Source organism: Symsagittifera roscoffensis, chromosome 3 (genome assembly GCF_963678635.1).
Source record: "Symsagittifera roscoffensis chromosome 3, txSymRosc1.1, whole genome shotgun sequence".
Lineage (NCBI taxonomy): Eukaryota > Metazoa > Xenacoelomorpha > Acoela > Convolutidae > Symsagittifera > Symsagittifera roscoffensis.
The window spans coordinates 74,740,048-74,812,136 of record NC_087064.1 but is presented as its reverse complement, the minus strand read 5'-3'; the positions used below and the strand labels follow the sequence as shown (position 1 = coordinate 74,812,136).

The 72,089-nt window shown below is 34.5% G+C and overlaps 2 protein-coding genes across 2 annotated transcripts; one reads left to right on the top strand and one right to left on the bottom strand.

The window, feature by feature from the left end:
• The first annotated feature begins 37,666 nt into the window (after positions 1 to 37,666).
• On the top strand, positions 37,667 to 47,000 carry LOC134842712 (uncharacterized). Its single transcript, XM_063859171.1, has 3 exons — positions 37,667 to 37,756; positions 40,007 to 40,457; positions 46,614 to 47,000. The coding sequence occupies exons 2-3, from the start codon at positions 40,203 to 40,205 to the stop codon at positions 46,743 to 46,745; spliced, it is 387 nt and encodes a 128-aa protein (XP_063715241.1). The 5' UTR covers positions 37,667 to 37,756; positions 40,007 to 40,202; the 3' UTR covers positions 46,746 to 47,000.
• Positions 47,001 to 52,403: 5,403 nt separating this feature from the next.
• Positions 52,404 to 53,755, bottom strand: LOC134842779 (transmembrane protein 243-like). Its single transcript, XM_063859264.1, has 2 exons — positions 53,281 to 53,755; positions 52,404 to 52,622 (listed from the first exon to the last, which is right to left on the bottom strand). The coding sequence occupies exons 1-2, from the start codon at positions 53,498 to 53,500 to the stop codon at positions 52,483 to 52,485; spliced, it is 360 nt and encodes a 119-aa protein (XP_063715334.1). The 5' UTR covers positions 53,501 to 53,755; the 3' UTR covers positions 52,404 to 52,482.
• Positions 53,756 to 72,089: the final 18,334 nt, after the last annotated feature.

The window sequence follows — 72,089 nt, the reverse complement described above, 5'->3', positions numbered from 1 at the left end:
TCCCCATGTTTACCAATACATGAGATATTCTATTCATGAAGGAAACCAAACACTCATGAACAAGCCAATCCAATCAGCTAACTCGGTCTTGTGTGAACTTTATTGTATTTATGTTGCTCATGTTATACTTTTATCTAAATTTCCTATAAGTTTCAAAGTAAACGATCATGACATGATGCGTTTCGCTAAATGTATGATGTTCTAAACTTGTGATACTGATGATTTTCTATAATGCTTTGTAATTGACTTTTTTTCCAAACTTTTTTCTTGTTTTTTTTTGCTAGAACACTTTCCTCTGGCGTTATCGCAGGCTCTAAAAATCGTTTTCAGAATTTAAATTTTTTTAAATTTCTATAATGCTTTATAATTGACTTTTTTCTAAACTTTTTTCTTGTTTTTTTTTTCTAGAACACTTTCCTCTGGCGTTATCACAGGCTCTAAAAATCGTTTTCAGATTTTAAATTTTTTTCCATTATAAACTTAACAAACAAAGTATTTGAATCAATCTCTAAACGACCATAGTCACTCAAAATAAAATCAATAAATTTAGAAAACTCGGCGGCCTTATCACCATTCAAAATATTAATGAAGCGTTCAATTGTTACATCAGTGATTCAATCAGTTTGAGTTTGAATGGATCGAGTTCGTGAAGCAAAGCAAAATTGTGGCAATCTTCTTCGTAGAGTAACACCACCAATGTCAGTTGAGTTGTTAATACAATTGTTGTAGTTGAAAGAAAATTTTAATTTTTCCATCAGGGTTCCCGATAGGTGAAATTTACTGCAACCCCATATTAGATGTTTGAAAGATGAGAGTAGACAAGGTACAATGAACGTGGTTGAAGTCATCTTGTTCACTACGTCGACACAATCTTTTGTTACTTCTATGAGAACATGGATGTGGGGAGGGGAATTGTCGAGCAATTGCGCGCAATACTCGTTGTGAATTAAATGGGTTGCAAATGAAAAATTTGTGTTTAGAGGGAGTTGTGAGGCGTCGGGTTCATTATTCAGAATAAAAAATTTAAAATTCTTTCGATTTTTTTTAAATTCAGGCGACTGCTCATAAGTTGCTTCAACCATTCTGCTGGTTAAATCAAATTAATCAGTCGTTTTTTTTTCCTGTTCCAGGCAACTCTACACTTTTTATATTTCAAGTATTCATCATCCGCCTTGTTTTCATCACCACTTTCAGCAAATTCTTTTTTGGGACGGATTGATCGTTTTGACGTGTATCGTCTTTTATGATGTTTATCATTTACAGCTGATGAGGAGGAGGAGGAGGAGGAGGAGGAGGAGGAGGAAGAATCTGATGTCTTTTCATCAGTTTGTTTTTTTAACCATTTTTTAATCTTTGAATAATTATCTGCCAAACAATCAAACTCTCTTGTCGTCAAGGTCACTGCTTGATAACACCTAAACACACCATCTTCATTCATTCTTTTTATACAAATTTACTGTGATATATGTACCCGTTTCGTCAAAAGTTTTCGTTCCAACTCGTATAATGCGTTTTTCTCCCGAAGATATTTCTTGAAATTCATCGTAAAAGTCTGTACCATTTTCTAGCGACAGGTACATAGTGGTGGTGGTAACGGTTGTGATTTGTTGATTCAACTGTTTTATGAGAGAGTGAAATGAATAATGAATTGGATAGAAGATAAACAAATCTCTGTGGTAAACCTAAGCTCCAATCCAATCAGCTAACTTGGTCTTGTGTGGAATTTATTGTATTTATGTTGCTCATGTTATACTTTCATCTAAATTTCCTATGGGTTTCAAAGTAAACAATCATGACATGATGCGTTTCGCTAAACGTATGATGTTCTAAACTTGTGACACTGATGATTTTCTATAATGATTTATTATTGAATTTTTTCCAAATTTTTTTCTTGTTTTTTTTTGCTAGAACACTTTCCTCTGGCGTTATCGCAGGCTCTAAAAATCGTTTTCAGAATTTAAATTTCTTTTCCATTATAAACTTAACAAACAAAGTATTTGAATCAATCTCTAAACGACCATAGCCACTCAAAATAATATCAATAAATTTAGAAAACTTGGCGGCATTATCACCATTCAAAATATTAATGAAGCGTTCAATTGTTACATTAGTGATTAAATCAGTTTGAGTTTGAATGGATCGAGTTCGTGAAGCAAAGCAAAATTGTGGCAATCTTCTTCGTAGAGTAACACCACCAATGTCAGTTGAGTTGTTAATACAATTGTTGTAGTTGAAAGCAAATTTTAATTTTTCCATCAGGGTTCCCGATAGGTGAAATTTACTGCAACCCCATATTATATGTTTGAAAGATGAGAGTAGACAAGGTACAACGAAAGTGGTTGAAGTCATCTTGTTCACTACGTCGACACAACCTTTTGTTACTTCGATGAGAACATGGATGTGGGGAGGGGCATTGTCGAGCAATTGCGCGCAATACTCGTTGTGAACTAAATGGGTTGCAAATGCAAAATTTGTGTTTAGAGGGAGTTGTGAGGCGTCGGGATCATGATTGTGAGGCGTCGGGGAAAAATTCAGGCGACTGCTCATAAATTGCTTCAACCATTCTGCTGGTTAAATCAAATTATTCAGTCGTTTTTGTTTCCTGTTCCAGGCAACTCTACACTTTTTATGATTCGAGTATTCATCATCCGCCTCGTTTTCATCACCACTTTCAGCAAATTCTTTTTCGGATCGGACTGATAGTTTTTACGTGTATCGTCTTTTAAGATGTTTATCATTTACAGCTGAGGATGAGGAGGAGGAGGAGGAGGAAGAATATGAAGTGTTTTCAGCTTCTCGATGGTTTGGTCCCTGCTCGGGGGGAAAAGCGCAGACCTGTGGGTTTTCGCAGATCACAAAACTCAAACCTGGGGGGGGGGGGAGAGAGGAGCCCGACAGTGTGTTTAGCCTAGGCCACACTGTCGGGCGATACTTCACCCGTCAACAACTCACCCACGGAGTAGCCGACCATGGGGGGAAATTAGAGGCAATCAACATCCCAGCAAATAGGAAGCGCCATGTGGAAGTAATGGCAAGAATGAAAATGTGTCACGATGTGGAGGTCAACCCAGTACCGGCGAAGTCGAAGTTGAGGTGCACAATATGCAACGAGGGTTTCAAGAAGAAAGAGTGGTCAGTCAAATGCAATGGATGCAAGAAGTGGACCCACTGGAATTGCACCTCGCTCGGAGAAGACGGGAGGTGGAGCACGGCGCTCAGAGCACAATGCTGCACCCCCCAGGAGCCGCATGCCGATGACGGTCAAACGGAAACGAAACGGTGGAACAACCAACCGTGGAACCACGAGCCGATAGTAACGAACACGTGGATCAGCCCCAGAGAAACGCCAAGAAGCGGGCCAAGAAGCGTGCACAAAAACAACGAAGAAGACAGAAGAGACAGGAGAAGCGAGACGAAAAGTGGACGGAAAACGCCAAACGCATGGGCAAGAAGAAACGAACGAGCATATGGACTTGGAACATCCAGAGAGCGAGAGTAGCCTTCCCCCGTCGGAGCAGATTCGCTGAGATGCTCCGAGAAGTGGCGAAGAGCCACGCGGAAGTCGTGCTATTCACAGAGCTTTGCGAAACGGTAGAGGGAATCAAGTGGATCAAAGCAGGCGATCTCTATGGAGTCCTCATCCATGGAAAGAAGAGCGGAGTATTCCTCAGAGACCTGTGGGCGGTGGAGTGGAAGGAACAAGGATACAAGAGACAGTGTGAACGACAAACGGACGATTTCGCCAGATACAGAGAGGAACTGGAAGATATGATGATAACCCAGAACCTCCATGGGGGACACCAGAGAACGGAACAGTGACACAGTCGCAGGGAAGTTCGGGCTGGGCAAGACGAATACTGCAGGAGTGGACCTGATCGAGTGGTGGCACGCCAACCAGTCAGCGTGGGTGAACTCGTTCTTCCAACACAAGAACAGAGGAACGTGGAAGAACCCGGCGAACGGAAGCTGGCACGAGCTAGACGGCTTTCTGGTTAAACAGAAGGAGAGAAGCCGAAAAGTCGTCTACGTCAGCACGGTGGGAGTGAACAAACTGAGCGACCACCGGGCGAAGAGGATGACCTGCACTATGGAAAACAAGAAGAAGCGCCACCACGGTTCGACGAAGGTCCAGCGCAGACGGACTGTGGATTGGGACAAGCTGAAGATCCCAGAAGTGGCAGCGAAATTCCGAGAAAAAATCGAGAACCCGGAGGATTCAGTGGAAGACTGGAACGACGCAATGAAGCTGTTCGAGAAAGCGGAAATCTAGCCTGTGGTTCCAAAGCGAAACGGAACTTGAGCCCGTGGCTAGATACTCACCTGGAAGAGATCAACAACTTTCAGAACCTTATCTCTCGACTTACCCAGGAAATGAACAACTGACAGCGAGAGAAGAACGGAAGACGGTCAGGAAAGACTACAAAAAAGCGAAGAAACGGTGGGAAGAAGAGTGGTGGATGGAAATTGTCGAAGACGCGAGGAAGGCAGAACTCCAAGGCGACATCGGGACGCTGTACAAGACACTGAAGCGTATTGGAATCAGAGACAACTGCACCTTTGAGGACGAAACCTTCAGCCCCGAAGAGTTCCGAAGTCACTTTATGAAAGTATCAGAGAACAGATACGAAAGAGGACGAGACGAGATCGTTAAGACCCTGGAAGAGATCCCCGAGCGCACCGATCAGACAGCACTGGAAGCGGCCATTGAACTGGAGAGAGTGGTCACGTGGAGGGAGTTTGAAACGGAGTTGGCCAAGATGAGGGATGGAGCACCAGGGAACTACGGAGTTCGGATGCTAGCAGTAAAGGTCGCCAGCAAACCAATTAAGCAGCAGCTCCACAGGATGATTGTGCGGTTGATAGACATGAAGCCGGAGGACTGGCCAGAAGAAATAAAGGAAGGCTGGGTCATTCCCCTGCACAAGAAAGGTCCCAAGAACGACCTGGGCAACTACCGTGGAGTGTGCCTGTTACCACTGGCAAGCAGACTGATCGCACGGATCTTCGCGACGAGACTCCGGACATGGGCAGCAACCATCTGCATGAGAACCAGAACGGTTTCCGTGGTGGTAGGTCTACGGCTGACTCAACGCAGATCATTATCCGGATGGAAGAAGAAACAAGAAGAGTGTACGGGATGACAGACGAGTGCAACGAGAACCGGCCAGGGGCTGTCCTCCTAGACATCACCAAGGCTTACCCTCGCACCAACAAACCCCTTCTGTGGGGTATGTTAGCCAGATTTGGCATGACGGACAAGGTGCTCGACCTGCTGAAAGGTCTCCATGAAAAAACGCGATACCGGGTGAAAGAAAAGGAAGGTCTCAGCGATGATTGGGCCCCCGCCAGAGGACTCAGAGAGGGGTGCGCAACGTCACCTATCCTTTTCAACGTATACCATGCCGAAGCAATAAGAAGAGCTGAAAGAGAACGGAGAAAGGAGGCGGCGGAGAGAGGCCAAGAGTGCGGTCTCACCTGGATGTGGACACCAGGAGGCAGCCTCCCACCGAGAGAAGCGCCCAGAGCATTGCGTAGCAGCAACAAGTGTAATTTCATCCTGGAGGACTCGTTGTTCGCAGACGACACCTCTCTACTTGGTTGGACCGAAGAGCTTGTCACAGTGAAAGAGGTGATCAAGAAGAAAATGATGGAGTTTGAAGAGAAATGCCACGACGGCAAAGAAGAGTCCATCACTTTTGCAACAACCAGCGCCCAGAAGACTAGAATGTTTGGAACCCTCATCGGGAAACGAGAAGACCGAGGAGCCAGGATCAAGAGAGGGTACCACGCGTGGTGCAGAGTGAAGCAATGGCTCTGGAATTCGAGCCTCTCCAAGCGCACCAGAGCATTGGTGGTCCAAGCCGTAATGGAGTCCACTCTCCTGTCCGACTGTAGCGTTAGAGCATGGACACCGACCGACATCCAGAAGTTCCAGAGCGTTGCAGACAGAGCCTACAGGTTTGTGTGGAACAATGGAAAACCTCTCACACTGATCAGGATGCAGAATGAAGGAGTCAACAGCTAAGAGATCCGCAGACAGCTGAACATTGAATCGATAAGGACCAAGATCGAGTGCAGAGCATTAGAGCGAATGGGCCACGTTCTCAGAATGTCGGATGAGAGGATTGTGAAGAAAGCCGTCCTCGGATCCTGGGACATGGAGAGAAGACGCAGTGGGAACTCGCGAGGCAACACCATCCAGTTCTGGCGCAGACTGCTGAAAGAAGCGGGACATGAAGACGACAACAGCGAGAACCTCACCAATGACCGGAAACGATGGAAGAAGACCGTTACAGATCGCAGGACGTTCCTCAAAAACTGGGAGACAAAAATGTGCAACTGGCACAGAGGATCGGAAAAACCGGCCCGCTCACAATGGAATCGAGAGAGAATAAGTGACAGCGGTTGGCCTTGCGGCTGGGACGGATGCGACAAGAAGTGCGCATCAAAAGGAGGACGGACGAATCACGAGAGAAAAGCACACAGAAGGGAGTCAGTGGACTACAAGTGTCCAAAGTGGAACGACAGTTTTTCGGACCAGGCTGCTCTGACGATCCACTTCAAGGCGTGCCAAGGAGGTCAGGGTGGGTTCTGCCCGAAGTGTCAGAAGTCCCTGTCGTTGAGCAATATGGCAAGACACCGGAGGACCTGTCGAGGAGAGCGCCCGACAGCCCCAGAAGTAACCAACACCATTATCACAGGACGATTCGCTGGAACGAGAGCCAGAATCCAATGCGAAGAATGCGGTACTTGGGTGACAAAAAACAACATTCAAGACACAGGATCACATGTCCTGGAAACTGGGAATCAAGGCCCCCTCACGGGGCGTAAATGACAAAAGAAGAAAGAAGAAGTCTTTTCACCAGTTCAATAATTATCTGCCAAACAATCAAATTCTCTTGTCGTCAAGGTCACTGCTTGATAAAACCTAAACACACCATCTTCATTCATTCTTTTTATACAAATTTACTGTGATATATGTACCCGTTTCGTCAAAAGTTTTCATTCCAACTCGTATAATGCGTTTCTCTCCCGAAGATATTTCTTGAAATTCATCGTAAAAGTCTGTACCATTTTCTAGCGACAAGTACATAGTGGTGGTGGTAACGGTAGTGATTTGTTGATTCAACTGTTTTATGAGAGAGTGAAATGAATAATGAATTGGATAGAAGATAAACAAATCTCTGTGGTAAACCTAAGCTCCAATCCAATCAGCTAACTTGGTCTTGTGTGGAATTTATTGTATTTATGTTGCTCATGTTATACTTTCATCTAAATTTCCTATAGGTTTCAAAGTAAACAATCATGACATGATGCGTTTTGCTAAACGTATGATGTTCTAAACTTGTGACACTGATGATTTTCTATAATGATTTATTATTGAATTTTTTCCAAATTTTTTTCTTGTTTTTTTTTTGCTAGAACACTTTCCTCTGGCGTTATCGCAGGCTCTAAAAATCGTTTTCAGAATTTAAATTTCTTTTCCATTATAAACTTAACAAACAAAGTATTTGAATCAATCTCTAAACGACCATAGCCACTCAAAATAATATCAATAAATTTAGAAAACTTGGCGGCATTATCACCATTCAAAATATTAATGAAGCGTTCAATTGTTACATTAGTGATTAAATCAGTTTGAGTTTGAATGGATCAATTTTGTGAAGCAAAGCAAACTTGTGGCAATCTTCTTCGTAGAGTAACACCACCAATGTCAGTTGAGTTGTTAATACAATTGTTGTAGTTGAAAGAAAATTTTAATTTTTCCATCAGGGTTCCCGATAGGTGAAATTTACTGCAACCCCATATTAGATGTTTGAAAGATGAGAGTAGACAAGGTACAACGAAAGTGGTTGAAGTCATCTTGTTCACTACGTCGACACAATCTTTTGTTACTTCGATGAGAACATGGATATGGGGAGGGGCATTGTCGAGCAATTGCGCGCAAAACTCGTTGTGAATTAGATGCGTTGCAAATGCAAAATTTGTGTTTAGAGGGAGTTGTGAGACGTCGGGTTAATTATTCAGAATAAAAAATTTAAAATTTTTTCGAAATTTTTTTTTAAAATTCAGGCGACTGCTCATAAATTGCTTCAACCATTCTGCTGGTTGAATCAAATTATTCAGTCGTTTTTGTTTCCTGTTCCAGGCAACTCTACACTTTTTATGATTCGAGCATTCATCATCCGCCTCGTTTTCATCACCACTTTCAGCAAATTCTTTTTCGGGACGGACTCATCGTTTTGACGTGTATCGTCTTTTATGATGTTTATCATTTACAGCTGAGGATGAGGAGGAGGAGGAGGAGGAAGAAGATGAAGACTTTTCACCAGTTTGTTTTTTTAACCATTTTTTAACCTTTGAATAATTATCTGCCAAACAATTAAATTCTCTTGTCGTCAAGGTCACTGCTTGATAACACTTAAACACACAATCTTCATTCTTTTTATACAATTTTACTGTGATATATGTACCCGTTTCGTCAACAGTTGTCGTTCCAACTCGTATAATGCGGTTTTCTCCCAAAGATATATCTTGAAAATCATCGTAAAAGTCGGTATCATTTTCTAGCGCCGAGTGCACAGTGGGGGTGCTAACGGTAGTGACTTGTTGGTTCAACTAATTTATGAGAGAGTGAAATGAATAATGAATTGGATAAAAGATAAACAAATATCTGTGGTAAACCTAAGCTCCAAGTGCGAACATCCAATTAATTTTAGTGATTAGAAATTTATGAGGCGTATAAACTTTAATTACACCTGTAATTATTGTCTGGCACTCCTTAAGTAGCTCGTAAATCAGGATAAACATTCACGTCGGTACACGTGTAATTCCTTTGATTTGGTCAGCTGCATGCCTTAATGTCTAGAAGGCATATAAAACAGGATTAAGGTTTTTCTTTGAAGTATACTTATTCCGGCTTAACTGGAGGGTTAGAATTATATTTTTCATAAACTTTAATCTGATTGCCAGCCACACATGAAGCCGCACCTTTCTCCCCCACACATTACACTAGCTTTTGCATGAATCTGAGTTGGTTTCATTCTCTCAATTCTTTTCAAATTTTTGGTCAGAAGCTTTTTTTGTCAAATATTTCTAAACTTAAAATGACTGCTCCTCTACAAATTATTTCGATCTCAGATTATGAGAGAAAAAAAATCTACCAAACTTATACGAGAGAATCAGTTGCCATTGTGCAGCAGCAGAGAGAGAGAGGCTAGCTTCCTCTCCATTCAACGACCTCGCCGCCAATCAACAATGGCAAGAGTGGTCAACGAAGAGTCATATAATGCTGCCCAACTATGTGCTCGATCACATTGACCTTCTTCGCCAGGAGCGTAAGCGGATGTATGAAAGACCTACAATCCATCAATCCTACCCGGCTCTCGAAAAGACTGAAATAAACGACGCAGGATACCTCGAAAAATCACCAACAAAAATTTTTTTTTTCGGTATGATTGTGACTCCATACCCCTTTACGAGAACTAAGAGGGATCAATTCGCGATTATGCTGAACGCGAGGGCTACTGGGACATTCAAAAAACCATCTCTTCTCCCAATTCTACTGTTCCAGATCAAGTTACTCCAATCTCCTCTATTTTGGCTTCAGAACTAAGCAGTGGAACACAGAGTTCCATCGCCCCACTGGTGGACCTGGCTACTCCTGAAACTCCGCCTGTCAATGCTTGCTACCCACCGTAGAAAAGGAAGGTAGAATTTAAACAGTTCTGAAAACTTAAGAAACTTTAGAGTTTTTGTGTTGTTCTGAAAATTTTATTGAAAAAAGTATCAACTAATGTGTACAAATTCTTATTAGTCATTGCCCTCAACGATGAAATAAAGTTTGTTTTGTTCTTTTCAATGAATAAAAAGAAAATAAAAACAAAAGAAAAAATTATTAGGAGAAAAAAATCAAAACAATTTTAAAAAGTCGACATAAAAGTCTGAAAAGTAAAATTTTTGATAAATTTCTCGTCAAATCCAACTTACTTATATCAAATTTTTTCTAATGCTCATTTCGAAAAATCGTAAAAGATAAACTGAATACTCATCCTTAGATTTTATCTAATGATGTTAAAACTAAAAACTTGAAAATGTTTTTGTTATGTTTTTTCATAATAATTTTCAAATTATAAAAATTAACACAGAAAAAGATAAAGAGAGAGAGAGAGAGAGAGAGAACTGACAATACTTAAACCCCATTAAAATCCGTTTTGGGATATAGCTGTTTCAAAAGAAAACTATTTATGGATGGGTCCAGCAATTCTGACGGTTAATCAACCATAGTTACTTTTGGCTCTTTACATTCTCTATTTGTTTTTATCTCTCTCTCTCTCTCTCTAATATATCTACAGCCTGGTGGGGTTAGCCAGGACTCTCAGGAGCATACTTAAGAGAGTGTATGAGCCATTATAAAATATTATATATATCACACGTCTATAACAGATTTCACGTTTAATAATACTCATTTTCAGGTTAAAATGGTTCAAAAATTCAAAATAAGTTTTTTTTTCTCGATTTTTCAACATGGGTTACAACCCTGTCCAATACATCACGACAAATTGATTGGACCAGATTTCATTACATTTGGAGACAAAAAATTTTTTTGTATTTTTTTTCACGACAGGAATAAGTACTGAAAATGAAACATCTCAAACTTTTGACCCGACATTACAGTGAGGCAAGCGTTTCAGAGGTTCCTAATGAATAGCAATGCCGGGTAGTTAATGCCTCTTGCACCAAACGGGGCCCTGCATCATGCATCAATCTTTTGATGAACTATATGTGAAATTTGTCATAGAAGACTAATTTATTTGAGAAATGAACAAGTTTTTCAACTACCATTTATCATTTTTGTCAGGTATGTTTACATGTCTTCCTTGCTTGACTTGATTGGTAGGTTGCCATTTTGGTTGAAACAAAAAAAAACTTGACAAAAAAACTCGAACTTTTTTTCAATATTTAGTCAAGTTGACTAAACAGGGAAGTTGATAATAGCAGTGGGTGTTAACATTCACACACTTTAGGTAAAAGAAATAACATTCCCGGATTGATCCCTTCATGGAATTGTCAGCTACTCTAACCACAAGTATTTATACTATTTATTACAGTTGAGTCATTTACCCGAAATCGAATTAACAGTCAATTCATAAAACCATATAAAGGCGAAAACTACAACCACTTCAAAGCCACTGTTGATTTTATGCTTCACCCACGTAATTGAGTTTGATACGGTCTTGATCCAAATTTGGTTTTTGAAAAACTTGTCATTTCTCGCTTTTGCTTTGTCAAAATCAGCTTTGGTACAAATTTGATATATTTCTTGAAAAGAATTCTTCTTTCCTGAACTCTCAATCTCGAACCAACAATGCCTAACTCAAGTGGAAAACCGACACCAGTCATTTGTTCGACCTGCTCGAAAGTCTTTATTTCACCAAAGAACTCGAGACGACATGAACAAAATATCCATAACATATTTGCAGCCCCAACGCCACCAACTATATGTGACGAATGTCGAGAATCCTTCAGCTCGCTGGCGGAAGCTAGGGAGCATGTCGAGCTAGCTCACAACGTGTCAACTGATAGTCTTTGTATCTACTGTCATACAATCTTCCTCTCGGTTGAGAAGTTCCGGCAGCATATGTCGAAAAACCATCAACTACCCATTTGGACTCCCGGAAATGAGGTGGGATGATCAAGTGCTCCAACTGAAACTGCGTTTAGGGGAAAGTTAAGACGATACGAGTTGAGCGTTGGGGAGGATGACTTGGATCTGATGAATGTAATCATGCGAAACAAAGAGGAGATTGATGCGTTTATAGACGAAAGAGTGCAGGAAGAACCCTGTAAATTTCAACTGCATGTGGACGTGAAAATGATAAAGTTCTCGAACCATACAAACAAAACTGGTGACGGGGAATTACGTCACGAGAAGACAATGTTATATCTGAATTCTAAGATGATCAATGTCTTCTTCATTGGAATCGAGAAAAAGACATAATTGGAAATGATTGAGCATATGGTCAATGCTATCATCACGTTCGCTTCTCACGGTAGCAGTTGGATTGTGGAGCGCATCAATAAGCTGGATGTAAGTTTTGCAGCATTTTCTCCGATCCATGCTGGCTCATACAATGACCTTACCGATTCATTAAAACCGGTGAAACAGTGTTTCACCAATATTAAAACGAGAAACGATCAGAAGTGCTTTCTATACTGCTTTGTGGGCGCGTACCATGATCGATATTCAGAGACCACAACTGCTCTTTACCCTGCTGCCCAAAACTACCAACATCGAAACAAACTGAAAAATTACAAGCTCTCCCAAGAACATGTTGTTAAAATTGAGGGCTGGTACAAGATGCCAATGGGACTACACGATATTGACCGATTTGAACAACTTAACAACTGTCATGTCAATGTATGCCGGTAAGCATTGATTTTTGACAAAACATTTGTTTTATCATCTATAACATATTACGTTCATTCAGAAACCCAAGCACTCAATTGTTTGTTTTCATTAGATACAAAGAAGAAGAATTGCTAACTTTGAGTTTCTCCAACAATTACTCAAGTGATATCTATGTGTTGACCTACTACTACTCAGCAATGGACAAACTCATCACTCTGTGCTGATCACTGATTTGTTGAGGGTGGTGGAATATGTGCGTGGAAAACTACACCGAGATCGAAACCAAATTTGGCGCAAATGCTTCGATACATGTTCATCTATCGATACACTACAAAGACACCAGGAAATGTGCTACCAAGATGAGGGAGTGGTAATCACTATGCCAAAACCGGGAAAGGACACTCATCGTTTCAAAAATTTAACTGCCCGCTGGTATGTAACGAGAGTTGTTTTCTTTGACCTCGAATCGCTACTACTACCCGTATACGGACCGCAACCCGATCCCCAAAAAATCTAGCACCCAAACACTAGAGATTCATCAACCATGCGGTTACGCTCGGGCCGTTGTTGAATTTGGGAAGCGCGAAGCTTTAAAATTTGAACTGAAGAGAGGAGAAAATGTTATGAAGGAATTGATCGCCTCCCTCAAATTGTTGGCGAAAAAAATATACCTCGAAAAACTAAATTATTACACGTTCACTGGCAAACCAAGTTGCACGCGTGAAGAAGCGCACACTTGTTGGACATGTGAAACAGAATTTGCTGACAAGGACCAAGTTGTACTTGATCACTGTCACTAAACCAACAAGTTCTTGGGGTGGGCGCATAACGAATGCAACGTCAATCGAAAAACGGCGAACTATAAACCCGTAATAGCGCATAACTTGTCAAACTATGATCTGAATTTCATTATGAAAGCGGTCTCAAACAGTAAGCCTGAAAACACTTACTCAGTGATCCCTTCCACTGAGGAGAAGTATATATCACTCACTATGTCGGTCTATATCAAATCAGTCACCGATAAAAACGGAAAACTTAAAAAATCTACATCGACTCCTATAAATTTATGCTGGCCCCCCTTTCAAAACTCGTCGAATACTTACCGGAAGAAAAATTTTTCCGACTGGAAAATTAGTTTGAAGAACTTGGTTACTCAGCAGAACATATAGCTTTGTTGAAACAAAAAGGTTTCTATCCGTATTCATACTTTAGTAGTTTTGAAAAATTTCGAGAAGAAACTCGACTGCCACCTAGAAAACTGTGGAGTAACACTTTACAGGGAGGGGAAATAAGTGTTTCGAAAAATCAGTACAACCATGCCATTAAAGTTTTCGCCGACATGAAATGAGCATCAATAGGCGAGTACCTTGATTTATACCTAGCAACGGACGTACCACTACTCGCTTCAGTATTCGAAGCCTTTCGTGAAGTTTGTTACGAAACGTACGGATTAGATTGTGCATGCTACTTCACGGCTCATAACCTCTCGGGTGATGCATTCTTGAAAATCTGCAATGCAGACCTCAAGTTACTTACTGAAAAGGAGCATTTGAACATGGTTCAAAAAATGATTCGAGGAGGGCTGTCATCGATATACGCACGCCGTTTTTTTAAAGCCAACAACAAATATCTCAAAGACTACAACCCTGAAGAGCCCTCTAGCTATCTATTGAATATAGACGATAACAATTTATACGGGGGTATAATGAAACACTGTCCCCTTCCCATCAAGGAATTTTCAATAGTTGAGGAAAGTCTCGAATATATTTTGCAAACCGACGATAGCTCTGAGTGGGGATACATTTTGGAAGTGGATCTCAGTAGTATACCACAAAAACTTCAAGATTACTTTGCAGACTACCCGCTAGCCCCCTCACGTGAAGTTATCGGCACGGATAAACTAAGTAAGAGCAAATACAGATGTTAGGGGAGATGGGGGTTACGTCGCTACCAAAGGTACCAAAACTGATTCAAACATTAGATCCAAAGGAAGGGTACGTTCTGCACTGCCTTACATTAAAACTCTACATAGAACTGGGCTTAACAGTTACCAAATTGACTAAGGTCTTAAAATTCCATCAACGGAGATAGATGGAGCCCTTTGTGGATTTAAACACTCGATTGAGAATGTCAGCGCGCAACAAATTTGAAGAGAACTTTTACAAGCTCATCGTAAATTCAACATTCGGAAAAACGATGGAATCTAAACTAGGACGCAAAAAACTAGAAATTGTTAGGAACGAAAGAGAATTGCTTCAAAAAACAGCATTGAGCACGATGAAAAGTTCCAGATAATCGACGAGGAAGTTGCTACTGTTTGTTTTGCTGTAAAGAGTATTTTGTGGGACAAACCAATGATAATTGGTGCAAGTATTTTGGATTTGTCAGAACGATTCATGTTTTACTATCATTATCAGCAAATGAAAGCAAACATGAACCTTGAACTGCTATACAGTGACAGAGATTGTTTATTTATGCGATAAAAACCCAAGACGTATACGCAGATCTGCAAAAACTGAGCGATCGTTTTGTGTATGTATGTATGTAAGTATGTATGTATGTATGTATGTATGTATGTATGTATGTATGTATGTATGTATGTATGTATGTATGTATGTATGTATGTATGTATGTATGTATGTATGTATGTATGTATGTATGTATGTATGTATGTATGTATGTATGTATGTATGTATGTATGTATGTATGTATGTATGTATGTATGTATGTATGTATGTATGTATGTATGTATGTATGTATGTATGTATGTATGTATGTATGTATGTATGTATGTATGTATGTATGTATGTATGTATGTATGTATGTATGTATGTATGTATGTATGTATGTATGTATGTATGTATGTATGTATGTATGTATGTATGTATGTATGTATGTATGTATGTATGTATGTATGTATGTATGTATGTATGTATGTATGTATGTATGTATGTATGTATGTATGTATGTATGTATGTATGTATGTAAGTATGTATGTATGTATGTATGTATGTATGTATGTATGTATGTATGTATGTATGTATGTATGTATGTATGTATGTATGTATGTATGTATGTTTGTGTGTTTGTGTGTTTGTATGTATGTATGCTTGTTTGTATGTATGTATGTATGTATGTATAGGTGTTTGAAAAAATGTATGTAGGGAGCTGCATCTAAGGCAATTCACATGAATAATTTTGCAACTACCCTCTAAAAATGAAAAAAAAAGTGACAAGTTTCTTGTTATTTAAAAAAAAATGCATAATGCTTCAAGAAAATTTCGCTCACCTATCAGCAAATTCAAAAGTTTTATATCATATTTCTGTCACTATCTAAGAGAAGCATAACAAAAGAATATATCACAACCGCAAGCTAGGAGACTAAGAATCACAAAATTTATCAAAAAAAAACTGAGTTATTAACATAATTGAGCTTACCTATTACAAATTTGGAAGCTGGATGTGTATGGATTGGTTTTCGGTTGGCTGTAACATAAAAATGAACTTCAATCAGCGTTTTGACAAAAAATACCGTGGAAGAAACCGCAGCTGGCAATGACGCTTAAAAGATTAACTGAAGCAGAATAAAACTGGTAAAAAACTGTTAGCTAATTTTACTCAAATTGATTCACAATCAACTGTTTTACTAAACAATTGATCTTTCAAGTACCTCAAGAAAAATAGATTCAAGGATTTTGTAGAATATTTTTTGGATAAACGGTCTTGCAAAAACTCATCTAAATCAGTGCGGATTTGTTGAAAAACCTATATAATCATTGCTAATAGAAGTCACGCGCAGGCTCCGGTTTTCAACTAAGTAAAAATATCCTTTTTGACCACTAAATAAATACACAAAAATCTAAATTTTAATTAAAGAAAAGAACATAAAATCCGCGTCTTTAAGAGATTTGGTGCATCGACATAAAAAATGTCAACAATTTATTTAATACTCAAGGCAGCAAGTCTGACAGAAAACTCCAGTAGTTCAATTTGATATTTTGTTTCCGAAAAATATGTTTTTTAATTTGCATTTTCTGGTCAACTTTCTTGTTTTTAGTTTTTGCGTACAATTGGAGAAATACACTCAGTGTCTATGACAAATTCTATCAAAAATAGTTAAACTGAGGCGCCATATAATTAATTTTAGAAGAATATTTTTAGAATATTTTAATAAAAAGTTTTTTTTTAAGCATCAACCATCGACTTTGCCTTTGAGCAAATAAAAAGAGTTTACAGCAAAGTTACAGCAACCAACGAAGGAAGTGTACAGATACGCAATTAGAAAGGACCCTAGTCGATCAAGGGAGGTTATCTTGCAAGATCTTGCAAGAATCTTGCAAGATTCTTTTAAAGAGGATGCATCTCTTTAAAAGATCTTGCAAGATTCTTGCAAGATCTTGCAAGATAACCTCCTTTAAAGATAACCTTTTTTTTGCAAGATCTTTAAAGATACAATTTTTTTGGGCAAAAACAGCTTTACACGCGAAGACAACCAAGTAGCGTTCGTGGAAGAAGGAAGCAATCTTAACTACGCATACATACACACAGCCCGCTAGGCGGTTGCCCCCAGAAAGCTTCTTTTTTTAAAACTTTTTTTGTGTGTATGTATGTATGTATGTATGTATGTATGTATGTATGTATGTTTGTGTGTTTGTGTGTTTGTATGTATGTATGCTTGTTTGTATGTATGTATGTATGTATGTATAGGTGTTTGAAAAAATGTATGTAGGGAGCTGCATCTAAGGCAATTCACATGAATAATTTTGCAACTACCCTCTAAAAATGAAAAAAAAAGTGACAAGTTTCTTGTTATTTAAAAAAAAATGCATAATGCTTCAAGAAAATTTCGCTCACCTATCAGCAAATTCAAAAGTTTTATATCATATTTCTGTCACTATCTAAGAGAAGCATAACAAAAGAATATATCACAACCGCAAGCTAGGAGACTAAGAATCACAAAATTTATCAAAAAAAAACTGAGTTATTAACATAATTGAGCTTACCTATTACAAATTTGGAAGCTGGATGTGTATGGATTGGTTTTCGGTTGGCTGTAACATAAAAATGAACTTCAATCAGCGTTTTGACAAAAAATACCGTGGAAGAAACCGCAGCTGGCAATGACGCTTAAAAGATTAACTGAAGCAGAATAAAACTGGTAAAAAACTGTTAGCTAATTTTACTCAAATTGATTCACAATCAACTGTTTTACTAAACAATTGATCTTTCAAGTACCTCAAGAAAAATAGATTCAAGGATTTTGTAGAATATTTTTTGGATAAACGGTCTTGCAAAAACTCATCTAAATCAGTGCGGATTTGTTGAAAAACCTATATAATCATTGCTAATAGAAGTCACGCGCAGGCTCCGGTTTTCAACTAAGTAAAAATATCCTTTTTGACCACTAAATAAATACACAAAAATCTAAATTTTAATTAAAGAAAAGAACATAAAATCCGCGTCTTTAAGAGATTTGGTGCATCGACATAAAAAATGTCAACAATTTATTTAATACTCAAGGCAGCAAGTCTGACAGAAAACTCCAGTAGTTCAATTTGATATTTTGTTTCCGAAAAATCTGTTTTTTAATTTGCATTTTCTGGTCAACTTTCTTGTTTTTAGTTTTTGCGTACAATTGGAGAAATACACTCAGTGTCTATGACAAATTCTATCAAAAATAGTTAAACTGAGGCGCCATATAGTTAATTTTAGAAGAATATTTTTAGAATATTTTAATAAAAAGTTTTTTGTAAAGCATCAACCATCGACTTTGCCTTTGAGCAAATAAAAAGAGTTTACAGCAAAGTTACAGCAACCAACGAAGGAAGTGTACAGATACGCAATTAGAAAGGACCCTAGTCGATCAAGGGAGGTTATCTTGCAAGATCTTGCAAGAATCTTGCAAGATTCTTTTAAAGAGGATGCATCTCTTTAAAAGATCTTGCAAGATTCTTGCAAGATCTTGCAAGATAACCTCCTTTAAAGATAACCTTTTTTTTGCAAGATCTTTAAAGATACAATTTTTTTGGGCAAAAACAGCTTTACACGCGAAGACAACCAAGTAGCGTTCGTGGAAGAAGGAAGCAATCTTAACTACGCATACATACACACAGCCCGCTAGGCGGTTGCCCCCAGAAAGCTTCTTTTTTTAAAACTTTTTTTGTGATAGGCGGCTATCTTCAAGTTTTGATCGACTACTTATACCTTAATCTCTCAAAATAGGAAAAACACAATTTACATCAATTGAGAGCATAAATTTAAAGAAATAAAAACAGGTAAAGAGTAATGAACGCAAGTAAACATTAAAAAATAACACTGACGTTGTTGAAAAATCTCAACTTTCAAAACTCAAAGAAAAAAATAGAAGCCCTTTAAGCTCTTTAAATTTCTAGAACAATTTATGATGGGCGCTTTTTTGATAACATGAACCCGACTTGAGAAAACTGGATCAATAAGTAAAGTTTTTATTCTCTGGAAATCTAAAAAGTAAATTCCACTTTCAAAACTAGAAATCGATAGTCGAAAAAACTAAATATCCCCGGTTTGAACTAATTAAAGCAATTCGTCACAAAAATTTTTTGGCCAATAATCCTTCAATTTTCGCAAACCAGTAGCCGCAATAATTGCGAATAAATTAAAAAGATTTGATTGGTTGATACTTTTAATCTCATTGAATAAATTAACAACAGATATGCGACTACTTTTTAACGCATGATTTTTGTCTAGTTTTATTCGTTAAGCATTTATTTGAAGTGATGCAAGTAAATTTTTGAGATCAATTCGAAAAAGTTTTGGATTCTCGTTCTAGAAACAATTTTTTTGATCTTACACCTAATTTCTGTTATTTTTTTTGTGTTTTTCGGCAGAAATTTTGGGATGGTTATCTTGCAAGATTCTTGCAAGATTCTTGCAAGATAGCCTCCCTCTTTCAAGATTCTTGCAAGATAACCTCCATCTTGCAAGATCTTGCAAGATAACCTCCATCTTGCAAGATCTTGCAAGATAACCCTCTTTTGCAAGAATCTTGCAAGATCTTGCAAGATAACCTCCCTTGATCGACTAGGGGAAAGATAGAAAAAAAAACAGAACAATCAAGCATCATTGCCAAGGTCACGCTTATACATCGGAGAACACATTACAAGTAAAAGAGGGACCTATGGGCTACGTAACACAGAAAATGAGCACTAATCTATTTTCAGAGCCAGATGATGGCAAGTACACCTTCCAAAAAAGACAAAATACCCAAGGGCAGCAAAACTTACTGGCCAACAAACCAAACGACAAAACAGACAATGCTTCAATGCAGAACCCCCCATTCACGCATTGACAACTACGAGAGTACCTGCATAACACGCTCGTTAAATTTCAGTTATTGTTCAAATGAACAATATTAGGCAGCTCAAGAAACCTTTAACAACCATCAAGAAAACAACTTTGACCCAGTAGCCTTCTCACAAAAGCCCACATCCGCTGCTAAACATGGCAATATGAGTTATGTTCTTTGGGTTAACTCATAGAGTATTTTCAGATAGGGTACACCGTCTGCTCGTCACGTTATCTTATTTTCGGCCGGATAGATTCGTGCAACTTCTTAGTCTAATACCGATCTTAATCTTACTCTTATATTAGCTAGTCTCTTTTAGTCTCAATAGATCTAGAATATACTGGTCGTTTGCGATTAGGTCTCTCGGAGAGGCAACTAAGTTCTAAGTTAAATTCAAATCTCTCTGGTGCTGAAATTACAAGTAATTTCAGCACTTACAAATAAATGGATTGTTAGTTAGATGGATCATGATTGGTTAGTATTAAATATTTTATAGTGATAAAAATATCCAATAATAAAATATAGTTTTTAGATCTGGTTCCACCCATCCGGGGTTTACAGAGTTTTTGAATCTTTTATCTTCATCTGTAATGAAGGATGGATGATGTCGTTGGTATTTGGCGAGCATCATTTCTTGTTCCGTTCTTGGGGAAGAGAGCTCCAGGAAGCTAGAATCGTCGATATGATTGTTAGTTGTTGTTCGACGATGGCGGCGACCGCCAATGAAATCAATCTGATTTCAAGATGGTTTACTATGATTGTTAGTTTTCCTTCAGCGGAGGACTGACTGTGTTTCGTTCTTGTCTGGGAAATGGCGTGAAAATTGAGTTTGGAGAGAATGCCTTGTAACTCGGATCTGTACGTATACTTGAACATCGAGGTGGTCATTGGTCTGATTCAATGAAGTCCTTTTCTGCGAAGTCAAGTCGTACTTCAAATCCTCTTGAGTTGTGATTGTGAGCGGCATATTGGTTGTGTTTTGCCATTCCGTAGATTGAGTGCAAAGGGGTAGTCTAGTTTCTTGATGCTCGTCTTTGTAGTCGTGTATGATCTATATACTGCATTACATGATTTACAATTAAAAAATGTTTGTTATTTAGTTTTTTAGTTATGACTTCTATTAGTTATTATCGCAAAAGCGTTTTAAGTTTAGTTCTGTCATTTTTAAGAGTTACTCACCTTGAGTACCTCTTGTCAAAAATATAGAGTGGTCACTAAGCGTAGGTGTAGCACGGTGGGTTAGGCCGGCTATAGAGCATGCTCAGGACGTCCTCTTCTGGTGGGGTAGCCTAGGAGGGAGGGTATGATTGCATGCTGGTTTTTTGTGGGGTCCTGTTTTGTGTTAACCTTTTATGTTATATTATTTTTGGTTTTTTCCTTTTGTTGTTTTGGCTGTGTCCTTTTCTTAAAAATCAAATTGTTTGGTTTGCGTTTCAGAGTCAAACATTTTTTATGGTTTCAGAGTCTTCAAAAGAATAAATTATCCAGTTCTTAAGCTGGCTTAATCCGGTTTGGCTACCGCTGGTTTTCTTTTCTTAGTCATGCTGTTAGTTTTATGGTTTATGGTTTTTAGTAAGCTGCGTTGGTTAGCTTGGATTATTATATAATTCCATTCCAACCGGGTCAAGGGAAATTTGGAAACTTTTTAACGCTTGTTTGAGTTGTTGTTAGTGAAAGTTAAAGTTTGAATTCATTATTTTAAACAATTCATCGTGGGCGAGCTGTGCAATTTGGGATAGAATTCTTTTGCTAATGAATATAAGAAGCGAAAAGGTTAGTACTGCTTTCTTCTGTATAAATTTACTTACTTAAATATTAACTTTTACTGCTTTGTGGGGGTTGAAAATATTACTTGATTTTCATCGTATTGAATTTTACTACATTAGAAGAAATAATTTAAAAATTAACTTACAGCTTTGGGGAAGAAATTTTACTGCATCATTTAGTGCTATTAGTTAATGAAAGTCTTAATTTATAAAAGAAATTTGTATTTTTTTTTCCTGGTTTTGTAAATGATCGTGATGTGAAGACTAAAAGAAAAAAAAACTTTTGTAAAGAATGATTAGTTGTGTTTTTGAAATTAGTTAGTTTTTAATTGTTACTTTCATTTTTACCTATTCGTCAAGAAAGAAGCCATGAGGGAAGATATCGTGAATAGCATCAGTTGTGGTTAGTAGTTTTGCTAATATGCGGATGATATTTTTAGTTTGAAGCAGTGGCCAAAACAACTGGATTGCTTTAATGGTTTCTAGTTCTTTGGTGCCTACAGAGAATTCATGAGGTGCATTTTCGATTAGATTATATAGTTTTTGATTATATTCAGTGTTGTGGATGAGTTCTAAAATTAGTATTTCTATATAACAGGTTAAATATATTCATGGGGGACGATTAGTGGTCGGGATTCTTCTACGTTGAAGGTTTTAGTGAGAGGACAGAATATATACATTTGTGTAATGGGATCATAATTACGGAGGATGCCTTGAAAGTATTTTTTATACAATGTGTAAGATTTAGGAAAAATGGTGAAGTATATTTAGATTTAATGAATTGAAATATATGATGGGGTTGTCGTGATGGTGTGTGTAGATCAAAATGATTTTGGATTAAACGTTAAAAAGTGTAGGTGTGTGTTTGTTTAGTTCGTAACATGATGTCGTGTGAACAGTGCGAATCACGTTCTTCTGGTGTAAGGAAGTAAAAAATTAGTGAAAGGTTTCAAATTTTTCATAGAATGATTCGTATGCTTGAATATCGGTTGTGCTTCTGAGATGATGTGATCATTTTTTTTGTCTAATATACTAAGTGTGAATATATAAGATGTTTTGATAAAAAAAATTTTGTTAATTGTGGGTTTGCGAATCTGTCATCGTCTAGAAATTGATCGTGGTTAGCTCGGATGATATTGTGATCATAATACTCTATTGAGTATTCGTTAGCGGGAGGTGCGGTGAATGTTTTTAGTAATTTTTTAAATCTTACGTGCGTGAATTGTCGGGGGGTTAGTGCGGTAGTTAGTCTGAATAATTCGATTTTGTTTCTTTTGATTTCCTGTGAGGTGTTAAGGAGTGGTAAAGCAAGAGGGTTTGTAAAGTTATGATAAGATGTCCAATGAAGTGTGGGTTTTAATACTTGTTCGTCTACAATTTTTTGCTGTTCAGGGTTAGTGTCGGATTGATTAAATGTATATTGGGGGAAAAAGGGCAAGGTTTCTTGGAGATATTTAGTAGTATTTGTATGAGTTGGATGAATTATATATTCTCCGGCGGTTCCGGTTTCGGATGGAAACGGGCGATTGGGGAATTTTCGTTTAAATGTTCTAAGAGCACGGTTAGTACTAGTGGATGATTGTGTTGATGTGGATGACTGATCTAGTGATGGGGTATAATCTGAAGTAGGTGTAGGAGTTGGTGGATTTGATGACGTTATTGTTGATGATAACTGATGAACAGTTAGGGTGTGAGGGTTTTGTATTTGTTGTTGTAAGGTTATAAAATTGTTTAGTTCATCAGAAAATTGGGTAGTATCGGGGAATTGTTTGGGGAATGGTCAATTGTAAAAGGAGAGTAGGTTGGGGTTGCTTGAGAAGAATGAGAAGGAGTAGATGGGGATAGACGAAGGGTTTGGGAGTGGATGGGTTGAAAGGGAGTTTTTGAAAAGATTAAAGGGTTAAGTTGAGAAAAAATTGAAGGAGATGGTTCGGAGTCGGCAAATTCATCGGGGGTTTCTAAATCGGAGTTTTCCTTTTGTTGTTTTGGCTGTGTCCTTTTCTTAAAAATCAAATTGTTTGGTTTGCGTTTCAGAATCAAACATTTTTTATGGTTTCAGAGTCTTCAAAAGAATAAATTATCCAGTTCTTAAGCTGGCTTAATCCGGTTTGGCTACCGCTGGTTTTCTTTTCTTAGTCATGCTGTTAGTTTTATGGTTTATGGTTTTTAGTAAGCTGCGTTGGTTAGCTTGGATTATTATATAATTCCATTCCAACCGGGTCAAGGGAAATTTGGAAACTTTTTAACGCTTGTTTGAGTTGTTGTTAGTGAAAGTTAAAGTTTGAATTCATTATTTTAAACAATTCATCGTGGGCGAGCTGTGCAATTTGGGATAGAATTCTTTTGCTAATGAATATAAGAAGCGAAAAGGTTAGTACTGCTTTCTTCTGTATAAATTTACTTACTTAAATATTAACTTTTACTGCTTTGTGGGGGTTGAAAATATTACTTGATTTTCATCGTATTGAATTTTACTACATTAGAAGAAATAATTTAAAAATTAACTTACAGCTTTGGGGAAGAAATTTTACTGCATCATTTAGTGCTATTAGTTAATGAAAGTCTTAATTTATAAAAGAAATTTGTATTTTTTTTCCTGGTTTTGTAAATGATCGTGATGTGAAGACTAAAAGAAAAAAAAACTTTTGTAAAGAATGATTAGTTGTGTTTTTGAAATTAGTTAGTTTTTAATTGTTACTTTCATTTTTACCTATTCGTCAAGAAAGAAGCCATGAGGGAAGATATCGTGAATAGCATCAGTTGTGGTTAGTAGTTTTGCTAATATGCGGATGATATTTTTAGTTTGAAGCAGTGGCCAAAACAACTGGATTGCTTTAATGGTTTCTAGTTCTTTGGTGCCTACAGAGAATTCATGAGGTGCATTTTCGATTAGATTATATAGTTTTTGATTATATTCAGTGTTGTGGATGAGTTCTAAAATTAGTATTTCTATATAACAGGTTAAATATATTCATGGGGGACGATTAGTGGTCGGGATTCTTCTACGTTGAAGGTTTTAGTGAGAGGACAGAATATATACATTTGTGTGATGGGATCATAATTACGGAGGATGCCTTGAAAGTATTTTTTATACAATGTGTAAGATTTAGGAAAAATGGTGAAGTATATTTAGATTTAATGAATTGAAATATATGATGGGGTTGTCGTGATGGTGTGTGTAGATCAAAATGATTTTGGATTAAACGTTAAAAAGTGTAGGTGTGTGTTTGTTTAGTTCGTAACATGATGTCGTGTGAACAGTGCGAATCACGTTCTTCTGGTGTAAGGAAGTAAAAAATTAGTGAAAGGTTTCAAATTTTTCATAGAATGATTCGTATGCTTGAATATCGGTTGTGCTTCTGAGATGATGTGATCATTTTTTTGTCTAATATACTAAGTGTGAATATATAAGATGTTTTGATAAAAAAATTTTTGTTAATTGTGGGTTTGCGAATCTGTCATCGTCTAGAAATTGATCGTGGTTAGCTCGGATGATATTGTGATCATAATACTCTATTGAGTATTCGTTAGCGGGAGGTGCGGTGAATGTTTTTAGTAATTTTTTAAATCTTACGTGCGTGAATTGTCGGGGGGTTAGTGCGGTAGTTAGTCTGAATAATTCGATTTTGTTTCTTTTGATTTCCTGTGAGGTGTTAAGGAGTGGTAAAGCAAGAGGGTTTGTAAAGTTATGATAAGATGTCCAATGAAGTGTGGGTTTTAATACTTGTTCGTCTACAAATTTTTGCTGTTCAGGGTTAGTGTCGGATTGATTAAATGTATATTGGGGGAAAAAGGGCAAGGTTTCTTGGAGATATTTAGTAGTATTTGTATGAGTTGGATGAATTATATATTCTCCGGCGGTTCCGGTTTCGGATGGAAACGGGCGATTGGGGAATTTTCGTTTAAATGTTCTAAGAGCACGGTTAGTACTAGTGGATGATTGTGTTGATGTGGATGACTGATCTAGTGATGGGGTATAATCTGAAGTAGGTGTAGGAGTTGGTGGATTTGATGACGTTATTGTTGATGATAACTGATGAACAGTTAGGGTGTGAGGGTTTTGTATTTGTTGTTGTAAGGTTATAAAATTGTTTAGTTCATCAGAAAATTGGGTAGTATCGGGGAATTGTTTGGGGAATGGTCAATTGTAAAAGGAGAGTAGGTTGGGGTTGCTTGAGAAGAATGAGAAGGAGTAGATGGGGATAGACGAAGGGTTTGGGAGTGGATGGGTTGAAAGGGAGTTTTTGAAAAGATTAAAGGGTTAAGTTGAGAAAAAATTGAAGGAGATGGTTCGGAGTCGGCAAATTCATCGGGGGTTTCTAAATCGGAGTTGTTGAATTGGCAAATAGTTTGAAAAACTGTGATATCTGGATTAGCGTCAGAATTCATGCCTGATGACGTGTTAATGTGAGGTGAATCAGGTGGCGGGAAAGCAAAAAGTGGAATGATGGGAATTGAGGTTTGGAGATTGGCAGGGTGGAAATTTGAACGGTGGAGTGATCCAAATTCTCTGCTCATCGTGGGCTAAAAAATGATTAATTTGAGACTAAAAGGTGGTGATGTGGGGCTGTTTTATGATTTGTTCATATGTATTGTTGTTTTGAGATGGTTGTGTTACTATATGATGAATGGGACTTTGTATATAACTACTTACTTAAATATACTTACTTAAATAATAAATTTTACTGCTTTGTGGGGGTTGAAAATATTACTTGATTTTCATCGTTTTGAATTTTACTACATTAGAAGAAATAATTTAAAATTAAATTACAGCTTTGGGGAAGAAATTTTACTGCATCATTTAGTGCTATTAGTTAATGAAAGTCTTAATTTATAAAAGAAATTTGTATTTTTTTTTCTGGTTTTGTAAATGATCGTGATGTGAAGACTAAAAGAAAAAAAAACTTTTGTAAAGAATGGTTAGTTGTGTTTTTGAAATTAGTTAGTTTTTAATTGTTACCTTCATTTTTACCTATTCGTCAGGAAAGAAGCCATGAGGGAAGATATCGTGAATAGCATCAGTTGTGGTTAGTAGTTTTGCTAATATGCGGATGATATTGTTAGTTTAAAGCAGTGGCCAAAGCAACTGGATTGCTTTAATGGTTTCTAGTTCTTTGGTGCCTACAGAGAATTCATGAGGTGCATTTTTGATTAGATTATATAGTTTTTGATTATATTCAGTGTTGTGGATGAGTTCTAAAATTGGTATTTATATATAGCAGGTTAAATATATTCATGGGGGACGATTAGTGGTCGGGATTCTTCTACGTTGAAGGTTTTAGTGAGGGGACAGATTATATACATTTGTGTGATGGGATCATAATTACGGAGGATGCCTTGAAAGTATTTTTTATACAATATGTAAAATTAAGGAAAAATGGTGAATTATATTTAGATTTAATAAATTGAAATATATGATGGGGTTGTCGTGATGGTGTGTGTAGATCAAAATGATTTTGGATTAAACGTTAAAAAGTGTAGGTGTGTGTTTGTTTAGTTCGTAACATGATGTCGTGTGAACAGTGCAAATCACGTTCTTCTGGTGTGAGGAAGTAAAAAATTAGTTAAAAAATTTCAAATTTTTCATAGAATGATTCGTATGCTTGAATATCGGATAGTGCTTCTGAGATGATGTGATCATTTTTTTTGTCTAATATACTAAGTGTGAATATATAAGATGTTTTGATAAAAAAAATTCTGTTAATTGTGGGTTTGCGAATCTGTCATCGTCTAGAAATTGATCGTGGTTCGCTCAGATGATATTGTGATCATAATACTCTATTGAGTATTCGTTAGCACGAGATGCGGTGAATGTTTTTAGTAATTTTTTAAATCTTACGTGCGTGAATTGTCGGGGGGTTAGTGCTGTAGTTAGTCTGAATAATTCGATTTTGTTTCTTTTGATTTCCTGTGAGGTGTTAAGCAGTGGTAATGCAAGAGGGTTTGTAAAGTTATAATAAGATGTCCAATGAAGTGTGGGTATTAATACTTGTTCGTCTACAAAATTTTGCTGTTCAGGGTTAGTGTCGGATTGATTAAATGTATATTGGGGGAAAAAGGGCAAGGTTTCTTGGAGATATTTAGTAGTATTTGTATGAGTTGGATGAATTATATATTCTCGGGTGGTTCCGGTTTCGGATGGAAACGGGCGATTGGGGAATTTTCGTTTAAATGTTCTAAGAGCACGGTTAGTACAAAGTGGATGATTGTGTTGATGTGGATGACTGATCTAGTGATGGGGTATAATCTGGAGTAGGTGTAGGAGTTGGTGGATTTGATGACGTTATTGTTGATGATAACTGATGAACAGTTAGGGTGTGAAGGTTTTGTATTTGTTGTTGTAAGGTTATAAAATTGTTTAGTTCATCAGAAAATTGGGTAGTATCGGGGGAATTGTTTGGGGAATGGTCAATTGTAAAAGGAGAGTAGGTTGGGGTTGCTTGAGAAGAATGAGAAGGAGTAGATGGGGATAGACGAAGGGTTTGGGAGTGGCTGGGTTGAGAGGGAGTTTTTGAAAAGATTAAAGGGTTAAGTTGAGAAAAAATTGAAGGAGATGGTTCGGAGTCGGCAAATTCATCGGGGGTTTCTAAATCGGAGTTGTTGAATTGGCAAAAAATTTGAAAAACTGTGATATCTGGATTAGCGTCAGAATTCATGCCTGATGACGTGTTAATGTGAGGTGAATCAGGTGGCGGGAAAGCAAAAAGTGGAATGATGGGAATTGAGGTTTGGAGATTGGCAGGGTGGAAATTTGAACGGTGGAGTGATCCAATTTCTCTGCTCATCGTGGGCTAAAAAATGATTAATTTGAGACTAAAAGGTGGTGATGTGGGGCTGTTTTATGATTTGTTCATATGTATTCTCGTTTTGAGATGGTTGTGTTACTATATGATGAATGGGACTTTGTATATAACTACTTACTTAAATATATTTACTTAAATAATAAATTTTACTGCTTTGTGGGGGTTGAAAATATTACTTGATTTTCATCGTTTTGAATTTTACTACATTAGAAGAAATAATTTAAAATTAAATTATAGCTTTGGGGAAGAAATTTTACTGCATCATTTAGTGCTATTGGTTAATGAAAGTTTTAATTTATAAAAGAGTTTTGTATTTTTTTTTCTATTTTTTTGTAGATGATCGTGACGTGAAGACTAAAAGAAAAAAAACTTTTGTAAAGATTGGTTAGTTGTGTTTTTGAAATTAGTTAGTTTTTAATTATTACTTTCATTTTTACCTATTCGTCAGGAAAGAAGCCATGAGGGAAGATATCGTGAATAGCATCAGTTGTGGTTAGTAGTTTTGCTAATATGCGGATGATATTGTTAGTTTAAAGCAGTGGCCAAAGCAACCGGATTGCTTTAATGGTTTCTAGTTCTTTGGTGCCTACAGAGAATTCATGAGGTGCATTTTTGATTAGATTATATAGTTTTTGATTATATTCAGTGTTGTGGATGAGTTCTAAAATTGGTATTTATATATAGCAGGTTAAATATATTCATGGGGGACGATTAGTGGTCGGGATTCTTCTACGTTGAAGGTTTTAGTGAGGGGACAGAATATATACATATGTGTGATGGGATCATAATTACGGAGGATGCCTTGAAAGTATTTTTTATACAATATGTAAAATTTAGGAAAAATGGTGAAGAATATTTAGATTTAATAAATTGAAATATATGATGGGGTTGTCATGATGGTGTGGGTAGATCAAAATGATTTTGGATTAAACGTTAAAAAGTGTAGATGTGTGTTTGTTTAGTTCGTAACATGATGTCGTGTGAACAGTGCAAATCACGTTCTTCTGGTGTGAGGAAGTAAAAAATTAGTTAAAAAATTTCAAATTTTTCATAGAATGATTCGTATGCTTGAATATCGGATATTGCTTCTGAGATGATGTGATCATTTTTTTTGTCTAATATACGAAGTGTGAATATATAAGATGTTTTGATTTAAAAAATTCTGTTAATTGTGGGTTTGCGAATCTATCATCGTCTAGAAATTGATCGTGGTTAGCTCAGATGATATTGTGATCATAATACTCTATTGAGTATTCGTTAGCGCGAGATGCGGTGAATGTTTTTAGTAATTTTTTAAATCTTACGTGCGTGAATTGTCGGGGGGTTAGTGCTGTAGTTAGTCTGAATAATTCGATTTTGTTTCTTTTGATTTCCTGTGAGGTGTTAAGGAGTGGTAAAGCAAGAGGGTTTGTAAAGTTATAATAAGATGTCCAATGAAGTGTGGGTATTAATAATTGTTCGTCTACAAAATTTTGCTGTTCAGGGTTAGTGTCGGATTGATTAAATGTATATTGGGGGAAAAAGGGCAAGGTTTCTTGGAGATATTTAGTAGTATTTGTATGAGTTGGATGAATTATATATTCTCGGGCGGTTCCGGTTTCGGATGGAAACGGGCGATTGGGGAATTTTCGTTTAAATGTTCTAAGAGCACGGTTAGTACTAGTGGATGATTGTGTTGATGTGGATGACTGATCTAGTGATGGGTATAATCTGAAGTAGGTGTAGGAGTTGGTGGATTTGATGACGTTATTGTTGATGATAACTGACGAACAGTTAGGGTGTGAGGGTTTTGTATTTGTTGTTGTAAGGTTATATAATTGTTTAGTTCATCAGAAAATTGGGTAGTATCGGGGGAATTGTTTGGGGAATGGTCAATTGTAAAAGGAGAGTAGGTTGGGGTTGCTTGAGAAGAATGAGAAGGAGTAGATGGGGATAGACGAAGGGTTTGGGAGTGGATGGGTCGAAAGGGAGTTTTTGAAAAGATTAAAGGGTTAAGTTGAGAAAAAATTGAAGGAGATGGTTCGGAGTCGGCAAATTCATTGGGGGTTTCTAAATCGGAGTTGTTGAATTGGCAAATAGTTTGAAAAACTGTGATATCTGGATTAGCGTCAGAATTCATGCCTGATGACGTGTTAATGTGAGGTGAATCAAATGGCGGGAAAGCAAAAAGTGGAATGATGGGAATTGAGGTTTGGAGATTGGCAGGGTGAGAATTTGAACGGTGGAGTGATCCAATTTCTCTGCTCATCGTGGGCTAAAAAATGATTAATTTGCGACTAAGAGGTGGTGATGTGGGGCTGTTTTATGATTTGTTCATATGTAATGTCGTTTTGAGATGGTTGTGTTACTATATGATAAATGGGACTTTGTATATAACTAGGTCTTAAAATTGTGGAATTTGTGAGTGCTAAAATTCTAAAATTTCGTGATACTAAGGACAATGGGTGATTATGGTTAAATTTCGGTAATTGTGGTGCCGTAGGTGAATCATTTGTATTGTTTTGTTATCCGTCATAAATAGTCGGTTTTGTTGATAACTTTGTTTTGTATTCTTTTATTTGTGCGTCTAAAAGTATTTTATTTATTGATGTGGAAAAAATTCCAAAAAATCTTGCAAATATTATGCGGGCTACGCTTGCTTGTCGGTTGATTTGTGTGTTTATTGCACATGTGTTATAGATTCTTTTCATTACTGAGAAAAGAAATCCAATAAAGTTAAAAATTCCGTGTAAAATAGTCAATCTTTCTAAGATGTAATAGGGCCATCCTAGAAAGGCAAGAATTTCGTTGTTCAAAGTTACAAAGCTAAAAATATTTGTTGGTGAGATGTCTTGTGGTCTATATTGTTCGCCATTTAAATATATGTAGTCTTTAATATCTTTAAAATATCCGCTGAAGTCTTGTGTGTAAATGGCTGAAAAGCCTGCGGTTTCTGCAAGTTTGCGTAAATTTTAACCGATTGATTGTCTTTGTATTGTCCATTCGTGTTAGTAGCTCTTGAAATTGTTGCGTACGAATGTGATGTTGCATATCTGATTTAGAGTAAATTCCTATCGATTGTAGATCGATGTTTGGATTACGAATAATCACTCGAACACTTTCAGATGAAATTTTTTTTAATGATTGCATTAGTGTGGGATATGGTGTATGTATATAGTATTTTTCTTCGTCGGGGTTTAATTGTACAACATTGTGGCTGTTTTCTGATCCACATGGGACTGTTGTATCCCAAATTATGTTCTTCTTGAAAGCGTATCAACAAAATGTACTTTATTTTTATAGAAAATTGGAATTCTTTTATAACATCGCTTATCTTCAAAAACATATAAAGGTGATACTTTTAGGTGCAAGTATAAAGCCATTTAATGTTTCCTTCATAATCAAGGAAATTTGATTTACATCCGGATAAAAAATATCCTGCATTGGGTATTTTTAGAACTGCTAGTGCTAGCGATTGTAAAATCTGTGTTCTTTCTAGTTCACATAGTTGATGTAATGTTTCTAATTCTGAAAGAGACTTTTCTTGAAAAATTCTACTAATTGTGTAGTCTAATTTCATGTCTAAGTGGATGTCATAATGAATTGCGCCGAAATATGTGTTGTTCGTAAAAGATAGTTCCTGTAGTCGTGTACTTTTTGTGTCCTGTGGTTTTATTTTTCCACGAGGATTTCCTTTGGTAGCAAGATTCCTGATCAAGTCAGTTTTTATCGATTGATTGTCTTTGTATAGTGTCCATTTGTGTTAGAAGCTCTTGAAATTGTTGCGTACGAATGTGATTTTGTTTATCTGATTCAGAGTAAATTCCTATCGATTGTAGATCGATGTTTGGATTACGAATAATAGCTCGAATACTTTCAGGTGAAATTTTTTTTAATGGTTGCCTTAGTGTGGGATATGCTGTAGGTAGATAGTATTTTTCTTCGTCGGGGTTTAATTTTACAACATTGTGGCTGTTTTCTGATCCACATGGGACTGCTGTATCCCAAAAATATGTTCTTCTTGAAAGTGCATCAACAAAATGTAATTTATAATGTATTTTTCAGAACTAGAAACACTACATCAACTATGTGAACTAGTAAGAACACAAAATTTATAATCACTAGCACCAAAAAAGTATCACCTGTATATGTTTTTGAAGATAAGCGATGTTATAAAAAAATCCAATTTTTCATAAAAATAAAGTACATTTTGTTGATACACTTTCAAGAAGAACATATTTTTGAGATACAGCAGTCCCATGTGGATCAGAAAACAGCCACAATGTTGTGCAATTAAATCCCGACGAAGAAAAATACTACCTACCTACACCGTACCCTACAATAATGCGACCATTAAAAAAGTTTTCACCAGAAAGTATTCGAGCTATTGCTCGCAATCCAAATATCGATCTACAATCGATAGGAATTTACTCTAAATCAGATTTAAAATATCAGATTCGTACGCAACAATTTCAAGAGCTACTAACACAAATGGACACTATACAAAGACAATCAATCGATCAAAACCGACTTGATTAGGAATCTTGCTACCAAAGTAATATAGAAAGACTTTTACATCTAAAACCCGACGATTGTAAAAACGAATTACTGAGATTAAACTTAGCGAGAAATAAAAACTCAAAGAGAAAAATAGTAAAATTTGGAGGACATATTAATTTAGACGAAAGATACCCATACAATGGCGCACACGGATGACTAACTAATGATATTTACGATCAACACTGGATACCACATATTGGAAAAAATCACCCCTTAAATTGCAAAGCAGAAACAAAAAACAAAGTAAACCAAGAAACCAGGATGACACTTTCCAAGAAAATTTCTTTTCAGAACTAGAAACACTACATCAACTATGTGAACTAGTAAGAACACAGAATTTATAATCGCTGCAATAGCTCGAATACTTTCTGGTGAAAACATTTTTAATGGCCGCATTAATGTAGGGTACGGTGTAGGTAGGTAGTAAATTTCTTCGTCGGGATTTAATTGTACGACGTCGTGGCCCTTTTCTGATCCACATGGGACTGCTGTATCCCAAATATTGTTCTTCTTGAAAGCGTATCAACAAAATTTACTTAAATTTTATAGAAAATTGGATTTTTTTTATAACATCGCTTATCTTCAAAAAGTGACATCCTGGTTTCTTGGCTTACTTTGTTTTTTGTTTCTATTTTGCAATTTAAGGGGTTATTTATTCCAATATGTGGTATCCAGTGTTGATCGTAAATATCATTAGTTAGTCGTCCGTGTGCGCCATTGTATGGGTATTTTTCGTCTAAATTAATATGTCCTTGATATCTTTCAACTTCTGCTTGATGTACAGAGTCGGTAAAAACTTGAAAGTTTACTATTTTTCTCTTTGAGTTTTTATTTCTCGTTAAGTTTAATTTGAGTAATTCGTTTTTACAATCATCGGGTTTTAGATGTAAAAGTCTTTCTAAATTACTTTGGTAGCAAGATTCCTGATCAAGTCGGTTTTGATCGATTGATTGTCTTTGTATAGTGTCCATTTGTGTTGGTAGCTCTTGAAATTGTTGCGTACGTATTTGATGTTGTAAATCTGATTTAGAGTAAATTCGTATCGATTGTAGATCGATATTTGGATTGCGAGCAATAGCTCGAATACTTTCTGGTGAATACTTTTAATTGTCGCATTAATGTAGGGTACGGTGTAAGTACGTAGTAATTTTCTTCGTCGGGATTTAATTGTACGACGTTGTGGCTGTTTTCTGATCCATATGGGACTGCTGTATCCCAAAAATATATTCTTCTTGAAAGTGTATCAACAAAATGTACTTTATTTTTATGGAAAATTGGAATTTTTTTTATAACTTCGCTGATCTTCAAAAACATATAAAGGTGATACTTTTTTGGTGCAAGTATAAAACTATAAAGTGTTTCCTTCATAATCAAGGAAATTTGATCTACTTCCGGATAATAAATATCCTGCGTTGGGTATTTTTAGAACTGCTAGTGCTAGCGATTGTAAAATATGTGTTCTTTCTAGTTCACATAGTTGATGTAGTGTTTCTGATTCTGAAAGTGACATTTCTTGAAAAATTCTACTAATTGTGTAGTCTAATTTCATGTCTAAGTGGATGTCATAATGAATTGCGCCGAAATATGTGTTGTTCATAAGTGATAGTTCCTGTAGTCGTGTACTTTCTGTGTCCTGTGGTTTTATTTTTCCAGGAGGATTTCCTGCCTTTCTGAGAAGGTTCACGGGGATGTATGAGGTTCCTTCATTTAGAAGATGATGTGTTGCGTGGGGATTTTTTATAATTTTAACAGTGTTCATGTCGAAACATTTTTCCTATTCGACAAGTATATCGGAATATTGTGTTTTATATAGTGGGTTTTCATACTTACATGCAAATTCTGTTTCTTGATAAATTTGAAAACGTGTTAATTTATTTTCTATAATATGGATGTTTTTAAACTTGTGATTCGTTAGTCTTATTTGTGCAGGGTTTAAGTCTTCAAACGGTATTGACTCGATAAAAAATTTTGGTGAAATTTTATCATTCTAGCGTGTATTTTTGCTACTTGAAATGTCGTACAAGTGTCTTCGGGAAACCAGACAATGGTAGCCTGTGTCCTAGTAGTAGGATTGCAGTAACTTATGTCGTTTTTGCAAGGTAGTCTGATTCCTCGGTAAATTATAGTGTTATCATTTAAATCTCGTGTGAGTTGTACTTTTTCACATCAAACCATATCATTTATGTCAAAAAAGAACAGACCCTATTGAAAAAAACTTTCCAATTTTTTATGTAAAAATTGCTCCATTCTAAAACAACGTTCCAAATTTAAAAAAAAAAGTTTCATTCGTTGACAAAGGGGCGAAGCTGCGCTTCGGAAGCACTTGCGAGAACACGACCAAAAAGCAGCTCTTTTTTGAGTACGGCAGCAGTTGTCTTCTGACAACGAGTAACAAATAAACGATCATTCACTTGGCTAATAATAATGCCAAACCTTATAGCTAAAAAGAGCACATTTCTGTAATTAAAATTTTATACGTTTGTGTTTTTTAAGAATTCAAACACAGGTCCAGCGCAAACTGTTTCTGCACGTTTTGAACGCTCATTATTCCAATTTTCCTAAGGAAAGTAACAAGTTATTTGTGCTCGGGGTGGTTTTTTTTCTTCAGACAAATTTCGACTTTTTAACTAGCCATTTTTGACGGAATTTTTCTTTATCATTCGAAAGCTATTGTTGTCCTGAGCTTAAATTTGAAAGTATATTTCACCGTCATCAATTTTTGTAAAGTTACGGGTCTAAAGATTGGCCAATTTGGGACAATTAAGGCGCGATATATTTCCCGCTATTAACGCGTAGGCGAGATTTAATCCGTCTTAGACATCGTACCGAAATCGCGATTTATTTGGCGCTATTAACGCGTAAGCGAGATTTATTCGGTCGTAGAAAAGGTTCCAAAATGGTTCAAGGAAGCTTATATGCCATAAATGATTTGTTAATAGGAGTGGAGCAAAATCTATCATTCTGTACTTATTATAACGTGTAGTAGGATGTTTTCACGAAAAATCCCAATTTTTTTTAAATTGCAATTTTATTTTGTTACGTTAAATTTTTCATGTTATTACTGCTCCATAGACCTTTAAAGGCGGTCGAAACATTCAGGGCTTCAATCTGATGCGAGCAGTCGTGTGTTTCAATGTGGAACTCATTAATTGTTCCAATTTTCGAAGAAAATGGAATATTTATGCTCGGTGTGTTTTTTTATTCTCTCAATTTACGCCGATTGAAAAAAATCATTTTCAACAAAAACATTTTATATCACATTGAAGACATCGACTTCCTGAATTCAAATTTAAAAATACTTTTTAGCTTCGTTTATTTTGTGTAAAATTTTGGAGGTTTGAAAATTGCCAAATTGGCCATGTTCTGGTCGTTTTAATTTTGTAGGACTCAAAAATTGACACCCATTGATATTGTCCAAAATTTGAAAGTTTTCATCATTTTCTTTTCCCAAAAACTATTCGATATGAATTAAGGGACAGTCGGAACAATCAGGGCTTTGCTCTGATATACGACCATTCTTGTTCGCTTCTTACGAGTGTCATAAGTACTCAAAATACCACACTTTGGCTATCCCAAATTGGCCAATTTAGCGATTTTCAAACGCCCGTAACTTTACGAAAAAAGATCATAGGTGAAATATCATTTTTAAAGTTTGAGCTTTGGAATTTTGGATAACATTATCTCTCAGATGGTATACGAAATTCCGTCAAAAACGCTCAGTTAACAAGTCCAAAAATGACTGAATATATCTCACTTTCTTCGAAAGTCGGAACAATAAACAAAGCAAAGCATTATTGGTATGTAACAAACAGCTTGACCTGAATTTATTTTAATTTATCAAAATGATATGTCTCGACAAACAAGCCTTAGCAAAACATAAACCGTTATGAAAAAACGCCTGAATAGCTTAAAGAGCAAAATTTTTATTGGGTATAATAATGAGTAAATTCCAAATTTACATCCAAAATTTCTTGAAACAAACTGAGAAAAGATTTGTAAAATTTTAAAAAAGTGATCGAACATTTTTTTTGCTTCTGAAATTTTATAACTATTTCACAATTGAAATTATGTTTCTTACTTTTGAACTGATAACATGACAAATAGACATTTAAAGAAAAAAACCTGATCGAAGTTGATTTAGTTGTTGACAAAACATGGCCATTTTGCCCTTTACTTTGACTGCTACATGCAAATGGTTCAATGCCAACAATCTGAAAATCAGAAAAGGCAACAGCAAGGCAAGAGGTTTTAGAAAACAAAAGGTGATCACTCTGTTGTCCGGTCTACACACATTTCGTTCCTCGCAATTTTCGCTCCGGTTAAATTTAGTGGCGCATGTTACTCTAATTTTGCACCTAAAATCGTAGACATAAAGCACCCTCATGAAAACGTGGGGCGAAATGTGAGAGGGGCAAAACGATGGTTATTCACAAGTACTAAAATAAAAAATCAGTCCCATTTGTACCAAAACAAAAACTCAATCGCGTCTTACCAAAAAAATCAATTGGCCAAAGACTACTGAGCCGACTATTTTAAGCTATTGGTTAAGGTCGCTGGTGGGCGCGCTACGCGCGTCTTGCCGCTTTGCGGCGATGACCGGCTCTACTTTGTCTTCGTATAGAGTCCAACCCTCTGTTGCCAATCTCACAACACGTTGGCTCGACTGCAACGGTCACTATTCTGCTGGTTAACTTTATGATGTTTGAACGGTAAAAAATTGAATTCAACTCGACCAATCAGAAATCGAGTTGAACAACTTTAGTACAAATGGGAGCGATTTTTCATTTTGGTACGGTACATATTAATCTTGGTGCGAATGGTACTTTAACGTGCAAAAGGCGTGTCACATTCCTGTTATTCTTAGTTAGCCTCCTCTCTTAAATCTGCTTCTAGTTGGGGCAAGTGGAGCTTGGTGGTTGTTTTTCTGAACTAGCAAGGAACATTTACACAGATGGCTAGTTAAAGTTCCAACCTAGCTCCTATCTTCTCATAAACTGAGAAAGCTTTTCACTCAGTATCAGAAAAGGTTGGTGGCGTTCCTCATGCTGGAGGTACCGAATGCGTGAAGTTTATTTTGGCTTATTTTCAACCAATCACAATTGACTATTCAGAAATCTCAGGGAAATCGCGAAATTCTCAACGTAAGCAAATGGGGCCTAATAACTTAGACGGCAAGAAGTTAGACGACCGTAAAGTAACGGAATTTACGGACAACCAGTATTTACTCAGCCAACATTTAGTTTGGGCCAGAAAACAAATTTCACGCAATTTGCTCGCAATTTATTGTCTAAATTGGATAACCAGTATTTACTCAGCCAAAAAACAATTTAACTCTGTAAAAAAATTTCACGCAATATCACGCAATTTATTGTCTAAATTCCGTTATTTTCTGGTCGTCTAGTTTCCTAAACCCCAAGCAAATAAATCCGGGCCAATAGTGTTAATTTTGCTCAATTAGATATTAAGCCGATGAATGAAATTAAGACCGGATTGAAGGCGGATTGCAACAAATTTAATATTTTATGAATACCGATTTACGAAAAATGGAAAAGCAAAAAACTAAGTTTTAAGATCTGCACCTATTATATCTGCATCCATTATACTTATTATATTATCATTTTCTGGAAATATTGAGTTCGATTTTGTGAGAAAGGCATTTGGCCAATAGGAACGCTTAGCGATTTTGATTGGTTGAAAATTTTCCAGTATTCGGTCCCTCCAGCATGAGAACCCGAAAAGGTTCCAAAAGGTTCCATGAAAGCAGTTGATTTCCGAAAAGCTTCCATGAAAGCAGTTGATTTCGTCAATCCGATTGTTTGTCAGGCCAATTGTTTTGGGATCTTTTTACTTATTCCGCCCAAAAATCAATCTTTCAACATCTTGAACTGAAATTATCTTGCTTCAATCTGATTGGCTAGAACTAGCCAATCAATTTTCATAATTACCAACTCAAATGTTTTGTTCACAATTTTAAGTCAAAAATAATTGAGCCGATTTGGCCTAAAACATTTGGTATTTTACTCAAAAAATTATTTCAAGTATGCTCCAGAGTTTTAACCAGGTTAGAAAAAGACCACTTTTGTATCTGCTGAAAACTCGGCCTTGTTAGAAGTCGGCATAAAAAGAAAGTGATCGCATATTAAGCAAATAAATCAGTACTATGAGTATTTTGTCTCAGCTTTTATAAATTAAAAATTACAAAGTCGCAAATTATTAAATTTGGGCGGAATAAGTAAAAAAAAGACACTGAAGTGCTTACTTATGTTGTGCTAAAAAAACTAGGTTACAAAAAAATTAAACTGTCGAAACGTGTGGTTAAGATAATTTTGTTTATGAAAAAATTAATACTTTGTCAATTTTAAACTTTTCGAAATGTTGATGCCAGAAAATTGGGATCTACTTAACAATCCCCCCCCCCCCCCTATGGTACCTACTTAAAACTCTCCACCCCTATAAATACATACAGTAAATTAGCACTGAGCTTTCTATTGAGAGTTCTAATTTTTCTGCATTCTGATTGGTCAGAAAATCAACCATTTTGATCTACTGAACAATCTCCTCACCCCCTTCTTGAAAGGGGTAGAGATTGTTAAGTAGATTTAAAAATTGCTACATAAAGTTTAAAAAATTATTGCAGCTTAATTATCAATTTTTTTTATTGCTCAGTCCAATTGCTCTGAACTAATTCGAAATTTCTTAAATTTGCAAAACAGCCAAGGCAAGCTCCCGCTTCTCTTACATCTCAAATTTTATACTCATCAGAAGCCGCTGGTCAAAAGTCAGTTTAAATTGCACAACATGTCTGTTTTTTTTTGCCTCAGAAATGGCGGTTTGAAGCAGTTTAAATATTACAGCATCTATTTATAAATTAAACTTTACCGGAAGCTTATCAGTTTTTAAATGGAAAGCAAGTGTGGGGAACCTATGCAACTATTTTTTACCAACCTACGGCGCTCTTAACTTTTTCAAGTATTCCAAGAAAAATTTCATTTCATCTCGCGTTGCATTAAGGAGAATTTGGATATTTCAATTGACAGATTCGCTTTGCTTGCTTTTTAATTTTTCAAATATGGGCATGCAAAATGTCAAGTGAAAATTCCATACTTGGCGAAACTTTGAGGTAAATCAATTGCTTTTGAAATTTTATTTAGTTGCATTTTAGGCGGTAAATACTAGAAGTTTCTTTGATTATAACTTGTCAAAGCACAGGCTTGAAGCGAAAGCTCATCAAGTTTTTTTGATTAAAAATTTTCCTTCACTAAAGCAACTTGGCTTTTCCTCAGTGAGGGATAGGAAAAAAAACTATTACACTTTATAACTTGAGCACGCTAGTCATCGGATTTTTCAACAATTAAAAAATGACAAAAAACAGTCGAAAACTGCTTTTTGAGAAGTTTCTCTTGTTTGCGCTCATAATATGCGCAGTCGTGAATGCCAACTCCATGTCTGGCTCAGTCAGCTGGCGCCCAACAGGAAAGAGGTCATTGAACCCCTTTGGTCACGTGATCACAAGTGGGAGTTCCAGAGTGATGGAGGAGAGCAGTGAAATTGAGCCACAATTGACAAGTGGTTTTCGGATTGTGCCACCAATGAAGTTGAATTTCGAACTGCAGGTAAATCAGGATGTCAATTATTGAGTGGTTGGGGGAGGGGTGTTGCGGTGGGGGTCCGTTACGTATTTTTGTTTCGCTTGAAACAACTCAGAAACGTATAGTTTTTCAAGTATGCCATTGCGAAAACTTTTTGTAGTTTTTGAGTATTTACGAGGCAATCAATTTTCGGTTTGAGCCATCACAGGCAGGGGCGGATCTGGGATTTTCTCGAGGGGGGTGGTGCGGATTTTCAAAAAAATTCGAAAATTTTGTCAACCTTTTTTTAGGTCGACCAAATTGATTTTCTTAGCTCTTCTAAATCACCAAAAAGACCCCATTTTGACCACATTTTCTGCGCCGCAGGCAAAATTATGAAAAAACAGGCCAAAAAAGCGTTTTTAGTCATTTTTTTGGAAAATTTTGACCAAAAAATTTGCGTTTTTTCGTCGCGCACTCCCCCCTCAAAATTAGTATATATTGGTGCCGAGTCCGTCACTAAAAACGGATATCTCTGAATAGTGCCAGGTGGTCGAATTCCTGAGGGGGAGAGCGGCGTCCGAAACCCAGGAACCCCCCCCCCCCCCCCCCCCCCCCAAATCCGCTGGTGATTACAGGTCTATGTTTGGCTGATAACCATTTCTGTGTTTCAGAATTTTTGGTTCCTATTGATTCCAAATCTTTTGTGCTCATACATATAGTTACTAAACAAAACTACTAAATAGTTCTATACTAAGCAAAACCTTACCGGGAAGGGTTGGTGTGGGATTATGGTAGATTTAATCAAACCGGGGGCGGATCTAGGTTTTTCTCGAGGGGTGGGCAGATTTTCAAAAAAAATTATCAAAAATTTTGTCGACCTTTTTTTAGGCTGACCCACTTGATTTCCGAGCTCTCCCAAAGCATTTAAAGATCCTGTTTTGGTCAAATTTTCTGTGGCGCAGGAAAAATTTTAAAAAAACAGGCCCAAAAAAGGCATTTTAAGGCACTTTTTGGAAAATTTTTACCGAAAAATTGCGCTTTTTTTAAAATTATTATATATTGTCGCCTAAGGCGCCTTTACAAAATTTTAGTGTCCATCGCCGATTATGAATATCTCAAAATGGTACAAAGGGGACACTTTGGGTCGGCAGGGGGTGGAATTCCTGAAGAAGGAGGTATCCGAAGCCATCGCCCAAACCCCCCCACCCCCTAAATCCGCCCCAGATTCAAACTGACTCAATTTTTTCATAATAGTATGTGCCCAATCATGCACTCTTTAAAATTTTCACGCGTTTTCACCTGAAAAATTGCGTGTTTTAATGAAAAAATCTCGTGAAAAGAAACCACAAGAGCTACTTGAATTTTCCATTAAAAATTTTAATTTTTTTTTCGGTCAACACTTTCCAAAGAAAGCCTAAAGAAAACTTCTTTAGGCATGTTTTTTATATATATTTGACTGTGGCACAAAAACAATTGGGCAAAAAAGGGTCTTTTACTGCTTTGAGTGTGCTCGGAAACTCGATTTGTCAACCCGTAAAAATGTTCGACAATTTGTTTTCTTTTTTTAGAAAATCTGTCCTCTCCGAGAAAATTGCAGATCCGCCCCTTACTAAAATTCTGTGTTTTTATACGTTTTCTTTCGATTGTAACAACGAGAGTGTTAAATTTTGTGTTTTTACTTGAATTTTTTTTGTATAACTTTTTTTGATTGCTTGCGTGTTTTCACTTGTATAATCAAGTAAAAAACACCTGAAAACTGCAAGTCAAAAATCGATCGAAATTTAAGTCTATTTAAATCAAATACAATTGAGTTTTCTTTGGTGTGTGTGATCAGTGCCTCAGTTAAGTTTGAATTACTTTAAATATAAAGACCCAGAGAAACCCACAGATAAAATTATTCCAGTACAAAAATTTCAATTTAGAAACAATTCGACAGGGCAAGCTATAATTTCGAATTTTACTCATCAAACTCAATTATGATTGTTAAAATCTCAAAACTAAATATTGAACAACAAATCTTCTTCAATTTTCAATCAATGTCGTTTATTTATAGTACCATCTCAATATTAAAAACATCAATGATTTGTTTGATTATCTAAATTTTATACACGCCAAGTTTAAACACATCCAATTTTAAGTCTCAAAGTGCTCAATAATAAAATTTTTTGATAATCTTTAAAAAAACTTCTCACAAACAATAGTAGTTTTCTATACAGTGGCCATTTTCCCCCACAACAAACCACACAACCTCGGTATCGTAACCGGAATTGTTTACAGCATGTCGTGGTAAGGAAAGTAAATTTCCCAATTTAGTAAATTTTTGTCAAGGCCTGAACATCCGACACTTCTAAAGGAGTTGTAGGGGAGGAGTTTGAATTTAAGGAAGCACTAAAAAACGTCCAACTAGATTTCTGGGGTACAGTAATTTTCGCATGCATTTTTGAGGGATGACGGGGTTGACAAAAAATGCTTATCGTACAATTTCGTAGAATTCCGTAGAATAAAAAAAGTGTACAATAATAGCACGACAAGCATTTTTTCCATTAACGAAATTGTACTACAACCATTTTTTCCATCGATGAAACTGTACGATAAGCATTTTTTTCATCAATGGAATTGTTCGATAAGCATTTTCTCCATCAATGGAATTGTAAGAATAGCTTTTTTTCATCAACGGATTTGTATGACTAGCATTTTTTTATCAACGGAATTGTAGAACTAGCCTTTTTTTTCATCAATGCATTTGTATTATTTGCAACTTTGAGGCTCTATTGACACAAAATCAACCCGTACAGCGTGCTATCTCTAAACAAAAGATCACCTGAGAAAACTTTAGAGGTTAAAACCTTTTTAACTGCGTTTTCCACAGAATCTCCTGAAATTCGAGACAGCTGAAGTCTTAATCCTAATGGCACATTACCAGGGGGGTAGCGTCACAAAAAAAAACCATACAAAACTGTCGAGATGAAGGTCCAGATCCAGCTCGTTGTTGAGACCAGTGTCCAAATCCAAATCGTATTCAGCTTCTGATTTCAAACAGTCTATAAAAACACTAGTTCACACGTGCTAGAAAACATAACATATGATATATCCAACAATAACTCAAGCAAAACCAAACCGTAAAGCGTGCTATCTCTAAACAAAAGATCACCTGAGAAAACCTTAGATATCCTGCCCCGCGTCTTTTAATTTCTGTCATCGCGATTGTCAGTTGGTTATTTTTCCCCACCTGTGGTTTTAGTTTTTCGTATTGTTCCAAAAACTGGTCAAAAGAACTGCATGGGAATCTCCGACAAAAGTTACGCATCTACTTAACAATTACCCCCCTTTTACGAAAGGGGGCAATTGTTAGGTAGGTTAATATAACGCCCTTTCGACCAATCATATTGCAGCAAAATTGAAAGTCTCAATACAAAGCTCTAGCGCTAATTTACTGCTTTTAATAATAGGGGTGGCAATTCTTAAGTAGGTACCAAAGGGAGGGTAATTTTTCAGTAGATCCAAAGTCAGTTTTTTCCAGATAAATGAATTTTTCCAATCAATTATCTGGTACGTAAGTACACTACTTGAGTCGAGGAATGACCCATTTCATCTTTAAAGTATCGAGATGTTATCTTAGGTCATTATCCACCCGCCGTGGATCAAAACCCAAAAATAACAACTTGTTAAAATATTATTTTTATGTGCTTTTTCTTTAAAAGGATCAAGATTTTTTTTATAACAAGCTAGAAATACATGAAAAACAAGAGAGCAAATGTCTCGTAACTGCAAAATTTTTCGTGTTTCCTTGAGCTCACATGCTCTTGTGTTTTTCACGTGCATTTAGTTCAAACACGAAACGTGAGCCTTGCTCATGTGAACACACGTGAACATTTTTAAAAGAGTGTGGCCGAGTTGGGGATCCCATTTCAAGGTCATCACATTGCATTCACCTAATTATAACTTAGTGGTAATACCCAATTTTGAACAGCGTGCTTCCAGGTGACTTGATAAGCTTATATAATTTGCAATCCAAAATAGAAAAATGTTTATCGTTCGGTTCCATATACAAACTTGCTGTAAGCGCACCAATTTTAGGAATTGCATTTAGTAGTATTAATCAGCTTTCCTAAGCAAATTAAGAAGTGCATTTAGTAGTATTAATCAGCTTTCCTAAGCAAATTAAGCGCTATTGGCACAGTTGATAAAAATGAGACTCTTGAGCTTTAGTGATAAAAATTTTGACTTAACTTTTCTATTTCCACGCTAAAAGGGCCTTAAAATGTTATATCACTCAACCCAGTCCAATGATTATTTGTGGCACATGATTTTGCGTGAAAAACAAAAAAAAACACTAAAACACCCGAATACAAATTGTTTTTCATTTTCAATGGTCGGAACAATAATCAATATTGGAACATGCACTTGCAGGGGCGGATTTAGGGGGGGGGGGATGGGGGGCGGGATGGGGGGCGGACGCCTTCCCCTCATGGATTCGACCCCCTGCCAACCCAAAGGGTCCCCCCTTTGGTACTTTTTAAGAAATCCATTTTTGGCCGACCGACCCTAAAATTTTTCTAAAGGCGCCTTTGGCGCCAATATATACTTATTTTGAGGGGGAGTGCGCGCCAAAAAAAAAACGCGATTTTTTTGTCAACATTTTCCAAAAAGTGCCCAAAAACGGCTTTTTTGGCCTGTTTTTTCAAAAAATTACTTGCGGCGCAGAAAATTTGGCCAAAACAGGGTCTTTTTACTGCTTTGGGAGAGCTCGGAAAATCAATCTGATCGACCTAAAAAAAAGGTCGTCGAAATTTTCGAAAATTTTTTGAAAATCCGCCCCCCCCCCCCCTCGAGAAAATCCTAGATCCGCCCCTGTGCACTTGCTTTCTTTGCTAACTAAAGTAGCAGATCGTTCATGAGAAAAAACGTTTCTTAAGTAACCTGATATCTTCATAACCACTTCAACAATCTTTTCGAATGCTTCCAATCACTTCTGGTTTCTTTAATCCGCAATTTCATATATTTCATATATTTGAAAGAAAGGATAGCCGGTTGCTGTGATAGTAGCACAGAATGTTCCGAAACAATTTTATAAAATTGAATTTTTTAAATACTTTTTTTTCAAATTATATTCATTTTCAGTGTGTGATGAGAATCAAATATGTCACGATTGCGTAGAAAGTTGATGAACTAAGCATAATCGGCATCATTTGTCTGTAAAAATTAAATGAAAAACAAAAAAAATGAAAAAGAAAATTCAAAAAAATTCAAAAAAATTTTAGCCAAGAATCATCAAAAAAAATTTTCTTCATAGTAAAATCAAGATTTTGATCATAACCAGACAAAACTAGACAAAATACGACAACGTTCAAACTCATTTTTCTCTACACCGAGACAATTTTTTGAAAATTTTTTTGTTTGAATCACGACTCAAATACTTTAAATATGATATATCACTCAGCCCATTCCAATAATTATTTGTGGAACCTGGCTTTGAGAGGAAAACAAAAATAACTAAAACACACCCGAATACAAACTCCCTCCGCATTTTCAATGGTCAGAGAAAAAACGATTAGATTGTTGTGCGAGTAGCATAACGTTTTTCAAATAATTCATCTTGGAAATATAAAATCCAACATAAAGAAGATATTCAAAAACATTGAAAAAGAGTTTTGATTTTTTTTTTCAATTTTTTTTATTTTGTTTCTATTTTTGCAGTAGTTTATAGCAGGGTGCGAGATTGAAATGGATGCAAAGCTGCAAAAATGAAAAAAAAATGACAACTAATTTGAAATAGTTTTTTTTTAAAATCCGAACTTACGGTTAATAGGGTTTTACTATGGGAAAAAAGAGATGGAAAAGCTTCAACGCAATAAAGAACAAATAAATATTCCGCACCTTCTTTGAAACTGGAACAAAATCAGCTCGCTTTTTTTGTTATTGAATTAAGTTTACTAATTATTTGTTACGGTTTTTCTCGCTCCAAAATGCAAAATATCAGCGTATTTTTAGGTTTTCAGCTGGTTAATTCAAAACCCATGGTAAAAAAGCGGTAATGTTCTCTTTAATGATTTATTCCACTTTCTTGCTCGAGACAAATTTAAAAAAAGCTTTTGAAAAAGTAAAATTGTGGCTCAAACACTTTTAAAATATGTTTTTATTGGAAGAATTTAGTTTAATTTGAGACTAAAGGAAGAATCAAGTTTAAAATAATTTTAGAATTCTGGACCGGAAAAGACATCTGAGCTATTTCTGACGAAGTGGCGGCAACTTCTGGGTCAATTTTTGCTGCATATAGAGCAGAGGTCATCAACTGTAGACGTCCCGCCTACAGATGTCAGAAACTGGTGAAAACTACACCGAATACTCAATGAGTGAACAGTACTGGTGGAAGAGAGACTATCCAGTGAACTCAAGACAACAAAAAACGCGCTATCAGTGACGCGCTATCTACACACGACAGGAAGGAAGTCAAAAAATAATCGAAATATGATCTGTTTTATTGTTTTGTTTAAACAAAACGTGCTATTATGTTAAAATGATTTTTGCCTTGAACAAGAGAGCTCATGAAATTTGACCTTAAAGAGATAAAAAAGCCGAAATGAATAACCTACATTGAATAAATCGAAATATAAGTCTTAGAAAAGTATGTTTTAATTGTGTCTACCAGTACCCAATTTCTCTTCCAAGAGCCCCTATCACAAGCCCCGAGATAATCGACCCCAGTCCATCCAGAGGAGCAAGTAGAAAAAACGCAAGTTTTGATCAAAACTTTCCAAAAAGTCCCTGAAAAGGTTGTTTAGGCCTGATTTTTGGTCGACATGAAAAGAAGGCCGACGCAAATTTTGACTTCTTTTTTTTGAAATTCCGCCTAAATCCGCTCATGACATTTATACAACACGAGTTAACAGGTTATGCAAAATTAGGGAGTACCTATAGTTCTCCCATGGTAAATTCTAGATTCAAAAGAAAAACGCCCGATTCAAAAGAAAAACAAAGCAGGATTAAATTGATGTTTTTAACGAAGAGGGTTTTATTGAGAAAATTTTCAAAATTGTTTCTCTGTTTCTTAGTATGAGAAATTTGCTTTAGAAAAGTTATCGCTAAAACTAATATTTATGCACACCTAATATTTATGCACACTAATATTTATGCAAATTAATATTTATGCGAACCAATTCCATGCATGCATTCAGTAAACCAAAGTTTCGGCATTTTATCAGATTAGCCAACCGAATTACCTAACAATTAATTCAGTTGCGTATTCAAAAAATTATAGAATGGATTTTTTCTGAGCTATAATGAAAAAATTAAGTTTCATATCAAGAGATGATTTTGTGATTGCATGGCATATGGCACCGTTGTATATGTATTTTTTTTTCTTTATTTCCAGTCAAAAAGACATAAATATTGCATCAACCAATTATATAATCACATTAATCAAAATTCAGATTTGTACAATATGACGTACTTGGGTTGACCACCATACATAAGACATGCTAGTCATGCAATGTTATACATGGGGCAAATGAACAAACGATAGTGGGAATGTATTCATATATTGGGATTGTATGAATGGAAATTTTTGAGAAATATAGAGCGCTTGTACCAAAATAAAAATTCTAACAAGTCCCAATTTTTTTCTTCAATTTTTGGTCTCAAAATCAATTCCTTACAAGATTTTTTTTTTCAAATGCATACCCGGGTTGAAGTTAAATTGCAATTCAGAAATTTATCATTGTTATAGCATTGTTTTGACATGTTTCAGGAATCTACCGGACCAAACGCATAGATTAACTATGTTTTTCCTATGTTCATTGTTTTTCTATTACTTATTACGAAAACATTGATGTGACATTGATGAAACATCGATGTGACATCTATGCTAAGACAGTGCTGTTACACTGATGTTACATCAAAGAAACATCTATGTTACATCCATGTTTGAACTAATTTTCATTTGTTACGAAATTTCGATTTAATTTCAAAGTTTTGTTACGTGTCGTTCCAAACTACAAAAAACGATTAAAATGGCATATCAGTATAAAGTCTACTAGAAATCATGTAAGCGTACGTTTTTTTTTTGCAAAAAATTATAAACTCAGCTTGACAGTATTAGCCTTGGGAGACACCGGGCTTGAAAAAAAAATTGCTTGGGAATATTTGATTTTTCAAAAAACAGTTGAGTTTTTTTTTTTCAAAATCGTACTCAGCCCACAGCTGAAAACAACCTGAAAACTCAGTTTTTTGTCGCAAAAAAGTTGACTTGTATTAGCATTGGTAGTTAGAAGGCTTGAAAAACTAATGTTTTCTGGGAACAGCGCAATTTACCTGGAACCAGCGCAAAACTTGGAAAAAAAAATAATTTTTTTGAAAAAATTTATGCATCCTCACACAGCTATAAATCAGCTGAAAACTAGTTAAAAAATGTAGAAATGTGTAAGTTTTGGTAGCTAGAAGGCTCAAGCAACTTTGATTGAAAAAAAAAGAAAAAAATCTGTATTTTTTCAACAAATTGAAGCAAACAACTTCAGCTAAAAATCAGCTGAAAACACCCTAAAAACGCAGTAATTTTTGGGAATTTTTTTTGAAATTTTTAATCGTGAAATTAAAATTTTTTTCCTTTTTTTATACCAAAAACTGATGATTACTAGTTTGTTTGTTTTGTTCATACGCGCATAATGTGGTGAGATAAATTACTTATCTGTTTGCCTAAAAATACTTTGAGACTAATAATCATCAAAAAATTTTGAAATTTTTTTCTTTGTGTTTTGTTCTTATAATTATCAATAATGCTCACAATTTCGTTGATTGCTTATAACTTTGTTTAGCAATTTCCTTTTGTAATTTCATTTGACTTTGTTGTAATAATGAATATCCTAATTTTTTGAATTTTTTTGATAATTGAGCTATAAAACCGAAAGCTGTGGAGATTTTTTTTTCAGGCAACCTTTGATTAATCTTCAATAAGAATGCTGAAAAATATCTTCAATAGGAAGGCCGAAATAAATTTAACAAAAGCTTTTGAAGATATTTCAAAGATATCGAAGATTGGTGGGCATGGGGAAATTGGTTTGCATTTTTTCCATAGACGAAAACTAAAAGATAAGCATTTTGTCCACCTGGGAAAACAGGGATGACAGACACATCAAGGTAATTTTCATCAAAGTTTCAGGGATGAAACAGAATATTCACATCAATTTTTCAGCCATGATTCAAGGATGAAACATTAGTATTATTTTCATCCATGTTTCATGGATGAATCATGGAATTGACATCCATGTTTTAGCCATGATTCATTGATGAAACATCACTGTAATTTGCATTCATGTTTCATAGATGAAACTTGGATGAACATCGCTTAGGTGGTACAGCGACATGATACATGGATGCAAAAGAAAAGAAACATCTTTGATGCATTTTTGAATTGCAAGGCAACTTTAACCCGTGTGCGAAATTAATGATATATCGATCGATACAAAAAAAGAAAGATCTTTGATGAATTTCTGAATTGCAATGCAAGTGCAACCCGTGTGCGACATTACTTTTTTTTTGTATATGAAAGTAAATCAAAAATGTCAAAAAAGAACTTTTTCTTCAGAAAAAAAGAACTCTCCAAAAAACCAGCTGATTTTCTTTCCTCGTGATTGCAAGAAATCAAGCAGTTTTCTCATAAAAGTTGTCATCACATATTATGTTATATTTAGGATTAAATTTTTTAGGAACAATTTATTGCTTTGACATAACTTCATATTGTAGCCTTTCTACGAGATTTTAAATTGCAACTTGACATATGCGTACCCGGGTTGAAGTCCCACCGTTAATTATCGCTTTTTTTGTAGTATCCCAGTGATCTCTATTTTCCAGTGCTGATTCATGTATAATTCAGCGTTTTTTTGCATAGCTATTTCTGCGATTTTTCAGAGCTATTTCAGTAATGGTTCCGTAGAAACTCATCGCTAATACTTCAAAAATTTTAACTCATTCTTGTAGCTTTCAAATGAAAGTTTTAGTTGATAAGCGCTTTAACTTGAGCTTATCGCAGGCATGATAGCGCAGAGGTAGCATACATGTCAACAAAGCTGATGGTTGCGGGATTGTAAACCGGTAGATCACTTTTTTTTCCTCATTTTGATAGGTTTTTTATCGCTCTTTCATTGCTGAAAAATAGCCGAATTAGCGATAATTTATCGAGAAAATTTGCTACTGTGGCAATGAATATCGATAGTTCATTGATGGCAATCGCTGTTTTTTTTTCACTTTTAATCGCTAATTTTTAATGCGAGCTCAACCCCGGTATCAATTATCCAGTGTTGTGTTACTGTGTTTGGAAACAAACACAACAAACCTACGCTAACATACATGGAATTAGATCACAGAAAATGCAGATTTGAATTTTTATAACAGAGTACGAGTCACACCGTGGGAGATTGCTAGTCATACAGTTGTTCACAATTTAGGATAAAGCAAGTCATACAATTTGGTGCGTTTATGAGAATTGTAGGACTACTTTTTTTTTGTAATTCTGGGTTGTTTTTGACAAAAAATTTGTGACAAAATCAAACTATATTGACTCTTGGACTGAAATTTGGCGTTTAAATTTTCTAACGCTCTGAAAAAATCCTTTTTTGAAATTACTGAATGAACTTGCTAATGAACCGCAAACACAACTTTTTGAAATTGCGCTAATAAACTCAACCTTTTGTTTTGTTGTCAGTACAAACTTAAAAAAACTCCAATATACCAGCAACAAGCATGAAAGTACCGCTAACATTTTTTAAATTTTCGTTACGATTTCAGAAAAAAGCTGATTATAGATGCCTGGGGTGGAAAAATTTTATACTGTACAGATGAAAAAGGTGCTTTGAGGTCAAAATCAAACATTTATTGAGCTGTGATTATTTTTGTATGCTTTTAGCAGTAGGTGTTCAAACTTACCCAATTAGGCCAATTACACAAACTTATGGTTGATTTAGTTCAACTTAAATTTATGAAGTGGGAGAGACCCTTTGGAAAAAACTGGCAAACACAATTTGGGGACACTAATGAAGATGAAATTACTTTTATCAGCCCAATACAGCTTTAAAAGCCCGCTGGTATAACCCAACACGTGTTGAGCCAAGGGAACGACTAGTAGCAATTTCAATTTTCATCGATAACGGATATACTTGACAAATTGTTTTTAATATCAAAACTAAAATGAATCAATTTTTACTAAATCATTAAATTTTAAATACGAAATAGCGCCCCTTTTGCATCACTCACGAAGGTTTCTCTCAAAACTTTTCAGCATTGTGCCCATTTCCTTAGCTTCATTTCTCCTAGTTTTTTAGAATTTCATTTGTTACTCTTTTTCACTCAGATTAGTTAAGTAGCAATAGAAGCAGTAGTGGATTTAGGGGGCGGGGATAGGGGGGGATGGGAGCGGACGCCTTCTCTCAGGTATTCCACCCCTGCCGACCAAAGGGTCCCACTTTGTATTATTTTGAGATATCCATTTTTGGCTGATTGACCTTAAAATTTTTCTAAAGGCGCCTTAGGCGCCAATCTATAATAATTTTGAGGGGGAAGCGCGCGCCGGAAAAACGCGCTTTTTTGGTTGAAATTTTCCAAAAAAAGCCTAAAAACGCCGTTTTTGGCTTTTTTCAAACAATTTGACTGCGACAAAGAAAATTTGGTCAAATTCATGTCTATATAGCGATTTGGGAGAGCTCAGAAAATCAAGTTGGTCAACCTAAAAGAAAAGATCGACACAATTTTCATTTTTTTTTTGAAAGTCCGCCCCCCCCCCCCCCTCTCGAGAAATTCCTAGAGCCGCGCCTGAATAGAAGTCTTCGATGAGTGAGAGATGGCACGTGATAATAGATCAATCACTACAGAACACAAAATGGGTGTGGCAGACTTTTGAGATCTCTTCACTAACAAAACCAGCGCCAGAGCAGCGAGTTTAGATATTCGTTTGGGGGTTAAAAAAAACTTAAAAAACTTGCAAATGCTTAACCCTTGAATTAGTCATGCATAGGGGTGTATACTCATTGAGGTATAAATAGGGGGGAGATTTGAAGAGATCCGATTTTTGCGGCGGTCTTCAATTTTCGGAGGCTGCGAATATGAGGCAGCAGGTGCAGAGAGCGATGATGCAGATGGCATTGTAGCATATGAGGTATCTGAACTTGGGGTCCAACTCCCCCCTCCGGTACCAGAAGATGATGACCAACTCAGAGATACAGAAGGTGCATAAAACAAACATCAACCGTGAAATTCTGTTCTCCGAAAATTTCAATACACTGACGCAAAATTAGTTTATATCAAACTGTTCTCATAACATAGGGACCAAATTGCACGAAAGTTTCAAGTCAGTCGAAGCTCTTTAAACTGACCAAAACTAACTGAAATTCACGTTTGATTTTCTTGATTTGTTGACCAATAACTTATGTTTGGCTGACATAACTCGAGGACACTCAGTCACGGGGTTTTCAAAAAACCGAAAATTTCGCAAAACTTTTTTTTCTAGTTAAATTATTAAGTTGAGACGATTTATTCACAAGGGAAAGGGACCAATGTTCGAGCTGTTCAGTTCTTCGCGGAGAACTGCTGTTGTGCCGCTTGTTAAGATCTACATGCATTTTTTTGGCTACTTTTCTGGGCTGGGTAATGTTACCTCACCCCCAAGCAACGTGAACGGTTTTTAGGTCGTCCGAATAGGTTTTTAGTTCTTAGCTTTCCGAAAAAACTAAAAAAACCCCATTTTGATAAATTTTTAGAGCCAAAAATGACTTTTTGAAAAAAAAACAGGTCGAAAATGAATCGAATTTTTGCCTGAGGGCTTTGGTCACAAAAGGGAATCCAAAATAGGATACTTTATTCGGCGAAAGGATTTCACGGCTCATCATACATATACACAAAGTGAAGAAAAGGTTGATAAGTCTCTTCGGTTGAACCATTCCATACACGAAGCAAGCAGACAGCATCAAAAGAGTCAGGCCAGTGAGGGAAAAGACGACAACTTTGTCCCGCCTTCGGATTTCCCCGAATAGAATTCCCTCACTCGCCATCGAAGCCTCCGCCATTCCATAACTCGGATTCGTAGTTTGATAATAATCCATTTTTGCTCTGCGCAATAATCACAGATTTTTTTTTACTGAAAAAAGGCAGCAAAATTTTTTTATATTTCCTAATTTGAAAAGATACTGAATCTTCCTCAGTTTTTTAGGTCTATCATAATCAATCAATTTGTTATGCCGATTTAATATATGAAAAAATCATAGCTCTAAATGATTTGCCCATTACTCAATTAATCTTTGAGAGAATGTGATTAACTGACTTTGAGATTTTGAATTTTAAGCTGACATGGTGTTATGATCATGGTGATTATTATTTGATGATCATATTTGTTTTCTTGGCTTAAGGTAGAACAAATATATTCACAAACTTTCCACGCATTACTCAAAGAATATCGTCTACAATATTAAAATTGACAAAAATGAAATCACGGATGACCGATTATGACGTTGCAATGAACTTTGAGAACTTTCTCGTTATTTGCCGCGGAATCATTTGGATAGCTTCCGTATACATACCAAGGCGCACGCACCGTTAAACATGTCAAAGCAATTCAAAGTTAGAATAGCGGCCTAGTAGCTGTTTAAGGAGAGGAAAATGGGGGGGGGGTAATACCTCCCCATCTTCACGAATTCGACCCTGTGGCCGTCATAATTTCTCCCATTTAGTAGTGCTCCTGTGCGACATAGATATGTGGCCTTGTTCAAAACTTTCAAAAAAAGCCTATAAACTTCGTTTTTGGTTAGTTTTTCTCAAAAACTCTCCTGCGGCGCATAAAATTTTCTGATAATAACGAAAAGGTCAGTAAAGTGTTTTGAGAAAGCTCAGAAAATCAATTTGGTTTAAACAATTTTACAAATTGCACCACTCTCGCGAGAAAATCACCACATTACGACCCGCACCGAAGTTTCTCGGATAAAATAGATTATATTGAGAAAATTTTGCCGAAAATATTGCCATTATAATCGATTATGTGTTACCATTTTAAGCAACATTTTCTATTATAATAGAAAGAAAACAGATTAATTTCATCAAGAATATATTGCCTTGTAATTCCACTAAAATTTATTTTTATCTCCACATAATCTCAAAAAAATCTTTTTTTTTGCCCTGAAATCGCCATGAAATTGCAATAAATTCGATTGCTTTCGCCATAAATTTGCAATCAAATTTTTTGTGTTTGCCATAAAATTGAAATAAAATCTATTGTTTTCGCCATAAAACCGCAACAAAAACTATTGCTATTGCCATAAAATTGCAATAAAATTGACTATGTTGTCAAAAAATTTAATTCTATTGTCAGAAAAATTGATTTTTCTCTTCTTAAAAGCATGCTATTTGAAAACTCAATGCAAAAGTTGAATTCAAACCAAACGACACAAATCATGAAAATCATCAATATAAACAAGATTTTCGGCACAAAAAATATGCAACAAAAATACAAAATATCATCATTGTAAATCAGATTTTGTGCAAAAACATATGTAAAAATTCAAGAATATTGTCAATATAAACCAGATTTGAGCTCGAAAATATGCAATGAAATCATAGTAAACCATTATTGTAAATCAAGTCTTGGGCAAAAATTTTTTAAAAAAATGATTAAATGGGTCAATATAAATCACATTTTGAGCTCAAAAATATGCAACAAAAATGTTCCTGAAAAGATACTGAATGTTCCTCAGTTTTTTAGGTCTATCAAAATCAATCAATTTGTTATGTCGATTTAATATATGAAAAAATCATAGCTCTAAATGACTTGCCCATTACTCAATTAATCTTTGAGAGAATGTGATTAACTGACTTTGAGATTTTGAATTTTAAGCTGACATGGTGTTATGATCATGGTGATTATTATTTGATGATCATATTTGTTTTCTTGGCTTAAGGTAGAACAAATATATTCACAAACTTTCCACGCATTACTCAAAGAATATCGTCTACAATATTAAAATTGACAAAAATGAAATCACGGATGACCGATTATGACGTTGCAATGAACTTTGAGAACTTTCTCGTTATTTGCCGCGGAATCATTTGGATAGCTTCCGTCTACATTCCAAGGCGCACGCACCGTTAAACATGTCAAAGCAATTCAAAGTTAGAATAGCGGCCTAGTAGCTGTTTAAGGAGGGGAAAATGGGGGGGGGGGGTAATACCTCCCCATCTTCACGAATTCGACCCTGTGGCCGCCATAATTTCTCCCATTTAGTAGTGCTCCTGTGCGACATCGATATGTGGCCTTGTTCAAAACTTTCAAAAAAAGCCTATAAACTTCTTTTTTGGTTAGTTTTTCTCAAAAACTCTCCTGCGGCGCATAAAATTTTCTGATAATAACGAAAAATTCAGTAAAGTGTTTTGAGAAAGCTCAGAAAATCAATTTGGTTTAAACAATTTTACAAATTGCACCACTCTCGCAAATAAATCACCACATTACGACCCGCACCGAAGTTTCTCGGATAAAACAGATTATATTGAGAAAATTTTGCCGAAAATTTTGCCATTATAATCGATTATGTGTAACCAATTTAAGCAACATTTTCTATTATAATAGAAAGAAAATAGATTAATTTCATCAAGAATATATTGCCTCGTAATTCCACTAAAATTTATTTTTATCTCCACATAATCTCAATAAAATCTTTTTTTTTCCCTGAAATTGCCATGAAATTGCAATAAAATCGATTGCTTTCGCCATAAATTTGCAATCAAATCTTTTGTGTTTGCCATAAAATTGAAATAAAATCTAATGTTTTCGCCATAAAACCGCAACAAAAACTATTGCTATCGCCATAAAATTGCAATAAAATTGATTATGTTGTCAAAAAATTTAATTCTATTGTCAGAAAAATTGATTTTTCTCTTCTTAAAAGCATGCTATTTGAAAACTCAATGCAAAAGTTGAATTCAAACCAAACGACACAAATCATGAAAATCATCAATATAAACAAGATTTTCGGCACAAAAAATATGCAACAAAAATACAAAATATTATCATTGTAAATCAGATTTTGTGCAAAAACATATGTAAAAATTCAAGAATATTGTCAATATAAACAAGATTTGAGCTCGAAAATATGCAATGAAATCATAGTAAACCATTATTGTAAATCAGGTCTTGGGCAAAATTTTTTTAAAAAAATGATTAAATGGGTCAATATAAATCACATTTTGAGCTCAAAAATATGCAACAAAAATGTTCCTGAAAAGATACTGAATGTTCCTCAGTGTTTTTTAGGTCTATCATAATCAATCAATTTGTTATGTCGATTTAATATATGAAAAAATCATAGCTCTAAATGATTTGCCCATTACTCAATTAATCTTTGAGAGAATGTGATTAACTGACTTTGAGATTTTGAATTTTAAGCTGACATGGTGTTATGATCATGGTGATTATTATTTGAGGATCATATTTGTTTTCTTGGCTAAAGGTAGAACAAATATATTCACAAACTTTCCACGCATTACTCAAAGAATATCGTCTACAATATTAAAATTGACAAAAATGAAATCACGGATGACCGATTATGACGTTGCAATGAACTTTGAGAACTTTCTCGTTATTTGCCGCGGAATCATTTGGATAGCTTCCGTATACATACCAAGGCGCACGCACCGTTAAACATGTCAAAGCAATTCAAAGTTAGAATAGCGGCCTAGTAGCTGTTTAAGGAGGGGAAAATGGGGGGGGGGTAATACCTCCCCATCTTCACGAATTCGACCCTGTGGCCGCCATAATTTCTCCCATTTAGTAGTGCTCCTGTGCGACATAGATATGTGGCCTTGTTCAAAACTTTCAAAAAAAGCCTATAAACTTCGTTTTTGGTTAGTTTTTCTCAAAAACTCTCCTGCGGCGCATAAAATTTTCTGATAATAACGAAAAGGTCAGTAAAGTGTTTTGAGAAAGCTCAGAAAATCAATTTGGTTTAAACAATTTTACAAATTGCACCACTCTCGCGAGAAAATCACCACATTACGACCCGCACCGAAGTTTCTCGGATAAAATAGATTATATTGAGAAAATTTCGCCGAAAATATTGCCATTATAATCGATTATGTGTTACCAATTTAAACAACATTTTCTATTATAATAGAAAGAAAATAGATTAATTTCATCAAGAATATATTGCCTTGTAATTCCACTAAAATTTATTTTTATCTCCACATAATCTCAATAAAAACTTTTTTTTGCCCTGAAATTGCCATGAAATTGCAATAAAATCGATTGCTTTCGCCATAAATTTGCAATCAAATTTTTTGTGTTTGCCATAAAATTGAAATAAAATCTATTGTTTTCGCCATAAAACCGCAACAAAAACTATTGCTATTGCCATAAAATTGCAATAAAATTGATTATGTTGTCAAAAAATTTAATTCTATTGTCAGAAAAATTGATTTTTCTCTTCTTAAAAGCATACTATTTGAAAACTCAATGCAAAAGTTGAATTCAAACCAAACGACACAAATCATGAAAATCATCAATATAAACAAGATTTTGGGCACAAAAAATATGCAACAAAAATACAAAATATCATCATTGTAAATCAGATTTTGTGCGAAAACATATGTAAAAATTCAAGAATATTGTCAATATAAACCAGATTTGAGCTCGAAAATATGCAATGAAATCATAGTAAACCATTATTGTAAATCAGGTCTTGGGCAAAATTTTTTAAAAAAAATGATTAAATGGGTCAATATAAATCACATTTTGAGCTCAAAAATATGCAACAAAAATGTTCCTGAAAAGATACTGAATGTTACTCAGTTTTTTAGGTCTATCATAATCAATCAATTTGTTATGTCGATTTAATATTAGAAAAAATCATAGCTCTAAATGATTTGCCCATTACTCAATTAATCTTTGAGAGAATGTGATTAACTGACTTTGAGATTTTGAATTTTAAGCTGACATGGTGTTATGATCATGGTGATTATTATTTGATGATCATATTTGTTTTCTTGGCTTAAGGTAGAACAAATATATTCACAAACTTTCCACGCATTACTCAAAGAATATCGTCTACAATATTAAAATTGACAAAAATGAAATCACGGATGACCGATTATGACGTTGCAATGAACTTTGAGAATTTTCTCGTTATTTGCCGCGGAATCATTTGGATAGCTTCCGTATACATACCAAGGCGCACGCACCGTTAAACATGTCAAAGCAATTCAAAGTTAGAATAGCGGCCTAGTAGCTGTTTAAGGAGGGGAAAATGGGGGGGGGGGGTAATACCTCCCCATCTTCACGAATTCGACCCTGTGGCCGCCATAATTTCTCCCATTTAGTAGTGCTCCTGTGCGACATAGATATGTGGCCTTGTTCAAAACTTTCAAAAAAGCCTATAAACTTCGTTTTTGGTTAGTTTTTCTCAAAAACTCTCCTGCGGCGCATAAAATTTTCTGATAATAACGAAAAGGTCAGTAAAGTGTTTTGAGAAAGCTCAGAAAATCAATTTGGTTTAAACAATTTTACAAATTGCACCACTCTCGCGAATAAATCACCACATTACGACCCGCACCGAAGTTTCTCGGATAAAATAGATTATATTGAGAAAATTTTGCCGAAAATTTTGCCATTATAATCGATTATGTGTAACCAATTTAAGCAACATTTTCTATTATAATAGAAAGAAAATAGATTAATTTCATCAAGAATATATTGCCTCGTAATTCCACTAAAAATTATTTTTATCTCCACATAATCTCAATAAAATCTTTTTTTTTGCCCTGAAATCGCCATGAAATTGCTATAAAATCGATTGCTTTCGCCATAAATTTGCAATCAAATCTTTTGTGTTTGCCATAAAATTGAAATAAAATCTAATGTTTTCGCCATAAAACTGCAACAAAAACTTTTGCTATTGCCATAAAATTGCAATAAAATTGATTATGTTGTCAAAAAATTTAATTCTATTGTCAGAAAAATTGATTTTTCTCTTCTTAAAAGCATGCTATTTGAAAACTCAATGCAAAAGTTGAATTCAAACCAAACGACACAAATCATGAAAATCAACAAAAATGCAACAAATAGCAACAAATCATGCAACAAAAATGTAGAAAATCATCATTGTAAATCAGATTTTGTGCAAAAACATGTAAAGATTCAGGAAAATTGTCAAAATAAACCAGATTTTGAGCTCAAAAATATGCTGTGAAATCATTGAAACTCATCATTGCAAATCAGATCTTGGTCAAAAACCTATGAAACAAATGAAGAAATGGGTCAATATAAATCATATTTTGAGCTCAGAAATATGCAACAAAATGTAGAAAATCATCATTGTAAATCAGATTTTGTGCAAAAACATATGTAAAGATCCAGGAAAATTGTCAAAATAAACCAGATTTTGAGCTCAAAGATATGCAATGAAATCATAGAAGCTCATCATTGTAAATCAGGTCTTGGGCAAAAACCTATGAAACCAAGAAGAAATGGATTAACATAAATCACATTTTGAGCTCAAAAATGTGCAACAAAAAAATAGAAAATCATCATTGTAAATCAGATCTTGGGCAAAAACCTATAAAACTATTGAAGAAATGGGTCAATATAAATTACATCTTGAGCTCAACAATATGCAACAAAAATGTAGAAAATCATCATTGTTAATCAGATTTTGTTTAAAAACATATGTAAAGATTCAAGAAAGTTGTCAAAACAAACCAGATTTTGAGCTCGAAAATACGCAATGAAATCTTAGAAAGTCATCATTGTAAATCAGATCTTGGGCAAAAACCTAAAAAACAAATGAAGAAATGGGTCAATATAAACCACAAGTAGTATATGAGTGGGAGGGGGGGAGAGTTGGGGGGGGGGGGGGTGCCTGGTGACCCCCATGTATTAAGATAGGCTATAGAGTATCCGGTCACCAGGCTATGTATTAAGATAGGGAATAGATTTCCTATGTATTAAGATAGGGAATAGGTTTCCCATGTATTAAGATGGTAGGTTTCAGATGGTAAGTTTCAGAAAAATTTTTGGCGCCCGATCTTACCATGTTTTAAGATAATGTTTAGATTTCCCATGTATTAAGATAGTGTATAGATATCCCTATGTATAAGGATTAGAAATTCATTGTATTAACATAGGGAAAAGATTTCCCAATGTATTAAGATAGGGAATGGTAAGGTTTCAGTGTGATGGTCAGAAAATAGTAAGAAAAACGGTATTTTTTGGATTTTGTGTGGAAATGTCTAGTTTTTTCGCAAAAATCTCGGCATGCGTTATGTAATTGTTGAGTGTTACATGTAGAATGTGCAATGAAGAGAATATGTTTATTGGTTCATGGTAAGTTCATGGTAAGATGTGCAAAAATTTGGAAATGCTTATAAAAAAAATTGATATTTTTTCAAAAAACTTCAAAACACGATATGATTTGATATAATTTTATAATAATAACTATTTTATTAGATGATCCTTTTTTAGAAACTGTACTCAATCTAGCTTAAACTATGCTGAAACCTACTGAAACTTTGGAAAAAAATTCATGTTTTTGGAAAAAAATTGCAAGATTTTTCAAGTATTTGGAAAAAATTGCAAAAATTTCAAGTATTTGGAACAAACTGCAAATTTTTGGAAAAAATTGCAGAAATCTCATAATTTTGGTTAAATTATTGTTGTTTTTGATCTAATTTTAAACATACTTTTACGTATTGGTTTTAAAAATAAGCTAAGATTGTATTTTAATTGGCATTATGTTGAGACAATGATCCAAAATTTTGAATAAAAAAATGACTTTTTCCACAATTTTTTCTCAATATATTGAAATACAATGAAGTTTACCTTAATTTGAGCTAAATACTTGGTTATACAATGCTCTAAACACTGAAAAGAAGGTTCATAGTAGCAGAGTCAATATTGAAACTTCCGGAAAACAGTGAAATTAGTCGTAATTTTTGAAAAGGTAAAATGAAAATTAATCAAGATTACATGAAATTTTCCATTTCGAACTTTTTATTTTGGTTTTTAACTAATTGTTTTTGTCCAGTTCAGGGATAATTTTTAGGAATCTCAATTCAAATGAACATTAAGCGCAATATTCTATGAAATTTCTAAATCAAACTCCATGATTCAACTCCTCCTCACTTTTTTCTCATTGAATTACCCAAATTTGTACAAAAATTAAAACTTGTGAGAAATTTTTTATGTTAAATTTTAGAAATTTCAGATTATTGATAGAAAATGAACAGTTTAATGCTAAAATTGTTTAAAATGGGATAGATGTTTCTTAAAAATTTATTCGATATTGGGTCAAATTCAACAAAAAATTTTTCATAACTCATGATTATCTCTCTGTTGCTTCTGCAACATAAGTTTCAAGATTTTCCGTAGAGTTTTTCCATGTTTTAAAGTTATTCTTGCTTTCTGTTTAATACATGTTTTCGCTATTGAACACACCCTACTAGAAAAATTAGTCAAAACTGGAGTATTTAGGAGGAAAATAGTATCAATTGAACGAACAATTTGCTGGCAGAGACGAAATTAGAACTGATACCGTATGATTATTACAATAAAAAATTTTAATATCTTCCTCAAGGTTCCCCTGTTCAGGTGCTATCGTAAACTATTTGAGCAAAAATACACATTTTGGGATCAATAACTATCACTTTTCCTGCAAAATAGTTATTAACTCGCTTTTTTTCTTAAATTTTGACGGAAATTTTCTCAAAAATATCCAAGTGAGGAAAAATTTGTGCTAGTTAAAGCATTCAAAAATATATGTACAAAATGAGAATATAAAGGTGTATTTTTACGATCTAAGAACAAATTAGGAGCAGCTCTATTAGTTATAATCTGAAAATCTCCGGAAATACGCAAGAGAAACTAGTTCCTAACATATACAATATAAAAACTTCTGAAAGAGCGAGTCTCAAAAAATTGATTTAGCAAAGCAAATCAAGGTGCAAACTGGAACAATTGTGTAATTTTCCGATTTTTATTAAGAAAAAAACTCTATGTAGTAAAAATGTAGTAATGTATTGTATATAGTGTTGTATATTCTATGTAGTATTGTGTATGTATGTAGCAAGGAAAAGTAGATCTTGAAAGCAAGTTTTCGATTTATGCTTTATGTATCTTCTTCCAAAAGATGTCGAATTGGGTTTGCTTCTCAAAAATTATCCTCAAAACATTTGATCTTTCATATAAAGTACCTAATATATCAAATGATAACAATTTTTTCTAATAAGTTACGCATAAATATAAGACCTTGAGAATTTTTATGTCGGCTTTTTTCTCAAGATATACTTTATAACCTAAATTTTAGTAAAATTATCTCAAATCTCCTAAGGAATAAATTGAATTTCTATCTCATTTTAGCATTTTCTCAGTTTCTGCTTCATCTACTATCTACCAAATGAATCCAATTTGAGCAAATTTTTACTTGAAAAATGAATTTTAGATGGAAAAATGTATCGTTTCAACGAACGTTCAATAATCCGAAGCTGAATTAATACCATAAATCCTTTACTAAAAAGCTTTAAAGAATTTTCTCAACCTCATAACTGTATAATGCTGTTTTAAATCTGAATTTCTCTTTTAGACTAAATTTTTAGTTGGAATGATGTATATCATTATCTTGAAACTTTCAAAGTTTAGCAAAATATACATTTTTTCCAGGTCATTTATCAATTTCTTTTCTAAAATCATCAAAAAATCAATAGTTTAACATAATTCTTAATAATTCAAACCACATTATCTGCTTGAAAAGCTCTGCTCTATGAACACTTTTACAAGCACTAAACAAGGAAAACTTTAAAATAGTAACTACAAAAAACCTTTCAATTAGTTGATGTTTTCCAAATATTCAAGTTTTACAATTTTTAGGCGAATACTTAAATACTCATTAGCATATGTTATGCACTTTACTACAAATTTATCACAACAAAGTCTCCGCAAGCTTGCAACCAAGGGAGTTTTTACTGTTGGTTAAAAGTTTTCGGATCGAGTTCCATGGAAAGCTTCACGACGATTTGAACTCGATTTTTGCTGTTTTTAACATCAATCAAAACTTTTGAATAAAAAATAAATGACAGTTCAGGTAATGTAATGAAAACACTGTATAAATACTGGCTAGATTTGTTACAATTGCTGAGACTTTTCAGATTCGGTAAAAACTAATAATCATAGTAAATTTTAAGTTTTTCAAAAAAAAACTTATAAAATTTACCTTCTCCTGAAGTGTGTTTGCAGTCTGCTGAGCACATAATTTAATATTATGCTGAGAATGGTTCTTCTTGAAATGATTAGCGAGTTCCACGCTGCTATAAGTAAAAAAATTACAGTTAGAACACTTCAAAACACCACATGTTCTACGATGTCTTGATGCATCTTTGTGAGTGTATTCCCTGCCACATTCAAGACATGCAACTCTTTCGTTTTTATTGAGTGAAGACATCTCAATAGTAATGAAAAATTAAATGGGAGATTTAAAATGTACCAAATTTTTAGACAAGGTGAGTTGAATAGCCTCAAAAAATGAATAAAATTAAATAAAAACAGCAAACTTATTAACCAATTGTTTTCAACGAAAAGAAAATCAGAGTGGATATGCTATTTAGCCTAGCTGAAATAAAAATCATCCAATCTAACCATGGAATTTTTAAAAGTATCAACCAATCAGAATCGAGCATTAATTACAAGGAAACTTTTATCTTTTCTGATATCAACCAATCAGAATTGAGCTTCAATAGTCATGTGATTTCCGACAAATTCAATGACCACCAATCAGAATTGAGTTTCAAAAGTCATGTTATTTTCAACAAATTCAATGGCAACCTATCAGAAATGAGCTTCAAAAGTCATTAATTTTTCAGGAAATTTAATGTCAACCAATCAGAGTTGATCTCTTCTTCTGATGAATTTTTCAACAATTTTTTAAAATTTGTAGATTTTGAGGATACTTTCACAGACATTATTTGTGTTAATAACCAATCAGAATGAAGTAATCACAGATTTTAAAAAACTTTGTAGATTAGAACCAGACTATGTTTATGAAACTTCCTAATCAATAAATTTTATTGAATTTTTCCAACATAACTAAGATTTGAAATTTGATACCCTAGTGGGATAAATGAGATTTTTTGTCTAGTTTATATTGTTTTTTCGACATTCAATTCAAATTTTGAAATTTCGATCAAAATTTTTTCGTGGTAATGACGTCATTCCTTCGAAATTTCTAGAATTTTCCAGATAAAATTTCAACCAATCAGAACTAAGCAGTTTCTAGACATAACTTTGGATCCAATATATTCATTTTTGAAGAATGTCAATTAAAAAGCATTTGAACTTTCTTGAATTACTCTACAGGAAAAAAAGAAAACATTCCGTGTACTTTTTTGATAATTTTTTGGACGTCTTTATTGTTTAGATTTCCCATGTATTAAGATAGTGTATAGATATCCCTATGTATAAGGATTAGAAATTCCTTGTATTAACATAGGGAAAAGATTTCCCAATGTATTAAGATAGGGAATGGTAGGGTTTCAGTGTGATGGTCAGAAAATAGTAAGAAAAACGGTATTTTTTGGATTTTGTGTGGAAATGTCTAGTTTTTTCGCAAAAATCTCGGCATGCGTTATGTAATTGTTGAGTGTTACATGTAGAATGTGCAATGAAGAGAATATGTTTATTGGTTCATGGTAAGTTCATGGTAAGATGTGCAAAAATTTGGAAATGCTTATAAAAAAAATTGATATTTTTTCAAAAAACTTCAAAACACGATATGATTTGATATAATTTTATAATAATAACTATTTTATTAGATGATCCTTTTTTAGAAACTGTACTCAATCTAGCTTAAACTATGCTGAAACCTACTGAAACTTTGGAAAAAAATTCAAGTTTTTGGAAAAAAATTGCAAGATTTTTCAAGTATTTGGAAAAAATTGCAAAAATTTCAAGTATTTGGAACAAACTGCAAATTTTTGGAAAAAATTGCAGAAATCTCATAATTTTGGTTAAATTTTTGTTGTTTTTGATCTAAGTTTAAACATACTTTTACGTATTGGTTTTAAAAATAAGCTAAGATTGTAATTTAATTGGCATTATGTTGAGACAATGATCCAAAATTTTGAATAAAAAAATGACTTTTTCCACAATTTTTTTTCAATATATTGAAATACAATGAAATTTACCTTAATTTGAGCTAAATAATTGGTTATACAATGCTCTAAACACTGAAAAGAAGGTTCATAGTAGCAGAGTCAATATTGAAACTTCCGGAAAACAGTGAAATTAGTCGTAATTTTTGAAAAGGTAAAATGAAAATTAATCAAGATTACATGAAATTTTCCATTTCGAACTTTTTATTTTGGTTTTTAACTAATTGTTTTTGTCCAGTTCAGGGATGATTTTTAGGAATCTCAATTCAAATGAACATTAAGCGCAATATTCTATGAAATTTCTAAATCAAACTCCATGATTCAACTCCTCCTCACTTTTTTCTCATTGAATTACCCAAATTTGTACAAAAATTAAAACTTGTGAGAAATTTTTTATGTTAAAATTTAGAAATTTCAGATTATTGATAGAAAATGAACAGTTTAATGCTAAAATTGTTTAAAATGGGATAGATGTTTCTTAAAAATTTATTCGATATTGGGTCAAATTCAACAAAAAAATTTTCATAACTGATGATTATCTCTCTGTTGCTTCTGCAACATAAGTTTCAAGATTTTCCGTAGAGTTTTTCCATGTTTTAAAGTTATTCTTGCTTTCTGTTTAATACATGTTTTCGCTATTGAACACACCCTACTAGAAAAATTAGTCAAAACTGGAGTATTTAGGAGGAAAATAGTATCAATTGAACGAACAATTTGCTGGCAGAGACGAAATTAGAACTGATACCGTATGATTATTACAATAAAAAATTTTAATATCTTCCTCAAGGTTCCCCTGTTCAGGTGCTATCGTAAACTATTTGAGCAAAAATACACATTTTGGGATCAATAACTATCACTTTTCCTGCAAAATAGTTATTAACTCGCTTTTTTTCTTAAATTTTGACGGAAATTTTCTCAAAAATATCCAAGTGAGGAAAAATTTGTGCTAGTTAAAGCATTCAAAAATATATGTACAAAATGAGAATATAAAGGTGTATTTTTACGATCTAAGAACAAATTAGGAGCAGCTCTATTAGTTATAATCTGAAAATCTCCGGAAATACGCAAGAGAAACTAGTTCCTAACATATACAATATAAAAACTTCTGAAAGAGCGAGTCTCAAAAAATTGATTTAGCAAAGCAAATCAAGGTGCAAACTGGAACAATTGTGTAATTTTCCGATTTTTATTAAGAAAAAAACTCTATGTAGTAAAAATGTAGTAATGTATTGTATATAGTGTTGTATATTCTATGTAGTATTGTGTATGTATGTAGCAAGGAAAAGTAGATCTTGAAAGCAAGTTTTCGATTTATGCTTTATGTATCTTCTTCCAAAAGATGTCGAATTGGGTTTGCTTCTCAAAAATTATCCTCAAAACATTTGATCTTTCATATAAAGTACCTAATATATCAAATGATAACAATTTTTTCTAATAAGTTACGCATAAATATAAGACCTTGAGAATTTTTATGTCGGCTTTTTTCTCAAGATATACTTTATAACCTAAATTTTAGTAAAATTATCTCAAATCTCCTAAGGAATAAATTGAATTTCTATCTCATTTTAGCATTTTCTCAGTTTCTGCTTCATCTACTATCTACCAAATGAATCCAATTTGAGCAAATTTTTACTTGAAAAATGAATTTTAGATGGAAAAATGTGTCGTTTCAACGAACGTTCAATAATCCGAAGCTGAATTAATACCATAAATGCTTTACTAAAAAGCTTTAAAGAATTTTCTCAACCTCATAACTGTATAATGCTGTTTTAAATCTGAATTTCTCTTTTAGACTAAATTTTTAGTTGGAATGATGTATATCATTATCTTGAAACTTTCAAAGTTTAGCAAAATATACATTTTTTCCAGGTCATTTATCAATTTCTTTTCTAAAATCATCAAAAAATCAATAGACTAACATAATTCTTAATAAGTCAAACCACATTATCTGCTAGGAAAGCTCTGCTCTATGAACACTTTTACAAGCACTAAACAAGGAAAACTTTAAAATAGTAACTACAAAAAACCTTTCAATTAGTTGATGTTTTCCAAATATTCAAGTTTTACAATTTTTAGGCGAATACTTAAATACTCATTAGCATATGTTATGCACTTTACTACAAATTTATCACAACAAAGTCTCCGCAAGCTTGCAACCAAGGGAGTTTTTACTGTTGGTTAAAAGTTTTCGGATCGAGTTCCATGGAAAGCTTCACGACGATTTGAACTCGATTTTTGCTGTCTTTAACATCAATCAAAACTTTTGAATAAAAAATAAATGACAGTTCAGGTAATGTAATGAAAACACTGTATAAATACTGGCTAGATTTGTTACAATTGCTGAGACTTTTCAGATTCGGTAAAAACTAATAATCATAGTAAATTTTAAGTTTTTCAAAAAAAAACTTATAAAATTTACCTTCTCCTGAAGTGTGTTTGCAGTCTGCTGAGCACATAATTTAATATTATGCTGAGAATGGTTCTTCTTGAAATGATTAGCGAGTTCCACGCTGCTATAAGTAAAAAAATTACAGTTAGAACACTTCAAAACACCACATGTTCTACGATGTCTTGATGCATCTTTGTGAGTGTATTCCCTGCCACATTCAAGACATGCAACTCTTTCGTTTTTATTGAGTGAAGACATCTCAATAGTAATGAAAAATTAAATGGGAGTTTTAAAATGTACCAAATTTTTAGACAAGGTGAGTTGAATAGCCTCAAAAAATGAATAAAATTAAATAAAAACAGCAAACTTATTAACCAATTGTTTTCAACGAAAAGAAAATCAGAGTGGATATGCTATTTAGCCTAGCTGAAATAAAAATCATCCAATCTAACCATGGAATTTTTAAAAGTATCAACCAATCAGAATCGAGCATTAATTACAAGGAAACTTTTATCTTTTCTGATATCAACCAATCAGAATTGAGCTTCAATAGTCATGTGATTTTCGACAAATTCAATGACCACCAATCAGAATTGAGTTTCAAAAGTCATGTAATTTTCAACAAATTCAATGGCAACCTATCAGAAATGAGCTTCAAAAGTCATTAATTTTTCAGGAAATTTAATGTCAACCAATCAGAGTTGATCTCTTCTTCTGATGAATTTTTCAACAATTTTTTAAAATTTGTAGATTTTGAGGATACTTTCACAGACATTATTTGTGTTAATAACCAATCAGAATGAAGTAATCACAGATTTTAAAAAACTTTGTAGATTAGAACCAGACTATGTTTATGAAACTTCCTAATCAATAAATTTTATTGAATTTTTCCAACATAACTAAGATTTGAAATTTGATACCCTAGTGGGATAAATGAGATTTTTTGTCTAGTTTATATTGTTTTTTCGATATTCAATTCAAATTTTGAAATTTCGATCAAAATTTTTTCGTGGTAATGACGTCATTCCTTCGAAATTTCTAGAATTTTCCAGATAAAATTTCAACCAATCAGAACTAAGCAGTTTCTAGACATAACTTTGGATCCAAAATGTTCATTTTTGAAGAATGTCAATTAAAAAGCATTTGAACTTTCTTGAATTACTCTACAGGAAAAAAAGAAAACATTCCGTGTACTTTTTTGATAATTTTTTGGACGTCTTTATTGTTTAGATTTCCCATGTATTAAGATAGTGTATAGATATCCCTATGTATAAGGATTAGAAATTCCTTGTATTAACATAGGGAAAAGATTTCCCAATGTATTAAGATAGGGAATGGTAGGGTTTCAGTGTGATGGTCAGAAAATAGTAAGAAAAACGGTATTTTTTGGATTTTGTGTGGAAATCTCTAGTTTTTTCGCAAAAATCTCGGCATGCGTTATGTAATTGTTGAGTGTTACATGTAGAATGTGCAATGAAGAGAATATGTTTATTGGTTCATGGTAAGTTCATGGTAAGATGTGCAAAAATTTGGAAATGCTTATAAAAAAAATTGATATTTTTTCAAAAAACTTCAAAACACGATATGATTTGATATAATTTTATAATAATAACTATTTTATTAGATGATCCTTTTTTAGAAACTGTACTCAATCTAGCTTAAACTATGCTGAAACCTACTGAAACTTTGGAAAAAAATTGCAAGATTTTTCAAGTATTTGGAAAAAATTGCAAAAATTTCAAGTATTTGGAACAAACTGCAAATTTTTGGAAAAAATTGCAGAAATCTCATAATTTTGGTTAAATTTTTGTTGTTTTTGATCTAATTTTAAACATACTTTTACGTATTGGTTTTAAAAATAAGCTAAGATTGTAATTTAATTGGCATTATGTTGAGACAATGATCCAAAATTTTGAATAAAAAAATGACTTTTTCCACAATTTTTTTTCAATATATTGAAATACAATGAAGTTTACCTTAATTTGAGCTAAATAATTGGTTATACAATGCTCTAAACACTGAAAAGAAGGTTCATAGTAGCAGAGTCAATATTGAAACTTCCGGAAAACAGTGAAATTAGTCGTAATTTTTGAAAAGGTAAAATGAAAATTAATCAAGATTACATGAAATTTTCCATTTCGAACTTTTTATTTTGGTTTTTAACTAATTGTTTTTGTCCAGTTCAGGGATGATTTTTAGGAATCTCAATTCAAATGAACATTAAGCGCAATATTCTATGAAATTTCTAAATCAAACTCCATGATTCAACTCCTCCTCACTTTTTTCTCATTGAATTACCCAAATTTGTACAAAAATTAAAACTTGTGAGAAATTTTTTATGTTAAAATTTAGAAATTTCAGATTATTGATAGAAAATGAACAGTTTAATGCTAAAATTGTTTAAAATGGGATAGATGTTTCTTAAAAATTTATTCGATATTGATCAAAAAATCGTACGATAATATATCAAAAACTCTTTTTATCCCCTATCCAAATCCCAAAATTGTAAAAACACTTCAGCAAAGTTCTTTATTCCTTCATTTCTTTAAAGATTTTCAAAGTTCAAAATCCTGCTTGATTCGGTTTGGAATCAGATTTTCAGAAGTCTGCTTTGAAAAATTCGTCAACTTTGAGTAATCTTCCCAAATTTACATCAAAATCAAAGAACTTGACTATCGACTCAAAAATCAGCAATTTCTCATTGATTACATACAAAAAATTCAATTAACTTGATGAAAAAAGTTGCAGAGATGTTACTTTTATTAATTTTTTTTCTTTTGTTACTTATATCAGCAATATTTCTTATTTTTACTGCAAACAACTTTTGGTCATTTATTTTTGCAATTGCTTTTGTGTATATTTTTACTTATTTGGAAGATTTAAGGCCATAAAAGGGTCTTCTGATTGGATACGACAACTAGAACAAAAATGAATTTTTTGTGGTTGGAAACGACAATACCCAAAACGGAGCTTTGTTTCCGATTGGACACGACTTTTATCCAAGAATCCCATAAAAGGAAGCTGAAATCTGATTGGACACGACTACAATCCGAATAAGGAAAATCCATTCTGATTGGTTAAAACCACACATTCCAGTTGAAGGTACCCCTAACTCCTAACAAAAAATCATTTTAGTTTCAACTTAACTACCGTCAACTACCTCCTCTCTCAGCTCTAAATACAATAACTTCAACTTAACCACAGTCAACTTTCACCCTCAACTGTAAATCTTGTTTTTACTCATTAACTCAACTTATTGCTCAAAATGATCTTCTTATGGATGGTGGAATTTTCGGCTGATTTAGTACAAATCCAAGTGCGAGAAACAGTTTGTGGAGTTTTTCTGGCACTAATGGACATTCCAATCCAAGTCTGGCATATGGTGGAAGTGATGCGAAGGGATTTCAACGAACATCATATCACAGAAGTACCCCCTACAGAGAATCAACTTGGAGAAATGCAAATGATGGAGGAAGTGACCGAGCATGTGGGAATGAACTACCCCGAAATTGCTGACTCTAGATATGTGGCTCAACCATTCGACGATTTCCTCTTTCCTTGGGAAGAGGGATCTGTGGACAACCCAATTACAATCGAAGAGGATAAGGGGTTCTCTGTGCCAAGAACTCCAGTCAGCGAACCACCAGTGATGGAGGCAAGACCAGCTTTGCGCTCCATTGAGAACTTGCAAAGTTTTGAGAACTCAGCTGCTCGACAGCTCTTTGATTTGTAAATAAATTGGTTACTATCTTGTGCCTTGTAATTTAATTTCTTTGTATCTAGAAATTTTATTTTCAAGAGATAGGAGCAAAGAGATCATAGAAAAATTTATTGGGAAATTTCAAAGGTAAAACTTTGTTTAAAATGAAACTAATTGAGCATCTGGTAAACTGTTCTATAAAATTTTGTTAGAGAGATGGCAAAAAACATTAAACCAATTTTTGCAAGCATGTTAAAAACTTTACATTAATTTTTGCACCATGCAAAATTTTTCATAATTTTTTGCCTACTTGTTAAAAAAATCAAAAAAAATCTCGCAAATTAAGAAAAATTTCATTAAATATTTTCGCATTTTAAAGAAAACTGAAAAAGTATTTTCTTGCACTGTTAATAATTAAATAAAATGAAAA

Excerpts from the sequence above, each read along its gene's own strand:
- LOC134842712 (XM_063859171.1), top strand. The coding sequence starts at position 40,203 with ATGACAAAAAACAGTCGAAAACTGCTTTTTGAGAAGTTTCTCTTGTTT. Across the intron at positions 40,458-46,613 it reads AGTTGAATTTCGAACTGCAG|AATTCTGGACCGGAAAAGAC; the intron begins GTAAATCAGGAT and ends AAATAATTTTAG.
- LOC134842779 (XM_063859264.1), bottom strand. The coding sequence starts at position 53,500 with ATGGATTATTATCAAACTACGAATCCGAGTTATGGAATGGCGGAGGCT. Across the intron at positions 52,623-53,280 it reads TTTGTGTATATGTATGATGA|GTATCTCTGAGTTGGTCATC; the intron begins GCCGTGAAATCC and ends TATGCACCTTCT.